The sequence below is a fragment of the Pinus tabuliformis genome, chromosome 2_2 (genome assembly GCF_031772625.1).
Source record: "Pinus tabuliformis cultivar Carrire ecotype Pingquan chromosome 2_2, CPIR1, whole genome shotgun sequence".
In the NCBI taxonomy this organism is placed as follows: Eukaryota; Viridiplantae; Streptophyta; class Pinopsida; order Pinales; family Pinaceae; genus Pinus; species Pinus tabuliformis.
Window position 1 is genome coordinate 242,147,919 of NC_142300.1, and position 72,089 is coordinate 242,220,007.

At 40.4% G+C, this 72,089-nt stretch overlaps 1 protein-coding gene across 1 annotated transcript; it reads left to right on the forward strand.

The window, feature by feature from the left end:
- Window positions 1–18,058: 18,058 nt before the first annotated feature.
- On the forward strand, window positions 18,059–46,917 carry LOC149192186 (uncharacterized). The gene is made up of 4 exons (XM_089406863.1): window positions 18,059–18,120; window positions 43,875–45,151; window positions 45,287–46,433; window positions 46,761–46,917. Exons 1-4 carry the CDS (start codon window positions 18,059–18,061, stop codon window positions 46,915–46,917), a joined length of 2,643 nt encoding a protein of 880 aa, XP_089262989.1.
- Window positions 46,918–72,089: the final 25,172 nt, after the last annotated feature.

Consider the following 72,089-nt stretch of genomic DNA (forward strand, 5'->3'; position numbering starts at 1 on the left):
ACAGGGTTCAGTGGTTCAGTGATTCAAAGTTTGGTTGTTTTATGCTTCAATGATCTGTTGTGAAAATTGAATGAATTGGGGTCTACAGATTGTAATGTTGTGCTTCAGGAATATCCAGTCTGAAAATGTATGAAAGGTGGTACCTGAAGGAAAGAAGATTGTAGGTCAGCACCTACGTACTAGTATCTTGGCTAGTACAAGAGCAAAGGGGGTTGGAGCTCCCTTCCAAGGAAGTTTGGAGAACGAGAGAAGGTTGTAGCCTTCTGCAGGTTGTAGCCTGCGTACTGGTATAAGGCTGCACCAGTACAAAAGATTGTAAACTGAAGTTTCATATTAAAGAAAGATAGAGACAACTTGCAGCAGGTGGTTTTCACCCACATTGGGTTTCCACCTTACATCTTGGTGTTCATGTGTGTGGCTTTTGATCTGTTCTGTTATACTGCACCTGTTTACTGTTAATGTGGTGAATAATGTCCTGATGAACTTAACTGAAGAATAAGCTAACTAAATTATGAGTTTTCTTCTTATACGCTGTTTTATTTAGTCACAGTAGCGTGTACACGCTGGTTCACCTAACTGAAGTAGCGTATATGTTTCTGAGCATTGAAAAAGTTTGATTGATCTGATAATACTGATTCACCCCCCCTCTCAGTATTATTTCCAACAATTGGTATCAGAGCAGGTCCTTCAGAGAAGCTTGATCGCTTGAAGGTAGATCATTCATCATGAGCAACTACGAGAAAGAAGCATCAATCAGGCCACCGATTTTTGATGGGACAAATTTCAATTATTGGAAGGTAAGAGTTACTGCATATCTTCAATCTCTTGGTACAGAAGTTTGGAACATTGTAGAAACAGGCTATGCTTTTCCTTCAGCTACTCCTACAGATCCAGCTGAGAAAAAGCAGTATGAAACAAATGCAAAAGCAGTCAGTACTCTATTAGGAAGTATATCCCAAACAGAATTCATGAAGGTCATGCACTTCAAATCAGCAAAAGAGATATGGGACAAAATGATCACTAGCTATGAAGGAGATGAACAGGTAAAGCAAGCTAAACTTCAAACTCTCAGGATTCAATATGAGACTCTCAAGATGTATAATGATGAAAGTGTGGCTAATTATTTTCTTCGGGTAGATGAGATTGTTAATTGCATGAAAAATTTGGGTGAAGAAATAAAAGAGACTATAGTAGTTCAAAAGATTCTAAGATCATTATCCCCCAAGTTTGAATCTAAAGTATCTGCAATAGAAGAAAAAGAAAATCTCCGTGTTCTCACTATGTCTCAGCTACATGGAATTCTAACTGCTTATGAAATGAGAAAGGGAGGTCCATCTGACAGAAGGGAAGCTGCTTTTAAGGCATCAGGAAAAGAAGATTACTATGAAGCAAGCCATGTTCCAGAAGAAGAGGAAGAAGAATCAAATTTTGTCAGAAATCTTCAAAGGGGTTCTGGAAGGTTCAGAGGTAAGCTACCTTTCAAATGCTTTGCTTGTGGAAGAGTAGGTCATTATGCTGCAAAATGTCCTTATAAGGATAAAGGAAAAGAACCTGCTAGATGGAACAAGAAACAAAGTGCAAATAAGAAAAGCTACTACACCCATGAAGATAGTGATGGCTTATCAAACAGTGATGAAGATGAACAAGGTAATAAATATAAGCTGTTAATGGCATTTGAAGATGATGATTATGAGGATGCTGTAGATGTGGATAATCTCTATAATGAAATTACTAGACTCAAGAGATGCATAGAAGAAAAGAGTGTGATCATTGATACTTTGCAATTTCAAATTGATGAAAAAGAAAAACATCTTGAAAAACTAGAAGGTGAAATTGTTGGTCTCAGAAAAGAAATTGAGAAAACAAAAGCTATTAATTTTAAGTTTGTCAAAGGATCTGAAACTTTGGATGAGATTATCAATGTGCAGCGGTCTCCTCTAAACAAGACAGGTTTGGGCTATAATGGAGAAACCTCTCAAGCATCCACCTCAAAAAGTTATCTTGATGCAGCAAGAAGAAATGAGCAGAAGAACAATGAAGATAATCAGGTAAAGCAGGGACGAATTACAAACAGAAACTATCAGGGACAATCCTTCTTAAGGGTGAACAAAAGCTACAACCAACCACAGGTAAAATCTTCTCAGTTTGGCTCAAGAATAGATGAAAATAGAAATTACAATCAGTTGGCTGGTAGATTCAATAACCGCAGAAGCTTCTTCAATGGACAATGCTTTTCTTGCCATAACTTTGGTCACAAAGCAGCTCAGTGTGTTGCATATAAAACAATCATGACTAGGGAAGCTCAAAAACAAAGAAGTATGACAGGGATTACAAAGAGGACCTATAACAACTTTTCGGTTCTTGAAAATGAAGTTGAATGTTCTATTTGCAATAATTTTGGTCATAAAGACTCTGAATGCAGGAGCAGGTTTCAGGAGAAAAAGGAACAAGCCACGAGCACCAAAAAATGGAGAATAAAGGAACCTCAGACAGAAAGATGTGGGATAGCTTTTTATGCAGAAGGACAGGAGAATCTATGGTACATTGACAGTGGATGTTCGAAACATATGACAGGTGATAAAGAAAAACTTGAATCTTATTCTACTTTAGAAAAGGGAAAGAAAGTTTCTTTTGGAAATGATACTCCTGCAACTATAAAAGGAAAAGGTATTGCTCCTTTGAAAGAAAAGGTCAAGGCTGGAAATGTTTTGTATGTTGATGGATTGAAGCATAATCTACTAAGTGTCAGCCAGATGTGTGATCAAAAAACCGAGGTTATTTTCAGATCGAATGGATGTCTTGTTCGTGATCTTGATACAGGTAAAACAGTTCTCAAAGGCAAAAGAACTCCAAATAATCTGTACATATTTGAAGAAGGACAACAACAATGCTATCTTAGCAAGGATGAAGAGCACTGGTTATGGCATCGAAGGTTGGGACATCTAAGCTTCTCACAAATAAGGAAAGCATGCAAATATCAGGCAGTTCGCGATCTTCCAGATATCAAAATTCCAGACAACACCATATGCAAATCTTGTCAGTTTGGAAAGCAAACCAGAACTAACTTTCCAGAGAAGGAAGGATCAGCTAGCTTGCCTCTTGAGCTAGTCCATACAGATGTATGTGGTCCATTTAGGAAAAGGACACCTCGAGGAGAAGAATATCTGATATTATTCATTGATGACTTCTCAAGGTTTGTTTGGTTAGGGCTTATGAAGCACAAAGATGAAGCATTCGAAAAATTCAAATCCTTCAAAGCATTGGCTGAAAATGAATCAGGACACAAAATTAAGTGCCTCAGATCTGACAGAGGTGGGGAGTTCACATCAAATGAATTTTTCGATTTCTGCGATGAACATGGGATAAGAAGAGAATTCTCTACAGCTAGAACTCCTCAGCAAAATGGGGTTGTGGAAAGAATGAACAGAACTATCCAACAAATGGCTCGTGCTATGCTCGATGAATCAGGTACTCCTGCAACCTTCTGGGGTGAAGCTGCACATGCTGCTGTTATTATTCTTAACAAAACAAATGTCCGAGTAAACAGCACTCAAACACCTCATGAGCTTTGGAGTGGTAAAACTCCTTCCGTGAAGCATTTCAAAATCTTTGGGAGCAAATGTTATATTAAGAATACTGATGAGCAACTTGGCAAACTTGAACCTAGAGCAGATGAGGGCATTCTTCTTGGTTATTCTCCACATAGCAAAGCATACAAGTGCTACAATAAAAGACTTGGCAGAATTGTTGACAGTATTGATATAGTGGTTGATGAGAAGGGATATATTCCTAGGCAAGTTCATCATGAAGACATTGAAGAAGATGAAGGTTACTCTCAAAGGCGAAATGATGAAGAAGAAGAACCTCAAGAAGAAGAAGAATCTCAAGAAGAACCAGAGGAGCAGACAAGAATAGAAGAGAAGACTCCATCCAGATATGTTCAAAAGAATCATCCAGAAACTCAGATTGTGGGGCAGAAAGAAGCAGGAGTACAAACAAGAAGGACACTTGCAGAAGCTTCAAGCTACTTGGCACTACTCTCCTCCACTGAACCACAAAATGTGAAAGAGGCATGCAAAGATGAATGTTGGGTCAAAGCAATGGATGAAGAACTTGAGCAAATCGAAAAGAACAACACTTGGGAATTAGTTCCTAGACCAAAAGATAAGAATGTAATAGGAACAAAATGGGTCTTCAAGAATAAATTAAATGAAAATGGAGAAGTAATTAGAAACAAGGCCAGACTTGTTTGTAAAGGGTATGCACAGCAAGAAGGAATAGATTTTGAAGAGACCTTTGCTCCTGTGGCAAGACTAGAGGCCATCCGAATGTTCCTTGCTCTCTCAAGCTTTCAAAACTTCAAGGTATTTCAAATGGACGTGAAATCAGCCTTCCTGAATGGAGACTTAGAAGAAGAAGTATATATTGAGCAGCCAGATGGCTTCATTCTTGGGAATGATCCAAACCTTGTATGCAGATTGAAAAAGGCACTCTATGGACTCAAACAAGCTCCAAGGGCTTGGTACTATCGGTTGGACAAATATCTTCACCAACAAGGCTTTTCAAAAGGATCAGCAGATAGCAATCTCTATATAAAAGTTGAAAATAACAAATTGCTAATTCTTGTTGTTTATGTAGATGATATTATTTTTGGCAGCAATGAAGAGACTATGAGTCAAAACTTTGCCTTGGTTATGCAGAAAGAATTCGAAATGTCACTTCTTGGAGAATTGACATATTTTCTTGGATTGCAAATCCAACAAAATGAAGGAGGTATCTTCTTGTCTCAAACCAAATACCTCAAGCAGATCTTGAAGAAGTATGGCATGGAAGAGTCAAAGCCAGTTTGTACACCCATGGTTACAGGATGCAGCCTCAGTGCTAATGATGAATCAGCAGCAGTTCACCAACCCACTTATAGATCCATGATTGGGAGTTTGCTTTATTTGACAGGTACTCGACCAGATATTACACATGCAGTAGGAATGGTTGGAAGGTTTCAAGCCAACCCAAAGGAAACTCATCTTCAGGCAGTCAAAAGAATCTTCAAATATCTTCAAGGGACCCAAAACTATGGCTTATGGTATCCTAGAAATACAGATCTCACTCTTCATGCTTACACAGATGCAGATTGGGCTGGAAGTGTGGATGATAGGAAAAGCACAAGTGGTGGTGCTTTCTTCATGGGTTCCAGATTAGTATCTTGGTTCAGCAAGAAACAGAGTTCGATTGCCTTATCTACAGCTGAAGCAGAATATGTGGCTGCGGCATCTTGTTGCACACAACTTCTTTGGATGATGCAGACCTTGCAGGACTTTCAAATCACTTGCACTCCACCAGTTTCTATCTTATGTGATAATACTAGTGCAATCAGCATTTCAAAGAATCCAGTCATGCACTCAAAGACCAAGCACATACCAATCAAGTACCATTTTCTCCGGGAACAAGTGCTTGAGCAGAAGGTCAAGTTGGAGTATGTTCCTTCTAAGGAACAAGTTGCTGATATTCTCACAAAACCACTGCCCAGGGAAACTTTTGAATATCTCAGACAAAAGCTGGGAGTAGTTGATGCTTCATCCTGCTGTTGAAGCTTGTCTGTTCTACAGAAAAGTTGGTATACGCAAGTTACGAAAGGTATATACGCGTATACACGCGGATTTATGATGGGAAAGTCGCGTGTAAGGTGTACGCTTGTTGCAGAGATTATATCCGCGTCCATACGCTGTTTCATGCAGGAGAAATCGCGTATATGAAGTTCTGAACAGCAAGGGCAAACTCTGGAGTTTTGAACAGCAATGGGTATGTCAGAATTCTTCAGGCACGGTTTCAGGGGGTGCAGCAGGCACAGGTTCAGGGGGAGCAGCTTAAAAGTCTCATAAAGCATTGTTGGCATTCAGATGTTTTGGTTGTTGATTTCAGGAAAAGGAGCTCAGAAAGAAATCCTGGTTGCTGATCTAAAAAGATGTTTATAATATGCTACTGATGACTTTCATAAGTCTTGGTCTAGATCTGTTGTCTCTATGTCATGTATCTCTCTTATGATGCTGTCAAGGTCATGTAACGGCCTATGTTGGTTTCCCCACTATGCCTGGGATGAATGCTGTAATGTAATTGGTTGTTTCTGATATGTCCTCTCTTGGTAGGTAGTATGGATGTAAGTATTGAGTCTTCCTTATGGTGTATAAGTCTTGGTTCTTGTTGAAGAACATCTTTTGCAGATTTGGCCTACTGTCAGGGGGAGCATGAGTCAGCACAGCCAAGCAGAGGTATCAGCATGTCCTCAGGGGGAGCACAGCCCTTTGCCCTTGATGTCAAAGGGGGAGAGTGACTTGGTGTGGTGGTTGCCATCAAGTCCAAAGGGGGAGATTGTTGGCATTATGATTCAAGTGTTGTCCTTGATGGCAACTCACTCAGAGGTTGGTACAGGTGCTCAGAGGTTGGTACAGGTGATGGCATCTTAATCAGAAGACAGATCTTAGTACAGCATGCCAAGGAAGTTCATATACGCAGGTTCGTTAAGCCCAAGTCGCGTGTACACGCTAGTTGGCTTCATCAAAAGCGCGTGTATGTGGAAAAGTACCTTTGGTCCATGGTGGTTAGTCCTTGGAAGTTGTGCCTATGGTTTCGGACCATTGTGTCTCGACGGGCGTGTCGATTCCTAGTTTTGAAGTTGATGGTATTGTGTTACTATGGTTTTGGCTCTTGGTATTGAGCAAGGCCTAAGGCTATATAAGGAGAAGAAGATCATTAGGCAAAATCATCTTTCGACAAGGCTTGAATATCTAAGAGAGAAAGAGATCTGATATGCAGGTTCTGGGTTGCTTGATCTAAGCCAAGGAGAGATCACATCGGTTGATGGAAGACTAGATCTAAGGATAGATCGGGATCTAATGGTTTGAAATGCACTATCATGATATGGTTGATTATGCGTATTTCTAGATCTGCATATTGTCGCAATGTTATGTTCTGGGTCTAACTGATGTCTGGTACAGCTGCAAATTGAGAAAGTTTATTTTTAGATCTGTACGCAGGTTGGCTTCGGTAAAAGTGCGTGTATACGCGGTTTTTGCTCATTGAAGTAGCGTATATCTTTTGAAGCTTGATTTTGGGTTTACAGTGGGGTCTGACTGTTATTGCAGAGTTCTGTAGTCTGCTCTGTGTTCTGGTAACTGGTGATTGACAGGGTTCAGTGGTTCAGTGATTCAAAGTTTGGTTGTTTTATGCTTCAATGATCTGTTGTGAAAATTGAATGAATTGGGGTCTACAGATTGTAATGTTGTGCTTCAGGAATATCCAGTCTGAAAATGTATGAAAGGTGGTACCTGAAGGAAAGAAGATTGTAGGTCAGCACCTACGTACTAGTATCTTGGCTAGTACAAGAGCAAAGGGGGTTGGAGCTCCCTTCCAAGGAAGTTTGGAGAACGAGAGAAGGTTGTAGCCTTCTGCAGGTTGTAGCCTGCGTACTGGTATAAGGCTGCACCAGTACAAAAGATTGTAAACTGAAGTTTCATATTAAAGAAAGATAGAGACAACTTGCAGCAGGTGGTTTTCACCCACATTGGGTTTCCACCTTACATCTTGGTGTTCATGTGTGTGGCTTTTGATCTGTTCTGTTATACTGCACCTGTTTACTGTTAATGTGGTGAATAATGTCCTGATGAACTTAACTGAAGAATAAGCTAACTAAATTATGAGTTTTCTTCTTATACGCTGTTTTATTTAGTCACAGTAGCGTGTACACGCTGGTTCACCTAACTGAAGTAGCGTATATGTTTCTGAGCATTGAAAAAGTTTGATTGATCTGATAATACTGATTCACCCCCCCTCTCAGTATTATTTCCAACACTCATCTCTAGTCTATTGATCAGTTAGACTAAATACAACCAGTTTAACAAAGCTAAATTGAACACAACTCCATCAACTGCACCTCCAGTCCACTAAACTCAACTCACTTGAGTTCTAACTGAAGTCCTGCATGCAAATATTAGTCATCCCATAGGTAACCACATATTTCCCTCTGGGATCTGCATGTACCACATCCGTAGCTCATCCTGAAGTGCTCCAAGAGAATAAGATCAAGTTTATAGTCCAAATATTATTATGAGACAATAATATTTGACTTTTCTATTTTTGACAACCAGTCTAAAAATAGAATTTGATCACTCACACTGTGATCATTCACACTTTGATCAAAAATAGAAGTCCATCTATTTTTCCCAACTTGACCAATCATCCATAAACAACAACCTGCAATCCATAGACATGATCCATATGTCTAAAAATAGACATAGTCTAAAAATAGACTTGCACCAAAAATAGCCTGCGGGCCCACTTAGTGAAGGCGACTCTTTTCACTAAGCTCCATCATCTTGTTGCACTCTCAACAAGCATTTCTTGTTGCACACTTTTCAACACGTCGGTCCTACATCTACATACCATAGCGTTCGTCATCAGGACATGTACATGAAAAAATCAAAAACATCATAAAATAAAAAATCAAAAAATGAGATCAAGTGTCTTACCATCGTCATCCCACTTCTCTCCAGTGGGCAGCTACATGTCAGGGTCTCCACGGAAGTCTAGGCTGGCATACGGCCAGTCCTCCACGAAGATCATCTGTCGCTCCAACCACTCTCGGAAGTATACCCCCCATGCCACTGGTCGACCGCCACCTCCTCGTGGCATGACATGGGCCCATCGTGTGGCCCTCGTCTCGCATGGCCTGGGTGGGTCCAAAACCATATCCTATAGTTGCAGTGCCACCACCCACTCCAACATGAGTGGGAGTAAGATCGATCCATAGCAAAATTGTTTCGTCTCTCCATGACGATAGTTGGTCAGTTGTCTCTTCATGTTTGTCGCTACCGCCTCTGCCCAGTTAAACATGGTGGGATTCAGGCATTCGAGGGCCAGTCGGAGATGGGTCTTCAAGGCCTCGTGTTGGGCCTAGGAGCCGCCACCCATGTCACCATGAAGAGCATAGCTCGAAGGATTATGTCTTCCACCGTAGGAATTGCCACCTTTCTGCTCCACGACTTGCGTGCCCGTGGGCACACCTGAGCCATCAACATATCTAAAGTATCACCTTCAGGTCACTGCCCCTCCAAAATAGGCCTCTCACCTCGACGAGACAACCCGGTCAAAAAATAGATGTCTGTGTAATCAAACTCAATGTCCCGGCCTCGGATAACGAACTTCCCATCCGTGGGATTCCAAGCCTTGATCAGGAGTTCCAGAAGGTCAGGCTGTGCCCGCAAGCGTGGAGTTAAGAAAAAATTAAGAAATCCACACCCCCGCAATGCTTTTCGGCACCCGGCATCAACAAAAGCCGCTATATCATCGTTATCGTGAGCGCGTTCCTGCCAAACGAACGCCATTATACCCTGCATAATCAAAAATTTCGTTAGCACCCTGCTTGCAAAGTTTCATACGTAAATTTTATTAAAAAACTTGTTGCGCGGCGTCAGCGCGATTGTTTTTAAAACAGTCGTGCTGATAATGGGCGCCTTTGTTATTTTTCTGGGGTCAGCGCGGAAGTACATCACTTTTCCGCACTGATCTGGGCGCTGCCTGTGGAAGTTTTTTTCGGTCATCGTGGACCCGATAGCGAAATCCGCGATGACCGAGAGTGGAATGCACTTCAAAAAATCCGCTCAAACAACCACATTCCACCGTCAAAATGCAGGAAAAAGACTTTAAAATAGAGCATAGGGAAAAGTGTATCTACCTGGAACTGGTTTCAGGATGAATGATGCACGTACGGGGCTGAGTTTCGTTCGCCAACCTCAATGCTCCAAGTCGCTCCATAAAGCCTCAATGGTAACAATGGTAAAAAAATTTGTTTACCCCCCCTATTTATGGTAATTTTGTAAAATTATATATTATTTTCCACAAATATGGGTTTTTATCATGGTTTTTACTATATGCTTGGTTCCAATATGGTTTTTTACTATGTTTTTATGCGCATTGTTTATATTATCTCGAACGGGTTTACGTGTGCAGTGTTCCTTGTGCAGAATCTCAGGTGGTAGAATTACGACAGTTTTATACGCACTTGGTCCCAAGAAGTCGTCTTTAAGCTCTTTTCCAACGTGAAACAAGAAAAGATAGCTGAGTCTCCCTCTCAACTCGTTAAAAGAAGCAGGAGGCAGTTACCTTTAAGCTCTTTTTTCGATCGTTTAAACTTAAAAAGATCGCCGGGTTTTTGTCGTTTCAGACTCGTTATTGGCTACGAAGCGACGTGCTTCTGATCGCTTTTTTACTTTTTTGGGTCGAAGTTACTACTTACGAAAAGTACTCCTCGATCATACTGGTCGAGCGGTTCTTTCGGGCATTGTTTTATACTTTTTCGGGGTCGAGAGACACAACTTTACGAAAAAGGACCCCCCTGGAGTTTCCTTTTCCGCTGTCTTTTCAGACTCTCTAAATAAGAAAAGACACCGAGTTCTTCCTTTGTCAGACTCGTTAAAACTTAATGACATCGGATTCTGTCGATCTTTTCAAGCATATGTTATCCCCGTCAAGCTTGTCATCAAAAAATAATCAGGGTACTCGCCAACAATGATGGGGAAAATGGAACCACAATGTCGGCAGTATGTCACTCTTAAACATGGCACCTGTCTGCATTTGTGTCTGGGTGGGGACATCTCATCTTGTTTTTACACTTGCTTCCGTGGGTTTGGGTTATCCTGTTTGACCTCTCATCTGCTCATTACCTTGTCACCATGACCCCCGATCATTTAATGTCAAATACTGCCAAGTCCACTGTCATGCTGCTGATATGTTTAAGAGAAGTTGACCTCTGCAGAATACTCAACCTCCCTCTAATACCTCACGCAAAATATCTTATCGTTCTCTGTCTCGTGTCGATGATGTGGGAAACATTATGGCCCACCTTCGATCAAGGTCCCTTCCTGTCGACTTCAGCTCATTATCCAGGAAGCTGACCTAGAGACTCCCTTCAGGTGCCTTGGATCCTGCATGCCTCAATGGTAGGTTCTTCATGTTCGACGCAAGGTTTTCATCATTCGCCTCCGATCGAATGATTCTACGGGTGTTCGACACCGTCTCACTGATTCGCACGCCGTAGATTGTACCTATAGTACCTTGAGGACCATTGTTATTATTGGTGGTACCTCTCGCGTCTGTTAATAGTTTTCATTATTAACTGGTAATCAGACAATGTTCTTGCATGTTCGACTTCAACTCCTATATTTGCATGTTTGGACTTGTACTTTGTTCGGGTCAAGATGGAGCGCAAGACCCTGGATTTTTTCTGTTGAGATCCAGGTTGCGATTTTGTGGATTATTATGATCATTACATGACTCATTGATGGATGGTTGTGACCATACCTAAGTCTTCATGGATGGTTGCGACCCTATCTTTGTTATTATCATGGTCTCATTATCTGGGTGGCTGCGTCCATACCACAGACCCATTTCGTATGTCTTTTGGATGGCTGCGCCCATGCCTAGACTACATGTAATTCAGAGATATCAGTTGTACTTGCGCAGGTTCTTCTCGGTGGTGTTCCATTTCAGTCAGTTTTGTAAAGCATTTCACCCCTTCCACTCTCTCGGGCTTCATACTTTAGGGGGCATCTGTTACACAGTAATTTGTCACTGCCTTCATACCAGTCTTCCTACTGTGTCATGAGTCCAAATCATTCATGCTCATGCTCTCTGATGTTGCCAAATGACCCACTTTGCCAAAATTTCTGCATCAGCGCGACTGTTGTAAAAATAAACGCACTGATGAGCGCTCCAAAACAGACCGAACACGCTGCCATCGTGGAAGTACACGTGATTCCCACGATGGTCAGATTTCATGAGACAGCGCGACTGTTGCTTATATTTGCTTGCGATGACATGACCTTCTCTGTTATGTGGTAGCGATGTCAGCGCTCCAGCACAGTTATGTACTTGTGATGATCCAGTCTGGGCGAGTTTGTTCTAACAGTCGGCCTTCCAGATGACTCTAGACCTGGTTGTTGGCCTTGTATATGTCGCCCTCCCTTCTCTAGCATGTCTGTTTCATCATTTGAGTCACCTTCCTTGGAGATAAGCTCATCCTCCCACCATTCATGGAGACTCCTTCTCCTATTTAAGCCTCCACCATTGCTATGAGCTGCTAGTTTGGAATTCATAGTGTTTGGAGTGTTGATAGGTAGCTGGTGTGAGAAGTGTGGGATTGTTAGAGAGCTTAAGGAAGGTTGTGAAGTGTTTTGATCTTGTGTAAGCTTGTGAGTGAGAGAGTTTTGTCTTGGGAGATCTATCTTCAAGGGTGAATGCTTGAGGAACTTGTTGGCTAGACCCTCTTGAGAAGGATTTGACGTCAGAACTATGGTTGTATTCTTCTCTGTTTATCAATAATAGACGACTATCATTATGGTTCCACTCTTATTGTCTTTATGATGGTGATTGAGTTATATCCTTTCTGACTGATATATAGTTGCATCTATTGGATTTTATGCTTGTGTTTGTATCGTTCTTTGCATGTGCAGGTGTCCATTCATGAGGATCGTGAGAATTGTGACCAACTGGAGCAAAGGAACGGGAGCGAAGACTCTTCTACAAGTACTAGCGTTGGAATCCAGGTAGGCCCTCATCATCGGTCTTTAATTTGCAATTAGGAACCTGTGTGTTAGCGTTGTTTGATTGTTGCTAGACCCTATTTGGACTAGTAGGGATCGCCTCTATCTGCAGAGGGGATTTACCTCCACAATAGCCCCTATTACCTATGTTGTTGCTAATTTTTTGACAGCCTTGGTCTGCTCTGCAACAGCCTTCGCTGCCTCGCGAAAAGTACCTACCTCCATAGCCAACTGCTCGTTGCACTTCTACTGAGCCAGTAGCTTGGCAACATCCTTTTGTTTTTGTACCGTTGTCTTATTGCAGGCTGCCAAATCCAGGGTGTGCCACTCGAGAGGCCATGAGTTGAGCATGGTGAAAATGGCATCATCAATCACGATGAAAGGGAGTTTGGTCCAGTTCTACACTGGATCCTTACATGCCTTAATATACACATTGTGCGTATCTGCCTTGAAGTCCACAAAGTTCCACAGACTATTGTACACTGTGGGGGATAGGCATGACCTTTTGTTGATCCACATCCAGATGCTCGCCTCCATGAGCACCCAGAAGATCTTAATCTCACAGATCCTCGTGACGTCCTTCGTAGCCTAGAGAAATGCATATTTTTCCGCCTCTAGCAAGTCCTGTTCAAGAGGAGGGAACTGAGTGTCCTTAGGTAGTTCCCTGGTCACCAATAAGATAGACAAGAGCAACCACATGTAGTGGAAGGTCTTGACCTGCTCCTAAACTTCCTTGCATTTGGTTATAAATTCTTCACAGAGAAATTTGACCTAGTTGAATTTGACCCCCTCCACGCATTATTTGGCTAGCACGATGACTGGCATTGGTACCTCATTGTCATGGAATTTTCTCATCACCTTCTCGTCCAACAGCTAGGTGGCTACGCACACCCCTTTATCTTGAATGCTACTAATTACGTAGCCTCTTTGCTTCTTTTCCAACCTATATTTCTTCTTCATGGCCTCTACGAGTGCCAAATCTCTGCTTTTGCCAGCTATTTCCGCAGGGTCCCTTCTTGCACAGGGAAGCCAAGAAATCCTGTGAATAAGCTCCACCGTGATGGGAATGGGCTCCTCTAGCCATAGGTACCCATCATGTACCAGGAAAAGCAGCTACCTGATGACAAATATTGTAATCGATGCGCGGTGAAAATGCAGAATCCATAATAAGTGGAATAGCCTGGCCTTCTCCACACCACACAACCATTTCTGCAGTTCTAGCGTTGTAACAAACCCCTCCTTGCTTTATTTCATGAGGTTCTTAGTCTGTAAATGTGGGAACTTTTCACCGTTCGTGAGGTCCCAATCTTAAAATTTCATTGTGGGCACACGACCCAAGATCGAGCCTTCAAAAAGAATTCCATCTCGGAGGAGCGGGGTTTGGAGTGTGCTCTTAGCAGCATCCAAACCCTTGGATACTTTTTCTTTCCCTTTCAACGGAGGGACATACTTGGGCAGTTTTACTATAGCATGCACTAGCTGGATGTCTTCTTCCATTCCTTCATCCACCTCTATCTCCTCTACGAAAGCTTGGAGGTCCTCCTCATCATCATCTGTCTCAAGGTTAATAGTCTTGCCCTTGTCTTCCATAGAAAGTTTACAAAACCGTGGATTTTGCGAGGACATATGGACTGGTCCCGCTACCTGTGTATCCGTCTTGGGCCTCTGTGTCCGTGACGATTTTAGAATTTCCAATGCATACCCCACCTGCACTATAAGGCTCTGCGTAGCTTCCCCGGTGGTACTCTCTACAAATCCCACACCTCTCCTAGTAGTTATCATTTTGTTCAAGATGTTTGTAGTTGTTCATGACTTTGGAGGCTCAACCATGACTTGGTTCTCAACACTCTGTGTTCTTTTTAACAACTCAAATCTCAAAAAAACAATTGTTGTCTCGTGGCTACCCTTGGTAGTTTTATTGCGTCTTTTGAATTTGAATTTGACCGTTCCCCCCATTTCTAAGTCATTAATTCATTCTTGGTGGCAGATCGTCTCAAATCTAGTTCTGACTTCGTGTCTTAATTGCCCGTCGCCCACTCCTCTTTGTCTTAAATTGGACATCTTGTCATGAATAGTGACAACAACAGTCACTTCCCAGCCTACCCATGTGGCAATGCATCCCCCTCTACACGGGCGCAACCCTTGTGACATGTTGATCTTGTGCGTAACCTCCTTATCGCGCATCTCCCTCACAAAATCTTTATAGTCCTGTGCTCTCTTTCAATTGCTTGGTGCACTAAGATTGTGCTCCCTATGGCTAGCCATGTGGTTGCCCCGCCTATGCAAGACTTCAATTCACCTTCCAGCCTAGTCCATGGGCCCTCTTCAATTACCTTTGCGACAGTCAGCATCGCGCATTCTTCCCTATGTGGTACGCTCCCCTGGTTACTTTTTTTGGTAAGGTGTAGTCGCAACCATAGTAGCAGGGTCACAAATTCTCGGTGACAATATTCTAATGTAGTAGCATGGTTGTTTGTATCTTGTCTTTTCACTCTTAGTTTATCACGAGACATGCTTGCGCGATTTCATTTCCCAGTTTTTTTATCTCTATTTCCATTAACATGCTTTTCTTCCTCAGTCGTACCCAATCTTCTTCGATTTCACGAAGCTTAAGGTTCCCTCATCGAATCACTCCCTAAATCCACATATGTTCACCCTCACATAACTTCATAATTCCTTCATTCTGGTCCTCGTGTATTGTCCCAACTATAGGAGGTGTCGTGTGAAGATTCCTTTCATCCAAAATTTTGGTCTTGACTCTACTCTTCAGCTTCGGAATCTTCTCCATGCTTAGTTTTTTGCACATGGCCCTATAGTCCCATCGAACTACTGGCATGTGTAGGTCCCAATCAGTTCGCCTCGCCTGGTGAACCCTGTTCAAGACTCTGAATACCTTATTGAATGCTTCTACGTGGAACGTTTGTGGTGCACATCACCTTTCCTGCTGCTTTGTCCTGTTTCGATTTTCGACCCTGAGTTTGGGGTGTGCACATGTCTATACCCATCAAGACAGGTGGGCATGCAAGTTTCTCTGTCCTTGCTGACCAACACTTGCTCAAATCTGGGAGCTTCGGAACTGGAGGTGCATCATTCTTCTACATCCGCGCCAGTCCTCAAAATTTCCTTGATGTGTATCCCACCATCGTGGGGGTCTTGCATGCAGTGCCCACTTGAACGCATCGAACTACTACTGTTCTGGTACTACGCTTTCAAATTTGCTCAGGAATTCATCCACCGCTATCAATCCATCATATGTTGGCAACTCTCTTACCTCTATTTTTATGCAATGTTGTGATCTGACCATCATGTTGCAATTTAGCATCATCACTTTGTGCAACTGATTCTGCCATCGCTCTACTTCTTCATCTGAATCTGAAGTGCAGGAGCTTTCATGCTCCCACGAGATCCTTCCATCTGCATTCGGATTCACCCAAACCTAGTCTCACATAGTTATCTTGTAAATATAATCAATATCATCATCGCACACTAGTTCAGTGTAGTGCGCTCCTTCGGTTGGGTCCAATGGGACTACTACACGTAGTGAATTTTTCATGAAGATAATTTTGCACTTCTTCAGGTTGATGACTCCATTCATATCGGTGGCCCAGTCTATTCCTAACAGAGTGGGATAGGGATTGCTATCATCAACAATCTTTATTACTTCAAAACCCTCCTGCGCACTCACTCCTCCAATATCAATTGTTACCCCTTGCAACCTCCCCATGGGAAAAATATTCTGTCAGTTTGCTATTCGTAATTGAATAGGGGACCATTGTAACATGGGTCTACCCATGCATTCCCATGTTTGCTACAATAACACATTTTCATCCAAACCAAAATCTAGGATTACTTGATCCATTTCATACTCACCAATCTGTGAAGTCAACCTCATTTCCCTTCCAGTGTGAAATGCATGCTTCCCCAATTTCCTAACTACGCGTTGTTCCCTTGACCCAACGCACCTAGTGATCAATTCTTGTAGTCCTTTAATGGCCTTGTTGTCATGCAGCAGTTTCATGCATGTCTCAAAAAATGTAGTGAGCATTGAAGGATCCATTCCTGGATCTGGTTGATCCTTAGTTCCTAAAGTGGAGGCCTCCGCGAAGCTCTTCTTGTCTTTCATTAATGTCTCCTTTGTGTGTTCTAAGTCAAACTTGGGTTCCTTTGCAGGAGCCTTGCGAACCCACATACTTTCCTCTGGCTACTTCCTCGTATCCTCTCCCATGGCCGTACCACTTCTGAGCATCATGTTTACATTTGGGTCCTCTTCGCGCGGCTCAAACCTCATCATTTGTATATTCTGAGTCGGAGGAGGATGGAATACCCCTGTTTTGCTCATCCTTGTGATCAATGTAGGACAGTCTATTATTTCATGATCAAACTGAGCACAATACGAACAGGATATCCTCATCAAGTTGGTACAATCGCGGGCATAGTTCCCTCGTCCTCCATAATTGTAACAAATTAATTGTCTGCGGCCCCTTCCTAGTCTCATTCCACCTCGTCCTCAACCTCACCCCTGAAATCTAGTGCACGCCATCCCCACATCTGGGTTGAAGGCTCGCGTTTTTGTCTGCATCCTATAGGTAGGGATCCCATCCATCATTAGCTCGTAACTACGGAAAGTGCACTCATCATGGCCTACCAACCTACAAAAATTACAAAACAATTGTTGAGGTGTCTGTGTTTCCCTCCTATCTGATAGATCGCGCACCATAAATCGGGTGTCACACTCATCCCTACCTATGCCTTTAGCCTCAACGGCATTGGCCCTCCTCCTGCCAAGTAGTTTGCGAACACTGGACAGTGATCCTAGTCATGGCCTTCGCCTTTGAATTTTATGCACAATACTTCCTCGCACGTTTCTGGCTGCAGTGCCCTATCATGCTTCAAACTTTTTATTTCCAAACACAGGGTCTATAGTTGCACATGGATTTGTTGAACTCCCAACCCAGGATCTTGTATCGGGGTCTCATGTAATCTCATCACCATTTCCAATGCTTTGGCCTGGGTAGAAAGTTTCTGTTGTGACAGTGACATCCTCAAGTTCAGTGTCAAAGATGCTACAAACCATGGACAATTTTGTCCATCTATCAACATCATATTGGTTTCATAGATCATACTCTTCATTTGTTGATCCATATCCTAGGGAGTCTCGCCCAGGAGCATCGCGATTTCTTTAAATCCGATGATTGATTGTGTTTCTGACTCTGGCTTGCTAAATTTCCTGTTCAGCGCATTCTGGATCTCTACTATCCCTACGTTTGGGTGGTTGTTAGAGTGCTTGATATACCATGTTAATGTGTGATCCTGCAGCGCGCTCACCAATGTAGCCTTCATAATATTTTCGTCCATGACACTTTGTGCTTCCCATACTGCTCTTACTACGAACCAAAATTGGTTCAGATCTTCATTCCCTACATCTATGAACACTCGTAGTTTGATCATGCTTGCCATACTAAACTATGGAGGAGGTGGGGGTGGAGTGGGTGGAGATGGAGGTGAGGGAGGTGAAGCAGGTGGCAGTGTGAGTGGAGGTGGTAGCCGTGAAATTCATTGTCTTATCAAACTAACTGTGCTTCTCAGAGAGACTTTAGTGAACTCTTCCTCGCTCTCTCACGAGGGTGAAATTAAGGGACTGTTTTCTAATTATTTTCTATTTTTATAGATCTTTCCACTCTGCATAGTCCCAAACATTAATGTATTTGCATGGCCCTTTTTTCACACAATAGCATCATAATCCAAGTATTCAAATATTTGATATCCTTACCTCATGGTCCTTTGAGAAAGCGTCGTTCTACCTCGTTGTAGCTCACGGTTGTGTCTATTACAAACTTAGTGATAAATCCCCCTATTATCTGGTCGAGCCAATGGTCTGTAGCTTGTGCAATCTTATCTTCTGATGCTTCTAGTCCGCGCACTAATACCGGAGTCCACACTATTGGTTTGTCAAGCCTACACCTTCCCTAGCTATCGACTGACTTCGCGATCCACTCATACAACTTAGAAGGAAAGGATGCAAATAAAATCTCATGGATTTCTGTATACAGATAGCGCTCCAACCACTTTTCCTTAGATACTTGTGGAGTTCTGTTTTCCTGTATCATGAACTCATGAATCTTCTTATCCAACCACTCTTCAATTTCCTTCTTTTTTGGGTTCCAGCGGCACGACATTAGACATCCCTTATGCAGATCCTGGTCTCGGCAATGGAACCATTCGTTGGCTTAGTGGGGCCTAACCCAGGTTTAGAAGTGATTTAGCCAAGAAAATCCTAGTACTACTGGCCCTTTCGGCAACAGTCCGTGGAGCGCGGACTAAGGTCTCACCTGAAGTAGTATGGGAGGGTGATAGAACCAGGTTTCCGCACCCTGGGGATGTCTGATATGAGGTGATTGGTATGCAGTCCAACCTTTTCACTTACTGTGCTACACGCACAAGCGGGCACCCAACACCCTTTGATACTGTCTTCGCACAATTCTAGCCGCAGCGCGACCCGTGTTATTTAACCAAGTCTTCCTTAATTAGGCTTTGTTGGTTGATTACTTATATTATTTTCATATATGAGCATTCATACATGTATTTATCAATTGTACACAGTAAATAAACAGATTAAAAGTAATTCATAACATCAAAATACAGATTCAAGAACAGATGCATAGAGTAAACTTCTCTTTATTAACTTTCAATCCCAAGTACAGACTCGAATCCACCCTGCGCACTCAGCTGTATGGGTCCGTGCACTTAGCTGCGGACTCTTCTAGGCCTCTACGCACTCAACTACAGAGCCTCTTCCTACTAATATGACCCAGTACACTTCAAATCCAACTCTAATCCTAAACCATGCCTTCACTATCCTATCATTCCTTTCTTTTCTTTACACTTAGAGCCTCACTCTATTGATACAATCCCATGGTCCACGGACTATGGGTAGGCAAACATAACTTTACATTAAATTACGATATTTTAGGGCAGACAACCCTATGACTCATCCTAGACTTCACGCTCCGCACCCACCATTCGCGGAGTCTTACAATCTTATTGACCAAAACTTGGGCTTTGAGCCCCAAAACTTGTTTTGGGGGGATTCCATGCCCAAAAGTGTGGGAGTCCCATCCGGTATGATGGCCCGGTTGCCATTGTCTTAAGGATTTTCCTCAACTCTTGCTTGTCATCATAGGAGAGTGGTTTGCTTTGTCTTTGAGAAGTGAGGTTCGCGTGCTTGTTGATTACTACTGTTACTTGTGTCAATGGTTCTTTCACAGTAGAGGGGAAGGGTGAAAGTTAGTCCCAAGTCGGTTGGGAGGAAGCTCCAACTCTTCTAGGAACACACAACACAACAAGATGTGCACAGCTTTCGAAGGAGCAACCCACATGGATGCAGAAGTCACAACACATATGGGAAGATAACATGTACAACACTTAGCAGATGAGTCTACACAAGTGCAATGGTTGTTACAACAAGTTTTATGTGAAAGGCTTGTCTATTGTCTGGGGACATATTCACCATGGACGAGACAGCATTAATAGAATATACAACACATTTTCATTAACATATTATGCATTACAACAAGTGAAATAAGTCCAAGTTTTCAACACAAGTTAAAGAAACATGCATTACAAGTGTTCAAGATTAGTCTTACAATAGTTACAATACATGTGCAAAAGCGTGCTTGCCTGTTAGCAGGCTTCTGAATTAAGCGAAAGTTCCAAGACACATCATTACACCATATATCACTAACCCCGTGTGTGGGGTGTTGGAGCCATTACTTACTCCTCAAAGAAAATATTACAAACTTTCTTGGCTACGTGGGAGGAGCCAAGGTGAAAAATGTCCTTTGCATGTACAAATGAGGGGGTATTTATAGCCAAGGGTGAAACTAACCCTTGTGGTTGTTTGACTACCCTCATGACTATTTGACTTCCATGACTTTTCGACTTTACATGGCTCTTTGTACAACAAGTGGGTCTCTTGGACTTCCACGTTACATTACATTGATTGACAACATGGCCCACAGTAGAGATGTGGATGACATGACTCGACATGACAGTGCTGGTACATTCATGCTGCTACTAGAGTACATGTCAAGCTGCAGTGTTGTTGGGTGGTGGATGTCTTCATGGTGTGACACAGCTTCACCTCTACATGGAAAGGTACGTGGAGTTTTCGATGGTTTTTGATTCTCTTGATGTTACTTTGGCATGTTGCTACTTACTTGTATGTTGGAAGGCTTGACAGGTTCGTCTATTCGCAAAAGGTGCATGTTTGTTTGTTTGTCTATTGGTGAGCACATCTTGCATGTTTTCTCATCCTTTTGTCTGTGAACACATCATTTCATGATCATTTGTTTGCGAGCACATCTCTTCACATGCATCATTCTTTCTTCCATTGGTGAACTTGTCCCTCTGCATGTGCTCCCTTTATTCGTCCCATTCATCATCACACCATGTTTTTAGGTGTACCTGTACCTGCACTCACTCGTGAAGAGAGGACATCAAATCCAAAAACCTCCTAGTCTACCATGACACATGATCATTTTGCATGCAAGTGACTAGGACATGCAACAAGGTTATGAGGCAGGATGATGGCTCCTGGAATTGCTAATGAAAATTGTGCAAGGGTCACTGGGTGATGAAGATGGGCAATCCAAGTCGACAGTGACTGTCCGCAAGGTCTGGCTCGGCTAGAAGTAAAAGCTATGAAAATTTTGGGAGGGACATTCTGGGTGATGGGAAGGCAAGGTAGACAAAGTCTATACATTTTCTAGAATGAGCTGGCAGTAGGGTCCTGACAGCAAAATTTGTGCAATTTCTTGGAGGAACAGGCCAGGAGCGGGGAGGATTAGCAAACAGGATTTATACAGTTTTTTGGAGGAACTCGTTAGGATCCTGGCAGCTAAAACTACGCAATTCCTAGAGGGAACTGGAAACTAGCTACTAGGTGTTAGGCCCCTATACTACTAGTGTAACCCCTATTGTTATTAGTACAACCCACTTATTATATTTATGTACCCATGTAGTGACCATATTGTTACTATTTTGCCCCATAGAAGCCCACTATTGTTATTATTGTGCCCTTACATTATTATTGTAATGTCGGCTCTGATTATGTTATGACCCCTTAGACTCTTATATATAGAGAGGAGGTCTTTTCATTTGTATCATCCAAGAATTGTTCATTTATGTAATGTAAAGGAGGTTGCCCCCTCGAAGAGGCTGAATTCTAAGGCATTGATCTATCTTTTCTATATTTTTCTTGAGCTGGTTTCATAACATTTGGTATCAGAGCTTTGGATTCTAGGGTTTTGCTTCTCTAAAAAGGTCATCGTGGAATTTTCGCTATAGCCTTTTTTTTGCGATGTTTCAGAAGTTGCAAAAAACACCCATTTGAGAAGAAATTGCGTTGAATCTCGAGTCCAAATTTCATATTTGTTCGCGCTATATTTGCAGAGATATGATCTGAGGAAGTTGTTCTTTTTACAGACTCCTGAATTACATTCCAAATAGGTGACCTAGGGAAAAGCGTCATAACTTTCTCTCTGGGGATTAGATTGAAATTTCATAAGAAGGTACAAAAATAGGACGGATTGTAGTTTCTTGTATGAATATTTCAGATCCAAAGGTCGAAACAGTGATTCGTGGCACGTCGTACAAGTTCACTCCACTGAACTAGTCTATAATCAAGTCATTGTGGGAGATTTTTCATAACTCTTTCTTGGAGAATCCAATTTGGATCAGACTGGTGGCATTGGAAAGAGAACAAAGAGGGCTACCACAAGTTTCAATTTCAGAACTTAAATATCCCAAAGTACAGAGTTATAGTCGTTTCAAGATTGAGCTCCTAAAATCAAGAAAAAGCAAGATGAGGAAGTTTGATGGCAAGGATCCGGTAAATTGGATACTTCAGATGGAGCAATATTTTGATCTACATGGTGTACCACTGTCACAAAAGGTATGTATTGCATCTTCATATTTAGAACCAGATCAATTTTTATGGTATGAAGGGCTTTGTTCTCATAAACAACTTGTTACGCGGTCAATTTTCATGGAGGAAATGATAGCACATTATGAGGATACAAAGAGCAACACCTTCTTTAGAGAAACACCACAACAATTGGAAAGAGTAAGAGGGCTTTGTGACATAGTGGAAAGAAAAATTATGGAAACCAGGAAGCATACCCCTTACAACTATAAAGATGGAAGTTTTGTTTCTCCTAGCCTTCCACAACCTACAAGGGTTACACCACAACAATTGGAAGAAAAAAGAGAAAAAGGGCTTTGTTACAATTGTGATAGAAAATGCACTAAAGGTCATAAGTGTGTTGAGAAGAAATTATTTTACATAGAATATGAAGAGGAGGAAGAAAAGGATCAAGAAACATCAAAAGAAGAAGATATACGCCAAGACCCCACCCTAGAGAAAGAAGAAATGAATCAGACCATATCTTGTAAAGCATTGGCAAGAATTACCACTCCTCAAACTCTCAAGATAGAAGGACATATCAAGAAGAAAAAGGTGCAAGTGAAAGATCACATCGAGAAAGAAGAAATGAATCCAACCATATCTTTTAATTCAATGGTTGAAATTACCACTCCTCAAACTATCAAGATAGAAGGGCATATCAAGAAGAAAAATGTTCAAGAAGTGAAAGATCACATCGAGCATCAAGAAATGAATTCGACCATATCTTGTAAAGGATTGGAAGAAATTACCACTCCTCAAAATCTAGAGATAGAAGGACATATCAAGAAGAAAAAGGTTCAAGCAATGAAAGATCACATCGAGCATCAACAAGTTCTCCAAATTTTAAAGGATAACGCCACTTCAGTGCAAAATCAAACGAAACAACAGGTAGATCAACATTGTAGTGAAAAATGTTTTGATGTAGGTGATTGGGTATTTTTACTACTACATCTCAGGCAAGCTATTTATGAGAAGGAAATGTTGGCAATACTACATGCACTTAAAAAATGGCGACCTTACTGAATGGGAAGACTCTTCAAGGATGAGGATGTGGAAGCATTGTTTTGTGCTATTTCTATTATCCAACCAGATTGGATAAACGAAGCAAGGGATGAATGGAAGAAGCACAAAGAAGTATGGCCACTTATTCAAAAGTTGCAAAAGATCCCAATTCAAACAATATTTCCAGAAATTGAAGAGGAATGAAAAATCATATTGGAACCTGGAGCAGTCACAGAAAAAAGAACCCGACAACTACGAAATCGATCAATTTCAGAGTATCTCATCAAGTGGAAGAACTTACCTATTGAAGATTCCACATGGGAGGACAAAAATTTTATACAGAATCATCAAGAACTACCCAAGCGTTGAGGACAACGCTTTTTGAAGGAGAAGGGCATGTTACGCCCCTATACTACTAGTGTAACCCCTTATTGTTATTATTACAACCCACTTATTATATTGATGTACCCATGTAGTGACCATATTGTTACTATTGTGCCCCATAGAAGCCCACTATTGTTATTATTGTGCCCTTTCATTATTATTGTTATGTCGGCTCTGATTATGTTATGACCCCTTAGACTCTTATATATATAAAGGAGGTCTTTTCATTTGTATCATCCAAGAATTGTTCATTTATGTAATGTAAAGGAGGTTGCCCCCTCAAAGAGGCTGAATTCTAAGGCATTGATCTATCTTTTCTATCTTTTTCTTGAGTTGGTTTCATAACACTGGGTCACTGGAAGCTGGTCGCTGGGTCACTTGTAGCAGAAACTATGAAATTCCCAAGGGGAATAGGTAGTCAACTGCTGGGAGATTGGCAGCAAAAACTGCACAATTCCTGGAGGGAACTATCAATTTACTATTGGGAGCTCTTAGTGAGAGAAATTATATTGATTCTGGGAAGTAGGCCTACTGATCATATTTGCATAATTTATGAGCTGAGTGGACTGCTGGGCAATAGAGGGCCTGCTAATGAAAACTACGTAATTTTTTGGATGAGCAATTGGTTGACTATCGAGAGAACTGACTGGGAAAACTGCGCAATTTTCTGAGGGAGACATGCATGAGCACTGGGTGTCTATCCGACCTATCTGCCCAATTTCTTCAGCCGATAGTGTGGGAAAGGTGTGCAGCCACTACGCAATTTTTGAGGGGAGTCAGTCCTGGGGTGGTTGTCAGGTCCACCTCTCTAGGTGGCCAACATGGAGGTTGATTGAATTGCTTGTGGGTAGTGCAGCTTGAAAAGGCTTGCTTGGTGCTTTTGCAATGTTCTAAGTGGCAATCGATCGAGTCAATGGTGAGGTGATGTTCCAACTTTCAAAGGGAGTCTTGTCGTCAGAACTTCAGCAAAATGACTAAGTGTGTGAATGAGTGAAAGATTAAAATTTTATCTTATAAACACATACCCTCATGACTTGATGACGATACAACTAAAACCAACCAGACTCACATGTTCAACATGACTGACCGATGGTGCAAGCGAAAAGTGCGACACTTGTTACTGATCATTGATCGACCATAACAATGCTTGTGCAACAGCGAATGTGACTCCATGTGTGAGTGTGACAAATGCTTTCATAGCGAACATAACATGTACACACGAAACGAAGACTTTGAGCATGACCATAACATGGTCGCAAGCAAGACATTGACATCAACATGAAAAATCTTGGGTTGAATGAACAAGAAATTAGGGTGTGAAGCCTCACACAAGCTCATGGAGTGAACCCAAGTGTATGCAATGGTCACATGAAAATCTCAAGGGAGGCTCCAAATTTGGGTGCAGACCAAAATTTTGGAGGGTGGTTGTAGTTGCTACAACAGGTTATTGATACCCCCTTGATTATAACATTCTATTAAGTCATAGCTACACATATTCCATGTTAGTCGCCACATCTGCGGTGTTTTGTAAGATGTTCTTCCCCCATGAAAGGAAGATCATTACCATAGATCAGTTGACTTACTATGAGCCGACATCAGTGACCTCCCCCGAGTCCATTATCTCGTCAATGTTGGATAAACAGTCCTTAGTTCCTCTCACTGGTGTCTCACCTGGAGTCTATAAAGATTCCTCATTGATGGGTGCTTTCCCTGGTCTTCCCCCTCCCATCTCAGAGCCTAACTCTATGAGTGTTTGCATGTTACAAGCATCACGAACTGATCTCAAGAAGTCTAGTACATATGATCTGCAACCAGATCCTCAACACCCTACGGTTACCATCCCAGTCGATCCCTCTGGATTCACCCCCAGGACCTCCTCCATTTGTGGGTGACTCCCATATGTTTCCACAAGGAACTGTTCCTCCAGATCTCAACCATCCAAGAGCTATTCCACCGGGACATTACCTTGTAGGCCAAATACCTTTCCTATTTCCCCCTTTGGGAATATTTTATGTCCCTATCATGGCTTCACTATTCCTTCTTAACATGACCTTAGGAATCCCTGTATGGTACATCGATCCCCCTGCAAGCATTGCGCCTGGTTAGCTAATACCTTATCATGCTTTGACCCTGGTTCAACCGGTACGTACCGTCCCTATCAATGCCTCAGTTCCATCACAAACTCAACACGAACCTATTCTTGTTGTGAAAGAAAACAGACATGGGGGAAAAGATAAGAGGAAAGAACCTAAGGACAAGGCTCCTCAAGCTCCTCTATCCCCTAAGGCCCCAATGCCATCACCTCTGTGTGCTTTGTGTAAGGTTGTTGGGCATGCCACCAATAATTGTCTTGAGCTTCCTCATCTCGAACCTTTGGTCCATGAAACATTCCCAAAGTCAAATATCCCTAAACTCCATGTTAACTTACCAGGTCCACCCAAGAAACTTAGAAAGTTGCTCACAAATCACCCTTGTGCATTGTGTGATCATCATCGTCATTATTCCCATTGTTTCCCTCGTCTCGATGAATTTCACAATTTCCTTGAAGCACTTTGTGAATACAAGGCCACTCGCAGTGGAACCCCTACTCCTCTACCCATGGGTTTTGGTACCCCTAGTCAGCCAGAATAGGGGGAATCTGGTTCCACCATCATGATCCATCCCCCCGATGTTGTGATGACGGACACCATAGGCCATATCCTTTACTTGTCGTCATCCTTGAGTTCCTCACAGGTAAACCTTTCTGAGGTTTCTAAGCGCGTTTCTATCGAACCTCTTTCAACAAAATCCTAGGTCTCAACATCCATAGATACTCTGTCTACCAGCTCATCATCTACCATTCCAGATCATCTGCATGTAAACCTTCTCTCTCAGGTTGATGCACCAGGTAACGTCACCGCATCATGTAGTTAGTATTCCTCTCATCTTCCCATATTCCAGTCTAATGACGACATCATGGAAGCTATGTATACCCCTGATTACCGTCGCACTTATGCAAGGGGCCATATTTTTGGAGGATTTTGAAAGTTATTTCCTTCCTAATTTTCCCAATGTGATCTACCTCAATAAATTTTTCTCATAGCACATCCCTTTGATTTGTGTGTTTTTATTTTTGCCATGAAGTTAGGTAGATTGCATCATCTCATCCGTTTTCCTTTGCACCTTTCAGATGGATCCATCATCCACACCGTATATCGATCATGCCAACGGTGTGAGTCACTTCTCCAGGAATATAACCTTGGTACCCTGGGCCATTTTCACCCCCTTGCATATGTTAAACCTTTCAAACGGTGTGTGCATTAGATCTGCCACCAATAATCAGGTTGAATATGATGTAGTGATAGGTTTGTTATTTGATTCCCTTTCTCATCACATCCTTCATCTTCATGTTTGTTTAGATTCCTCGCTACTCGTCATGCAATTGAATGGTGTGTATCATGTGCATAACCAAATCCTATTTAGAAAACATCTACGAGTTAATTTGTTGGTACGTGAATTTGAAACCATTACGTTTAGTCATGTTCCTAGAGCCCAAAATACCTATGTAGATACCATTGCAAATAACATTCTAGATTGGCATTTATCACATGTATACCACAGAAGAAAACCATAAATAAACACATGGTGAACCATCATCGTCATATCAAAATGCATAATCATATTATGTATCATATAAGTGTTTGGATCAAATAGCTCTAAATACATTCGACATGCCCATAGCATGTTTCAAAATCAAAATCAAATGGACCCACATGTCCCCACATCTAGTCACTGTCTGGAAGATCCCGTGCCAAAGGCTCTACTTCACTTGCACGTATATCCCGTATTTCTTGACCAGCCATCGCCACGCACCACATGATACCTCACCACTCTGAGTGAAGGTTGGTACACTCATCTATGTATCAATCATCTAACTCATGCCATCTACGCTCTGAAACCCCAGTTAAGAGTACATCATGCCTACGATGTAGATCAGTAAGTAGTGCATTATCCTTTGGACCTTGATGTGACGATGATGTCCCCCGATCTGCAACCCCAGGTGTTGTGGCTCGTCCTACATATCCTGCTAGTTTTACTAGTGTTATGTCTTCATACCACATATTTTACACTGAATACCATATGCATGCAATAAAAATATGAAATGCACATAAAAATAGCAAGTTAATACTTACTGTCTGGTCCCCATACTCCCCTAGGCAGAAGTGGCAAGTCAGGATCTCCTTAATAGTTCATCCCACTATAAGGGTAACCGTTGATATAGAGGGGCATCTAATCCCAATGTGCAAAAAAATCGAGGTAGAACATACGTTTGACTCCCGCTCCTCCTCCTCTCTGTAGTAGTTGACCCCAACGGTGCATCCTGGACTCCTGTGGGCCCCCATCTTGGATCTGTACATGAGGACAGATGGTGGGTGTATTCTCAAATAAAAATGCACACAGTACTGTAAGCGTAGTCATGGTTCACCTACCTCCTACATAGACTTAACTATCATTTCAATGACGACATCATCATCTTGGCCCACCCATAGTAGGTCCCAGCCAAAAGACTCTCAACCAACATCATCTGCCCACCAGTGATGTGTTGGAATGCCTGGCTGCCCAAGACCCATAGCACAGCTACACAATAGCCCATGTCTCTAGTCACTCTAGATCACTAATCGGGATAGTCGCGCCCCTAACACATACATCCCATGGACAATGGCACTCCACAAACTCAGTAATGTTCCTCCCGTGAGGTAAAACCGGATGAATATCCCCCACCACTCTGAGGGGAAGCATTCTAGTCAAGAAATAAATATCCTGTAATGTGAGCTCAATCTTGTGGTCCTACGTGACAAAGAACTCTTGGTCTGGATCCCCATAGCTCACAATTCTTGATAGCAAGGGCTCACCTGCCCTCATCAGTGGGTTCCCTACCAACTTTAGAACCCCATAATGAGCCAATTCCCCTCAAACCCCCCAATCCCTCTGGATCTCGAATCGGAGTATCCAAGTCTCATTCATGCTAGTTTATTTTTAGCTCTACCATGCCTACAAAACACCACATGTCTTCTCAGTTTAGAGAAGAAAACAATAGTCTACACTGATCAGCCTACAACCCCGGCTAGCAGACCATCCTCGTTTCAACCCCAAATCGCAGTTTTCTGCCCAGAAAGTGCAATCTTGTAGGTTTCCATTTGTTTCGTATGAGCCAGATTTCACTTCTAGGCCCTAGAAGTGCAATGCGACCATGAAGAAGAGTAGGGGTCTCCCAGAGAGCTGCCAAGTGCCAAAAATCAGGAAATAAACCACTGAAATTGAAGAGATGAGTAAGGCAACCTACGTGAAAGTCGCAGATCCTAATTTTGATGGTCAGTTTGTCTGCTACGATCTCCACAATATTTAGGGCCTTTTCCTCCTCTCAAAATTCACCACAACTCACTTAGAAAATGAATTCAAATTGGAGGGAAAGCGTCCTTTCATAGAAAGATCCCCAATTTTTCTATCTCTCATTACGAACAAACTGTAGCTCAGTTTGATGAACCATCAGCACTGTTGGAAAGCTCTCATCGAGATCTATAATGGGTCTCCCTTGGTTTTGGATGATTTGACACTTCATTAGGAAGTTATTTTTCCACGAAGGGTCACTTCGTCGCCTTTCAAAATCGAATTTCTTCATAAAGCAACACTTGTACTTTGAGTTCCACCTCCTCTTAATACTTTGCGTCTCACGTGTTTATTTTCATCATGAGCTACCATCATTTACTCATGCTTTCATGTCCCCCATCAAGACTATTTTGTGTGGCAGCATCATCGAGTCACCCTTGTTCACAGCATCTGCGATGAGTCACCCTTGCATCCATGGAGTCTGTTTCATGTCCCATTCTATCATGTCATAGTATTCCATCCAAATTTGCATATCATTCATCCTGTGTTGCCCATTTTGGCCTCCATTTATATTGTCCCCATCCCCTCTAGAGTTGAGTCAGTCGCTGCTAGGTCAACCATTCACTTTATCCTCTAAAAATGGAAGTCGTATGTTTGTCCCTCAGTACCATTTTTTACATTATCCCTGGTGTCAGTCCATCAGTCACATTACTATTTTCCCTCGTGCCTTAGTTGAGGATCCTCATTGCCTCACCTATTGCGAGCCCTATTCTGTCGACATCATCTCATTTATTCCAGAAGAACGACCTAGAGGGTGGTTTATCTTGGTTCCAAGTTCCATTCTTGTTCGATGCCTTGGATCGAGCAAAGGGACTCATTATTTCCCTTTGACTTGATTGTTTCATGTTCATGATTCATACACTTGATGGTCCAGTGATTCTTGGGTGTGTGTGAGATGTTTTAGACCTCATGAGGGGTTGTCCCTTCAAGTAGCCCCCCACATACCCAAATACATTCCTATTATCATATAGCCTCAGATGCAGTTCCAAAAATTTGATGGGTTCGGTTCCTACCGATCGCAGTGTTCTTAGCATGCACGTCTCCTTTAGATGATCCATTCAGTTTTGCAAAGCCCTTCCCTGTTCAGCATGGATTCTCCAGTTCTCCTACCCTCCCTCCCACCCATTTTTTGAGGGAAGGGCCATTATATATCATGTACTCAAATATTATTGTATTCAATCCTGGCTCATATTTTTCTAGGTACATTATGTATATGGGACACATTGTATTATTTTATGGCTCTGTTATGTTAGCATGTCATGTACCATTCAGCATGTACTTCATTGCTCAGTTTTATGTTTCTGTGTGCACTATTATTTCTGTACTAAGTTGTCTCGGTGGATATGGGTATGCCTCCCCCTCCTCATTGAGGTCCGGTACCCCAACATAAAAGGAGGCTTGCATTAGTCTTGGCTTCTCTATCCCTACCCTCTTTCACTCCAGCTTTATTGGTCTCTCTCTCTCTCTCTCCTTCTCTCTGACTCCACTGTGTTGTCTAGTGATTATGTATGTCTTTGCAACATACTTTGGTCATATGTTTTGCTCCTAACACTTGTACGTTGGGGGGAAATCTGTTTTCACCGAAAAAATTGATCATCTAGCCTAATTTACTAGATGGATCGAAGTACACCATGTAAAGCCAATCTTAGCATAGTAAAATTTCTTTCGCTGTGAAAATTTAATTAATAAACCACCTTTGTTAAGTAATTTATAATCAAATCCATGAATAATAATTAAATAAATCACTATTTATTTGATTTTCTTCTAGGAATAATTAATTAAACCATTGTTCAATTATTATTCCTTGTCATATATGACCCAATTATGAAAAATAAACAAATAAATCAAGAATTATCTTATTTTTCTCTAAGAATAATTAATTAATCACTGATTAATTATTATTCTTTGTCAAATTTGACTAAATCCCTTAGGAATAATTAAATAAATCATTATTTGTTTGTTAATCCTTAACCAATTTCTTGAGATGATAAATAAATCATTTATTTATTTATTATTTCTAAATAAAAGTTTAAATACTTTTTCCCTCCTAACCAAATATAATAAAATATTCCAAGTGGTTATTCCAAGAATGGGGTTAATAATATTTTATTATTGCTCATTATTCGAGGATAACTCAATATTTTGTTATAAATAGAAGGGATTTCCATTCATTATTCACTTTTGATCATTTTCATTGTTTCACTCACTGCTGTAACTCTAATTATTTTCATTGTCGCACACCATATTTTTGTTGGGTTCACACATTATAGAGAGAGAGACTCTACACAAGCTGAAGACATTTGAGGATAGCCAAGAATCCATCCCATAGAGGGGGACTGGTAACAACTATTTGTTCCCTTCAAGGGTGCTATAATAAAAATCTATTCTTTGTATATCTAGTTTCCATTAGATGATTGGAGTTATTACTTTTTTTTTTGTTTAACTATGATTGCGGCATAGATCAAAATTTTGGCAGGTTTTGTTTCTATCACTTGATGTAGATCTACAATGTTTAGAAACCATTTATATTATTGAGATTGTTTGTCATCCACAATCTTATGTGGGTTCTTACTTCTTTGAGAAGAAAACATTACAACACCATTGACCCAGATTTGTGAAGGAATGAAACAAAATGGAGATTCAACCTAAAACATAAAGATACAAAGAAACAAAAATTCATTTAATAAATAGAAAATGCTAAAAATTATTTACAAACATAAGAGAAACAAACTAGCTTAGGCAATGGTAGATTATCTATTAAAATAGATGTGATGGCTACATGCCTTATTAACTTGTTATAATGTGGCTCGAAGGCCTTTTTATTATTGAGAAACAATTGAAACCCTAAACATCCAAAAACCTAACCCTAGGAGATGAAGTGCCAAAAGTTTATTTGGCATGCATGATACCCCGTTAAAAAGATCTATCTGAGGAAAATAAATTTTCCCAACAAGGCCTTGCCAAATGGGCTACAATTTTGGTGTGTTTTCCAAAAAAGCATCATTTAGGGCCTCAAAATGGCTCTAGAAGTTCAGGACCGAAAAAACTGCCAAAAATAGGAAGTTGTGCTAGAATTAAAGAAAATGAAAGGAAATAGTATTGGGGGTCTAAGTTGAATAGGTGGGTGGCCACCAATATCCACCTAGATCATTGTATTTCATGGAAAAATGGTGTTATCAAGAGAAAAGACATTACCCCTCTTAATAGGATTAATGGCCTATGACATGTTAAGTATTTGGATTTGGATTACATGTTTTGTGTGGAACCAATTCTTTTTGTTTGCCATATTTTGAATAAATTCTCATCAAAGTCTTGAGAGACATGAATTGTATAGAGAAATGGACTAATCACAATGATTTATCATTTAAAGCTATATGGCTATGGTGGTTGGATCCAAAATCCATAGGAAATGAGAAAGGGGTTAGAACCCAAAATTCATAGACAAGGAATATAATACTTTCATAGTATATGATCCCATATCCTAGGCTTTCATTATTTGTAGGGATCTTTAATTTCAAATAATTTGATTTTTTCAATGTCACCCTTCTCTTCATACCATTATTTTTGTTTGTAATTTTCCTACCAATATAATCATTGTTTAAGAAAGTTATAGGATTTTGCAATACAATGCATGAAATATCATTTTGGGGATCCTATATGTAGAGTAATAGATTAATTGATCACCTACATCCAATGAGAATTAATAAAAATAACCAATTACAATGATATTAATAAATTAAATGGGATTGAAATCAGTGAAATTAATCATATAGCACCAATCATCACCTCATGGGATTGTAGTTATGATATCACCTGGTTCATTTCCCATTTCGTAATAATTGTAATTACTTTAAAATAACTAAGAAAGGGACACACATTCCATTGCTTAAGGAAGATGATTTCTTGAGGGAATGGTTATTCCTTAAATAACAATCCTAGTTTGTGGAAAATAATTAAATGTGTTGACTATGCATTCAATTCAACTGAAAAGGGAAGGATTGGTCCAATTTTCCTTCATCCCAAACAAAAAGCAAAGAAAAGGACAAAATTCATGAGCAGCATGGGTTGTGTTGTCAATGGATGACTGTTGTGTGACTTGGGGAAATAAAGAATGAATTTAGTCCATTGGAGAGTTGTGGGGGGGGGTGGTAGTAATGATTCATGGAAGGATACATGATCCCCCTTGATCTCACAAGCATGGAAAAGCGGGAGGTATTAGTAGCAAATGAAACAATCAAAGCTACGGTGTGCAAGAGAACACAATTTTGAGAGAGAGAGAGAGATCAATCTATCTATAAAATTGAAATGACTTCGGGAAAGGAGCGCCAACTGAGGAACCTTCTAGTGAAAGTTGTTGTGTGAATTGTTAAGGAGAGTTTGGCTTGCTTGAGAAGTTGAAGAACCACTGGAACCTTGTGGATTGACAACCCTATTAGATTTGGAAAGAATAAATCAGGTGTTTGTGAGAGTTTAAGAACCACTAGGAGCTCCCTTGGGGTTCAAGCTTTGGTGGTTGACTCACTGAGGAACCACCTTGAGAAGTGATCTCTTTACCCATTAAAATATTAACCTATTATGAACCTTCCTAATAGTGGATTCTCTTCTCCTAAAAGTGAGTTGGAGTTCCCAGTATTGTGAAATGTTGGCATGACTTTGTGTATGCATGAAATGTGTGAGCCATAATGAGCTTAGTTGGTGGATGAAGGAAACAATGACCTTGTGACATCATGTTTCAGCAGGGTTGGTTGACTGAAAGCACCCAAAAGCATCCCACCTCAAGCTTTGGAATCTGGCTCAGGGGTAATAGTTGCAAGTAAGGCTTTGCTAAAATTGTTTATGGTTGGGTGGAGGGTTTTTGTCCAAATCTCAGTTTCCAACTCTAGTATTAATTCTAGATAAGTGTATGTAACTACATCCCTTTGTATTGATCTCATGATTGGTTGCAAAAGATTGTTGTATTTACTATGTGAATGGCTCGTGGTTAGCTAAAATTGGAATGGTTAAATTCGATGAATGTGTGAATTATTGTTGTGATGTTACATCATTTCTCATATGAAGGAAACTATGTTGTGTCGGAATGAGCACCTAGGTCGGTGCACGCACTGGGTAACTCTTTTGTGTATGGTATGTGTTGGCCCTCAATTTTTGTCAATTTTTCCTATCCTAAACCCATCCATTTACCACCATATTCCATAATATTTCACTTACATATGCTTCATTTCTCTCTTACTTTTCATATCCAGGTAACTAAATTAAGTTTTTCAACTTTTAGAGATTTTTGTAAAAACTGGGTTTTAAGAGTAAATTTGGGCTGCACTATAAATTCTCGTAATATTTTTGTTAGTCATATGTGCAAGACAGTTGGGCAAGAGTTGAGTGCATATTTGGAAAGCTTGGGAATCAAGGATGGATGAACACCTATTGGTTCGTTCAAAATAAGAAAACACAGGCCTAGTCAATGCTGGTCAAACTTGACCTGTCATTCAGAAATCCCTATTAAAAAGTGGTTGAATATTATTTTTTGGGATTTTGCCTAATTTTTTGAACCGAACTTAATGAGTTTGACCTGGATGGATGGATTAGGAGATATGAATACTGTTAGAGCTATTGTAGCTAAGTTTTTTGATAATTTTCTTATTTAAACCGAGTTAATGAACCATTCATGTATGTAATTTGTATTCAGACTATTGGAGACCTTTTGATAATTTAAGAATATTTTCTATTGTTCTAAATTTTTTGTTCATGTTGTGGATATTTTCATAATTTAGTTGTAGTTGAGAGTTCCTTAAGTGTACAAGGCAAGGTTGGAGGGCCCCCATACCAAGCTAAGTACACTTTGATTACATTAGCATAATTTTTATTTCAATATTTCTGGTTTCAGATTTATGCTTCAGTTATTTAGACATGTGATTCTGTTTGTGTGATTTTTGGATGATGATAGTTTAAAATAAAATTTGTATATGAAAGGTCAAACAATAATTTAAGTTAAATTCTCTTTCCATCAAGTTATGAATCATAGCTAAAATCATCATTCTTTTATTTCTTGAATTTCAGTTTTATTTGATGCAATGGTAATGATATTGGAGTAGATTTGTGAGGAAGGACAACTAGGATATCCTAAGTTAAGAGCCTCTTCTCTTTCTATATACACATTAGAGACCACTGCTCTTTAGTTTCTCTTCTTGGGGATAGTACTCTGAGGAAGGAAAACCAGGATCTCCTAAGTTAGGAGCCTTTTCTCTTGCTTGCTGCATCTTGAACAAGAAACATGTTAGTCTTTTAAAAACTTAGGTTATATTTGTAATATGCACTTCCTTCAACTTTATAGTCTTGCCTTCCTAATTTGATTTCACCTAGAATCCATATATTTTGGACATGCTTCAAAGTCTACAAACCCAGATTGACAAGTAAAACACATGTGGTATTTTACTCAGTAAATTTACCTTACCTTTTTGGCGCTGTTGTCAGGGAAGCTTATTCAAAGTTAATCAAAATAGGAACTTTAAACAAGAATATAAAAAGTAAATAGGATTTTTCATTATGGTCATTTATGCCTAGACAAAGAGATGAAAAAGGTAGATACATAAAACAAGACCCCCCAATTACTAAACCATTGGTAGAAGCAGGACTACCTCCATTTGAATTAACTACACTATTGGAAAACCAACTTTGGAAGATTTAGAGGAAAAGCAATGCTTGACAAAGGTTAACTCTTGTTGAAAGAAAAACTTTGTTAGCTTATGAAGTGAAGAGAAAAAAGAAACATATAGGAACATATTCCATAGGAAAGCAAAGAGAGACAAGAAAACCAATTGATCGGCCTATTCTTGAACAAATAGATCAGCTTATATTTGAACAAATAAATCAAGTTGAATCTCAAGTTGTTATTGAAACATTTGAAATTTCTAAAAAATATATGGCATAAGAAGGGCAAGGATCTAACATCCTCACTCTAGAATAAAGGTTACAATATGAAAAGAAACAAAAAGAATGGCAAAGAAGAAGAAGAAGAGGCAAGAAGAGAAGCAGAAAGGAAAAGAGAAGAAGATATCAAAAGAGAATATGATCATAAGAGAAGACAAGATGTAGAAATATAAAATGATGAAGAAGCTACTTTTGGATTTCCAATTGTAGACACTAGAGCAATTCTAGGAGAAGAGGTAAAAATGAAGAATATTCCACCTTCAGTTTTACCAAATTTTTATGGAATGTCTTTTGAAGATCCTGATTCATTCATGTTTGAATTTGATATCTTATGTAGAACTTATGGTTATAATGATGATACACATAAGCTTCGTCTTTTTCCTGCTACTCTTAAAGAAGCTGCCTTCAAATGGTTTATGGGATTACGAGAACACTCTATTACTTCTTAGGAAGAAATGAAGAATTTTTTTCTTAAGAAATATCAAGCCTATTCCAAGCCTAGAGATTCAAAAGAAGATATTTTTAGAATGTCTCAACAAGAATATGAGAGTTTGGAAGAATACTTGGAATGATTTCTTTAAAATCTGCACAAATCCAAACAACATTCTCTAAATCCCGATACCATTAGAACATTTTTTCTTAAAGGAATGAGAAATGAGTATCTTGATATTCTCAATGTAATGGGTAAAGGAGATATTCATACTTACCATCTGATGAAATTGCTGAATTATGTCAAAATTACTCTAAAGGTAGATCCAAAACAAGAAAAATAAATATAACTTCTAGAGCTTCTAAATCAACAACAGGAGGAGTGACAAGAGCAGAAATAGGGAGTTTGTTAGAAAAATTTAAAACAGATCTTTGAGCACCTATTGATGGTGCTGGAGACGCCAACATATAAGGAGAACTCCCTAGTAAGAAGCCCCAATTAGACCTTAGACTGTTTGGTGTAGGAGTCTAGTAGTGGGTCGTATGGTAATGCCTTGACTGCAATTTTGCACAAAGGTAAGTAAGATGTCCCTATTGGTAGCAAGGGTGTGACAGCTACAGTAAGTCAAGGAAGGTGCATGAGAGTTTCTAACACACTAAGGGTGAAGTGAGTGCGCCCCTTGGAAGCCTATAATAGTACACAACTTGGAAGGGAACATAGGAGTGAAGATGCATCACAAGCTGGAAAGCAAGTTAGTGAGCAATCCAATGTGATTGTTAACCAACAGTGCATTTCAGAAAGTTTCATACATACTTATACAGAATAGTCCATACATGCATGAGTAATGAAACAAATACATATATCATTTAGAGTAAACCAAATAGCATAGAATACAATAAATCATATCCATGAAACATGTTGGCTCTGTTATATTAAGAAGTGTAAGTTCCAGTCATATAATACATCCATGTCCAACCACTAGTTCCCATAGTGGAATGTTACAGCCACAACCGCCTACTCCTTCAAAGAGTGCAATAGCTCTGCACAGTGGAGAAGCCAAGGATTGTTACAATATTGTCCAAGCTTTCTCTAAGATAGTCCTATCGGAAGCTTGGCTGACCAATAGCCTTTACAATGAATTATGACGTTCTATTTATAGCAAAGGGTGGGGTGACCCTTGACATTCCCCTTTGTGATCATGACTCTTCATCTACTCTATGACTCTTACATCCAACTATCGACACTTGAACTTCCACTTGACAAGACGTTACATTACAATGCACCAGTGCCCATGTGAGACAAAATGGCTTGAGAAAGCCATGCAAGACATCACTGACACTCGATCCATTGTGATGAGACCAACTCTTTGACATGCTTGTGATGGTAAAGGTGGTGAAATGATGCCAAGCTTCATTTTCTATGATGGTGTGCATGCACTACGTGCTAACATCTTCTTGAAGTGAACTCTTGCCTCTATTACATCCTATTGCATTGGTGTGGCTCCTCCATCCAACTCGTTTGCTAACATGCGCATGGTCTTCTTGGGTGCGGCCGAACCGGAAACACATTGATGCATAGTGTCTGTGTTGATCTTCCAGTGTGTGCTGGTGGTCATGCGCATCAACCATCATCTGCATGTTTAGCTCCAGTCAGACTTGTTTCTTGTCTTTGCCTCGGTGAGTGTGCCAAATGGGTTAGATCACATGCATGCGCACAATGACATGCATGTTGTTGAATTCCCTTGCATGTTATCAACAACACCACTCACCATTTCTACTCTATTCTAGCTGCTCGGATGCATATTATCACTTGTACGGGTGCAATTTCATCCATCTGTGCATGTTGCGCCCCTAGTTGTACCTGTTCCTATTGAAAATCATTCTCTTGTATGTGTATCTCTTGTTCTTCCTTGAGTTGTTGATTCATTAGCTGCAAGTCCTTCTCTATTACTTTCTCTTCTCTCGTGCGATCATCTTGTTGTGTCATCACTTCATAGCCTCAATCTCCAAAGTTTCTTTCATCGCAAGTGGATCTTCTCGAGCTTGCGACTTTATTCTGCCTATGTGTTGTCAACAACCTTCCTCTTGCATTTGTTCCATCCGATATGTTTCCTTCAGTTGTTGTTGATGATGTTGCTTGTTGTGATGTTGTTGTCATCATATCTTGATGTCCTTGTCTATGAATAACTTGATGTCTTTGTGGGTAGGAAAGTTCGTAGACACTTGATCGATTGCATCCCAAAGTGCGCTCTAAATGATGTCTTTGACTCTGCTCTCCTGGATACCATTGTACCTATTCCGCTGAGAGGCAGAGGAACACCTGCGATACCTGGAGACATCAAAACACTCATGGAAAGCAATCTATTAGTTGAAAACCAAAACAAACTTGAGAACTAACTTGCAACATCCCTGTGTGACTGATCATGAAGGTCGCACAATTTCTGCTAGGAGGTCGGGAGACTAGCTACCAAAACTATGCAAGGCACAATCCAGGCTGTTAGGAGGCTGACTAACTACTGGAACTGTACAATGCACAGTTCATCCTGGCCTACTGAGGACTAAAACTGCGCAATGCACAATTTCAGTCAGCAGTGACATGCAACCAGAAAACTCAATTTTGCAGTTTATGGGGCCAACTAGACACTACCTCCAAGAATTGTGCAATGCAAGCCTAGAGGTCAATGCTTGGCTAGATTTGTCCAACTTCTAGAGGGAAGGTAGAGGCTTTGCTTCCGAAAATGTGCAGTGCAAGCTGGGAAAATGCACGATCCAGTCCAAGGCAGCCTAGTCTAGCTGACAGGCAACTGAAAACATAAGAAGTGTGAATGCATGATGAGATGAGTGAAAACAAGAGTGAATTAACATTCATACAAACAAAAAGCGTAGGATTCAGAAAATGGGAAAGCATGCATGTGTGTGAAGTGAGTCGCCAAAATCGCAATTGTGCATGAAAAAAAAATCATGCATGCGACAACAGTGAGATGCTAACGAAAACTAAAAAGGTGCTAGTACAAGCTAATATGCATGTAAACAATAGCAAGCACTCACTGAAATCAAGCAGACAACACTCACACAACATGAAACAAAAAAAGTGACAGAAACGCAGTGCAAGACATGAACAATGAGCTTACCCCAAGACAACTAAGTTGAATGTGTCTACGACTCCTAGATGCAATGTGGGATGTCAGGCTGCAACGTCGATGCAAGGAAAGAGCTTTGCAACATCTGGTTCATGAGTTTTGATAAAATCGAAGATGTGATGTGTATGCCACAAATCTAGGAAGAGAGACACTTGGTGGCAGGTTTCTGAAATGATCCTTGCATGCAACCTCTAGCTGCTAAAAGTAGATCCCTAAATCAAGGGATTCCTTTGCATGTTTCCTTGGGGGAAGCAGCCCATGCATGCAAATTAGTTTTTCTTAGTCCCAGAGGGAACCAGTCAACTCAACTACAAATGCAACAGTCTGCTAAGCTGGGAGGAAAAAAAGTGCATTTCTAGGAGGGAGCTGAGCTAGCAACCCAGAGGAATCGTGAAATTTATGGGCAGAGAAACTAATTTTTGCCGAGGATTGCATAATTTCTGGGCTGAGCACTCCTGCTGGGAGGAATTGCACAATTTTTCCAATGAACAGTAACAAGCAGATTTGCGCAATTATGGAGCCCAGTAGGCTTCCAGACGAAATTGCACAATATATGGAGGGAAGGTTGGTTTCCCTCCGGAATTCCGCAATTTAATGAGGGATCTTCTCAGCCTACCACTAGACTAAGTCTGGTGAAATGACCTGTGAGGGGGATGGAACAATCTTTGATGGATAGGCTGTCATTCTGCAAGAAAATCACTGAAACTTGTGTCCTTTACAAGACAAGACATGTTGTTGAGAGAGGTTGGTAGGGAGGCTCCAAAACAAAGCTAAGGCAAAATTTTGGAGGGTGGTTGTAGTCGCTACAACACTTGGCGACACTATAGTAGAACTCCGGCTTTCTGAATGGACCTTGTTCGTGAAAAGGCTAGTTAACACCTCTGGAATTATTGTTCAGTTCTCTGTTTGTCTTGGTTTCCACACTGTTTGATTGTAAGATGTGGCATCTACCAAGCCCTTGGTTGATCGAAATGCATTCCAAGTCAAGCCAACACATTTGTTTTGATTGGGGTTGAGGAGTATATGATGCACAAGTAGTATAGTCGTCAGGGTCTTAGTTTCATCTCTGGTGTTGCTCCGCTGCCAGCAGGCCTGGACAATACCTCGGCAGAGTCACGCAGGAACAAAAGCATGGTTCCACTGCCATTGAGCCTGGTCAGTACCCTGGTAGAGTCAAATGCATCACCTCTCTGCATTGCAAGCCTTTCTCTTCTTTCGCCTTATTCATTTTTTTCATTTTTTCATAACTTTTTTCACTTTTTCATTTTTTCATTTTTCATATTCATAAATTTTCATAGAGCTTATTCATTTCAAAGGTGGAAGAGGGATCCCATCTGATTGAGAGTAGAAAAGGTTGTTCCTTCAGAGAATATTTTATGTATACCTCTGACGTGCTTGTTAAGGTTTTCCCCTTCACCTTACTCTACTTGACTGAGCTGACAAGGATTAACCCAAAAAAAATCGACTAGAGTAGGTGATACTAGTTAGCATGAAAGAATTTTGTTTTCACCAAGGTTCACTTCGAACAATGCATATTTTCCATTAATGTATCATGGACTGAAGACAACAAGTTCTTACATAAGGGAGAAAACAAAAGATAACCAAATGTTGATAATTGTACAAGTCCTCTTGTACTTTAGCCAGCTTGTTTCAAGAGTTGCACACAGTCCATGTAAAATTGACCTAAAAACACTAACAAGTAAACAAACCAAAAAGCAAAGAAAGAAGCCGAAGCAAATGTGGAAGAAAAGCAAGTAAGCAAACAAATAAGCATGAAAACAAACACACAAGGAAAGAAGCAAACATGCATGCAAGAAAACAGCTCAAAAACAAACACTACTCCAACTCCTAATTTAACAATGCATGGGTCATCTCATGTGAAGTGATACTTCTAATTCAGCCACTGGCGCATTGGTTGACCCATGTTGGTGAAGGCATGATTTGTGAACATCGCAGTTGCACAAACCTGCAAGCATGAAAGATATAACGATGAAGACGGACACACTCTGATCTTATAATCGACCACAGAACAAAGATGAGTGAAAGCACATGAAATGCACTCTGTGGAGCTACCATGGTGTTGTGCTATTCTATGTGCAATTGTCGAGTGTATGCATTCCCTTGCCTATGACATGCAAGAAAACATGAGAAAGGTAGACCACTTACATTGTGCATGTGTGCTTATTGTGTAAGACTCCTCCAATGCATGAGCGATGGGATCGTGTCATTCGAGTGGATGAATTGAAATCTGTGTTTGGTTGATTTTCAAAGCAAAGCAGAGAGTGAGGAGGAGCCTTGAGTGTTTCAACAATTTCATGACTAGAATTGAAACCAACCTCAGGACAACGAGGGCCTGACATAACCATCAACCTGGGCTAAAGTGCCTCAATAGTTTGCGAGGTTTCTACTTCATTAACAGATAGATCATCTTAGACCAGTGTCCTAGACATATTAACAATGATTGAACCAACATCATGATCAGATGAAGAAGTAAAGAGATCATGATAACCAAGATCAAAAAATTCAAGATGTTTGTCAGCATCCTCATGATACGATGAATCGGGTAGAGGGGTAGATGAGAAGCAAAGATCTTCACTATCTTTGTTTTCAGAAATGGTTGATGACTGATAGGATGGATTTTTTGAGGAAGACGTGTCCTCTTCCCACTGTGATGACAGACTGACATCCGACGTGTCCTGTGAATGATCGGAAGTAGAAACATATGGAAATGGGTTTTCACTAGGGAAATCAGCAGTGGCAGAATCATAAGGGATGTCAGGATAAAGTGGATGAGGCATGGCTAGAAGGGAGTCGTCCTTCACCGCGGGTTCTTCTTTAGATTCTGGAACACACTCATCATGAATGATGGCACATGTTAGCTGCATAACACCAACTTTGTCGACAACTTGATCCTTGTTCACAACATGTGAGGAGTCTGGAATGGGAAAACACAAGACAATACAATCCATAGTCATAGGATCAATAGAACGAGGGGACGGAGGTTGAGGGAACAAATCCACGTGACAACCAACAGGCTTGCAAGCCAAATCTGTGTAGATATCAAGAGCAGGTGGGGTGGCAGGATGTGACAGTTCAAAAAATGTGTGTGCATGATCTCCTACATCACTCCACAATGGTGGAGTTGTTTGAGGAGGTGAAGGCAGACAGACACTTGTGGCAGAAACTGTGCATTCCTGTGATTCCACAGCTCCATCACCAAAGTGTGTTGTTCAGAGTTCACATATGTGAAGAAGATACTCAAATCTTCCATAAATAAATTCCCAATCAATTTCATCTTCGGGAAATTGGTATGGAAGATTACAAAAGCATGTGTAGAATTGATCAATAGATTCATTGGGTGCTTTTTGTAATTTCATAATTTCTTGATCGAGTTCTTTATAGTTAAAGTGATTGAAATCACAGTCTATTTCTGTGACTAGATGAGCAATAGAATGAATATATTTTTCGAGCAGCATGGCACACTAGTGCATGGGGTGCCCTCAAAGCGTGTAGAAAAACAATGTGCGGGTCATGTGCTCTTCAAAGATTCCATGTCTTTTGCATGAGCCTACAATGTTGACCGCATGCCTAATCAAAGCTACATGGCCTCCACCGTCAAATTTTTTATGTGAAAAGTTATCTGAGATCTTTTACAAGATAATGAAGTCATTTCCATAAGACATACACTCTGGAAGAGAAACTTTTTAGTTAGTCATGATAGATATGTAGAGATTCAAATCATATGTGGGGACTCATCTTGTCATTTGGCCCTCCTAGTGCCAAAATTTTGACGATGATAGACCCACCAACATGTAACAGGATCTTATTGACAGACGAAAAAGGGACAGGCTACCTTACTGATGCCTCGAAAACAATATTGAATCAGCTGCTTGGACGAAAAACAAAGATACTACAAGAAAAGGAGGAGCTCTGGAGGCTCAAAAGCAGAGCCATTTGGCTCAAAGCTGGCGACAGTAATACCAAATACTTCCATAATCTTGCCAATGGCAGAAAGGCAGCAAACACTATCTGGAAATTGCCAGTTGAACCAGATGGATGGGCATCCACGCATCAACAACTTGCCAAATTGGGAGTATCACATTTTAAGCAACAATTCACTGCTCCGAATGACATCAATCTACCGGACATCATCAATCTTGCAGGTCATTTTCCTAGATTTGTGGGTCAAGAGGATATTGAAGATCTCATTCAACCAGTCACCATTCAGGAGTTGGAAAGCACCCTCAAATGGTTCAAGAAGGATAAGAGTCCGGGGCCGGATGGATGGCCAGTGGAGTTTTATCTTGCTTTCTATGATTTGCTGGGCGAGGACTTATTGGAGGTCATTGAGGAGAGCCGGATCACTGGGCACATCCACCCCCCTATGAACTACACCCTCATTGCCCTGATACCCAAAACCGATGACCCTTCATCCTTTAATGACTTCCGTCCCATTTCATTATGTAATTGCCTATACAAAATCATCGCTAAAATTATTGCAAATCGCATAAAGCCTATTCTGTCCGCACATATCTCAGCTGAACAATTTGCCTTCCTCCAAAATCGCCACATCCAAGAGGCCATAGGCACTGCCCAGGAAGCCTTACATTCCATCAAGCAGAAGAACCTCAAAGGCATATCCCTGAAGATCGACCTTGCTAAGGCCTTTGACAAGGTAAACTGGCTCTATTTGAAGATGATACTCACACATCTGGGTTTCCCCCACATTCTCATTAACTGGATTATGGGTTGCATATCATCTGTCTCATATGCTATCCTCATAAATGGCTCGGCCTCCACTCGCTTCAACATCAGCAGAGGAATCAGACAAGGGTGCCCTCTCTCCCCTCTCCTCTTTCTTATTGTCATGGAGGGGCTCAGCAGACTCATAGCATCTGCAAAAAGAAATGGAGACTTCAGTGGACTTAAAATCACTGAGCAGTACTATCTTACTCATCTACTGTTTGTCGATGACATTCTAATTTTCTTGAATGGAAGTGTCCGGGACTCCATTGCTCTAAATGATATTCTTCAACTCTTTTGTAAGGCTACGGGCATGGTGATCAACAGAGAGAAATCTACCAGGTCAACGGCGGGGTGCACAAACCAGGAATCTCTACTGGCGTCACAGCATTTCCCCTTCTTGGAAATCAATCTGCTGGATGGATTCAAATACCTTGGCTTTAGACTAAGGCCGGATGGGTACAAAATCGAGCACTGGTCTTGGATCATCAACAAAATTGAAAAAAGAATAAATTGCTGGCAACATCGTCTTCTATCTAAAGCAGGTAGACTTCTGCTGATCAAATCTGTCCTTGAGGCTACCCCAGTGTACTAGATGTCCCTCACATGGATCCCAAAGGGCATCCTCCAAAAAATCCAACAAATATGCAACAGATTCCTATGGAATGGGAACAAAAAAGGGAAGATATTTGCCTGGACGAGATGGTCAACAGTCACTACTCCAAAGAGATGGGGAGGGTGGGGACTTAAAGCTCTCTCGGAATTTGCACAAGCGTTAACTGCCAAGCAAGGCTGGTCTCTACTCAAACAGCACAGTCTCTGGGCGGAAGTCATTCATCAGAAGTATATTTGGCCCTCAAATATCATTGATTGGATCCGTAGACCTCATTGGAACCGACAAGGCATATCTGCGATCTGGAAGGCCATCCTTAATGCCATGCCTCTTATTCGAGACAATCTTTTGTGGCGTATTGGAAATGGATCACAAGTCCGCATAGGCTTAGACCCTTGGCCCGGTTCTGGAAATGCGCACATTCTGCCGGAGGGGCTGGTTCGATATCTTAATAACAGAGGCATTAAATATCTAGCGCAGATTGGAGATCAGCAACACTCTTCCATCTTCACCCAGGCATGGATAACAGATCGACAGTGGCAACTGACAGATGAATGGCACTTAAACTGGAAAGACTACATTCAAGCTTTAACAGAATCACATGTCAGGCTAAAAGAGGATGAGGATGAGCTTATTTGGGCGGTTGCCAAATCTGGTAACTATGCGCCGAAGATAGGCTACTATAAACTGATTGAGGCAAAGAACCCCGACCTGCATAAAAGCTGGTGGACAGCTCTCTGGCACCTTCAAGCTCAACCAAGAACTCGTCTTCTCATGTGGAACATCCTTGCAGATAAATTACCCACTGGATCCAATCTCAGGAAAAGAACTTTTGCTGGACCGACTTGGTGTGTCCTCTGCAGGAAAGAGGAAGAAACAACTCCACATCTATTTCTTACCTGCGAAGTCACAAAGGATATATGGAACCAGGTCACTCAGGCTCTCAATATCAATACAGCTTGGCAGGGGGATGATATACCAACGGCTTGGGAGCTGTGGTGGAACGCAGTGGCTTCAGGCAAGTCCAGGAACTTACCGCTATTGGTGTCCTGGCACATCTGGAATCGACGGAATGCAATCATTTTTGAGGATTGTATTACAAACTGGAACCTTCTTCCACCTTCCATTTGTGCGGCATATTCAGAGATCCCCTTTGAAAATAAACAGATCACCCCCAGGAATATTACACCAGAAATCATAAACAAGAATATACCGTGGGCATACTTTGATGGGGCAGCTCCGAGACAAGGATGTGGGGGGGGCATTCTATTTCATCTATCAGACTCACACTATTTTCACCTGAGAATGGGACTTGGCCCTGGCACAAACAACCATGCTGAACTAATTACACTGAGACATCTCCTCTATTTTGCATTGTCCAAAAACTGCCGGCATCTACAAATTTTTGGGGACTCTAAGATTGTGATTGATTGGGTTAACAACAAATCCATCTGTCATGCATATTCATTGAAACATATCTTGGAAGAAATTGTTTTTTTCAAAACACATTTTGACCAGATCACTGTTTCTCACATTTTCAGGGAAAGAAATTCAACTGCTGACCGACTCTCGAAAGAAGCGGCGGATCGTCCTCTAGGAGATTGGCTGATCGAGGAACACAAGCCGGAAGGGATGCACAGATTTTTCCATCGCCCATATATGGATGGCCTCCCACAGGGTGACAATGCACCCATCTAAATTTTGGCTCTGCATTGATATATATTGTATATAACAGACTCAGCACAGTTATTTTATTTCCTTTTGCATATGTATAGCGGTTATACTTTACAGACCTGCTTTTTTGTAATTTTGAGACATTGCACCTTTTTCTGAGGGATACAGATCCTCCGTATCTCTGTGGGAACTTTGATGTAAATTTTGTTATTTTTGAACAGTGGTGAAAACCACACTACAGCATATGCCAATGGCATCAACAACATGTAATTTCTTTTAATGGAAATTATGAATTCTCTTTCTTCGAAAAAAAAACATGTAACAGGATCTCCCTGGTAAGAAGTCCCAATTAGACCTCAGACCGTTTGGTGTAGGAGTCCTAGCAGTGGGTTGTATGGTAATTCCTTGACCGTGATTTCACACAGAGGCAAGTAAGATATCCCTATTGGTAGCAAGGGTGTGACAGCTATAGTAAGTCAAGGAAGGTGCATGAGAGGTTCTAACACATTGAGGGTGAAGTGAGTGCACCTCTTGGAAGCCTGTAATAGTATGCAGATTGGAAGGGAACACACAAGTGAAGATGCATCATAAGATGGAAAGAAATTTAACGAACAATCCAAAGTGATGGTTAAACCAACATCACATTAAAGAAAGATTCATACATACTTATACAGAATAGTCCATACATGCATGCGTAAGAAAACAAATACATATATCATTTAGAGTAAACTAGATAGCATAGAATATAATACAACATATGCATGAAACGTGTTGGCTCTATTATATTAAGAAGTGTAAGTTCTAGTCATAAAATATATCCATGTCCAACCACTAGATACAATAGCGAAATGTTACAGCCATAATTGCTTGATCCTCCAAAGAGATGTACTATCTCTACGCAGTGGAGATGCCAAGGCTTGTTACAATATTGTCTAAGCTTTCTCTAAGATATTTCTATCAGAAGCTTGGCTGACCAAAATCCTTTACAATGAGTTATAAGGTTCTATTTATAGCAAAGGGTGGGGTGACCCTTGACATTCCCCTTTGTGGTAGTTCATCTACCCTCATGACTCTTCATTTACTCTATGACTGTTACATCCAACTAACGACACTTGAAATTCCACTTGACAAGACGTTACATTACAATGCACATGTGCCCATGTGAGACAAATGGCTTGAGCAAGCCACGCAAGACATCACTAACACTCGGTCAGTTGTGATGAGACTAACTCTTTGACATGCTTATGATTTTGAAGGTGGTGAGCTAATGCCAAGCTTGGTCATCCATGATTTTGCACATGTGCTCCATGGTGACATCTTGTTGAAACAAACTCTTTTCTCTGTTTCATCCCAGTGCATTGGTGTGGCTCCTCCATCCAACTCTTTTGTTAACATGTGCATGGTCTTCTTGGGGGTGGCCGAACCGGCAACACACTGATGCATAGTGTCCATGTTGATCTTCGAGTTTTTGTTGGTGTTCATGTGCATCAAATGTCAACTGCATGTTCAGCTCCAGTCAGACTTTCTTCTTGTATTTGCCTCAGTAAGTGTACCAAATGGGTTAGATCACATGCATTCGCATAATGACATGCTTGCTACTGAATTCCCTTGCATGTGATCAACAACACCTCACCATATATGCTCTGTGTCGGCTTTCGGGATGGATCTTATCACTTGTACAGGCGCAGTTTCATCAGTCTATGCATGTTGCACCCCTTTCGTACCTGTCCCTATTACAACTCATTCTCTCGTCTGTGCAGCTCTTGTTCTTCCTTGATTTACTGCTTCATCACCTGTAAACCCTTCTTTATTCTTTTCTCTGCTCTCGTGTGATCGTCTTGTCGCATCGTAACCTCATAGCCTCAATCTCCAAAGTTACTTTCATCACAAGTCGATATGCTCGACCTTGTGACTTTGTTCTACCTTTATGTTGTTAACAAACTTCCTTTTACATTCTTTGCATCTAGTATGTTTCCTTCAACTATTATTGATGATGTTGCTTGTTGTGATGTTGTCACTGTCATATCTTGATGTCCTTGTCTATGAACAACTTGATGTCTTCGCGGGTAGGAAAGTTCATGGACACTTGATTGACTGCATCCCCAAGTGTGCTCTAAACAGTGTCTTCAACTCTTCTCTCCTGGAAACCATTATACCTGTGTTTCTAAGAGGCATATGAACACCTGCGATACCTGGAGACATGGAAACACTCATGGTAAGAAATCTGTCAGTAAAAACCCAAACGTACTTGAGAACTAACTTGCAACATACCTATGTGACTGATCATGAAGGTCGCGCAATTTCCACCTGTTATAGAAATATTTGGGCACTACAACCCCAATCACATATGTCCATAAACTAAGGGCTTCTAAACCCCTAAAAGTGTTGTTTCACACCCTAAAGGAACAAGGTCAGTTGATTACATCATCTCCCAGAAGTTCTCTGTGAAAAACTACTCATAACTAGTCAAAACGAGACCATACAGACTGCTCCATGCAAAGGGTGTGATGCATCTCACCTATTACACACGGGGGTGCAATGCATACTAGAAAACCCTTCTATATGGTGTGATGAGCGAGATCAGACAAATGGCAGAAGCAGTTTTCTAGGTGGAAACCCAGAGAATCTTCTAGAAACTGCTCATATGACACTTGCCTCTCTGAATTCGCCAAAGGATGAGTAAGAGATCTGAAATCTCCAAGTGGAACCAAGAACTATCAGTGAAATGACACTAATAAAAATCCTAGAAGCTGACTCACTCTCTTGTAAACATTTATATATGGATCCCTCATCCAAGAGATCCAAAGGCTGGAATTTTGTAATTTGCAAGGAAGTGTTGTTGGTTTCTCTTTGAAGACATTGTTAGGTGATCTTGCTTTGTATGAGGTGAAGAGGGATTTCATGCTGGGAGGATCATGCTAGATCAGATAGCCTGGTTGTAATCCTCTCTTCTACTACTTCTATCAATAAAGTTGTTTGAGTTTTCCTCCATATGCTTGTATATCTCTGAATCTTGTATTTGTGTATGCATTTATATGGTTAATGTACATCTGATCCTACATTATTTATGGTTATAGATCTCTATGATTTGATGGTATTTTGCTACCTTTACTCTACAGGTGTTCTTTGAAGCGGGACAAGTGAGAAAGGAGTGGCGAAAGCTCTATCAAAGGAGAGAGGAAACAAGCAAGGAGACTAGCGAAAGACTAAGGTTGGTACTCTTTGCTTCTCTCTCATCTATCTCTCATAAAGGAAAACACAAGTGACTTTAGTTTGTTTGTTTCTAAGATAGCTACTCATCTTAGTGGGACTAACAGCTCTGAATGGACACTATTTTTCCCGATAACAAAATGGCGACTCCATTGGGGAGCTAATATTTTGTTTGTTTTGTTACTGTTGTTTTCTTTATAAACCATAGACGGAGCCTGAAGTTAAGCCAGCTAGCCTTCAAACTTCTTTTGTTATGCAACTACAAAGTAGATCAACACTGCTTCAGTCAATCTCCGGGTTGGTTTATGAACTGAACATCTAGCTTGCAAACATCCTAAGTGCCCTGGTGGTAGCTCAAATAACCTCATTAGATCAGCCCCTATAATTTGTGTTTACTGAAAATCATTAGCTCAGCCTAAATCCCTGAACTTAGCTGCAAACTGTGAGTGAAAACCAAACTGAGTCTCGTCCCTGCTCCATCACACTGTCTCCTTTTGGAAACCTGGATGCATCGCACCTCCCATGTTTTGCAAGTGAGATGCATCCCTATTTCCCTATGTTACAGGTGCGATGATTGAATGAGACCATTTCTGCCTCTAGATTTTGGTTTTTCTTCATTGTCTTCAGCTTTATTCAGTAGTTTTGATGTCTATGATCAGTATATCTCTATTGAAACCATCTTCCTTTGCATTATTCAGCCTCCACCAGAAGGAATTGTGATTGTTTTTTTATGTAATTTTCATCATTTACAGTTCTCCTTTGCAAATAGAAGCTTAATCGAACTTTCATCTTTTGATTTGAAAGTGTCGCAAGTGCCATTTTCAGTCAAGGAAAAGAGTGTTACAAAGAATTCCTCTTTTAGATAGTCGATTACACTTTTCCCATTGTATTTGGTTTGAATCATTAGTATTTAAAGTGTCGAAAGCAGTTTTAAATTCAAAATCGCAAAGTGTCGTCTTGACCTTACTTTCATTTTTTGAAAAGAAATTTGTTAGCACTGTCGCTTTGAAAGAAAATAGTTCAGATCTATACTTAGTTTTTTTTTGTCATTCTCACATTAGGGAAACTGAAAGACAATACATGCATATGCATTTTCATTAATACTTCATGTTGAAGTTGATTTAGGAAAAGTGCATCTAGTGTGTGCTCTCTACTCTATGTTGAAAGAATTTCATCTCTCTTACCTTAGTAGCTAGGATTTTCATTGCAAAAAGAAAGTAAACGACTGTTTATCATCTTAGATTGCATATTTAGGAATTGCATATCTACATCACACGGTGAACCTTAAAGGCAAACTTCTTAAGAAAGATCAATTGTACAATAAACTTCAATGAACATAAAAACGCTTTGCAACCTAAGGTACAACATCTAGAAGTCTAGGTTAGAGATGTATCCCAGCGTCGTAAAGCCTGGTAACTATCGTTTTCATCGTAGGTTGGGTGATTCCACCTCTTTGATACAACAAGTGCCAGTATGGAATTGTGCTCCCATGTACCATCGAGTATATATTGGGAGACCACAATAGGTTGAAATCCTTTATCCTTAGGAAGCCGGGTCTGCCGCCCTATCGATCGCAATGCACTGAACACAACATTCAGGAAGATTGACTGTCGTACCGTAAAAAGTATTCTATAGTTTTGCGATTGGTTTGGTAATCCCTCTTTCTAGATTTCCATAGTAGTCATTTCCACTCCTTTTCAAACTCCTTAAAAGAAAAGGTCCATCTAAGAACTTGTCACTTCAGGCTCATTAAAAATCAAAGGCAACTAGAGTCATCTTTAGCTTTTTCTCGACTCCTAAAAAATGAAAAAACAAGTTTTGTCAAAGCGTCATAAAATTCATTCAATTTGGAATAACATTTTCCCCTTTTTATTTTGAGTTGATCAAGTAATCCACAGTCGTGGAAGGAAGTCAATCAAAACCCCGTCGTTCACGGAGACTAGAGAGTCAACCGTCTTTGACCCTAGAAAAGAAACCATCCCGAGAAAAGCATTCTTGTTTAACTAAGTCCAATTCACCTGATTTATTTGAAACTTGCGTTTCAACATCGTCAGAGACTACAGTTACTCCAATTATCTCTGGTACATCTACCTTTACATAAGAAGTTCCGCAGTTACAAGAGGACATTAGAACTGATCCTAGTGTAATGGTAGACACCTCTATTCCTAAAGCAGCTCCACCTAGGACTGATCAAGAAACTAAAGTTCACTTACCTGAACATCTGGAAATTGAATTCCAGAATTCAGAAGGTGTCACCCCTCCAGTATCTATTACTGCAGAAGCTACACTTTCTTCGGCTCCAGAAATATTTTATAGACTTGACAGTCTACCTCTTCCATCTAGATTGATTGTTATAGAAGAGATAGTGGAGGATCTTCCACCCAGTACTCCAGTGCATTTTGGAACTGGTATCCACTTACATCCTTCTAGTACAGAAGTCAGTTCTTTTTCATCGCAAGCCCCTGTCGAATCGCTAGGAAATCTCTTGGATAAACTAACATCTCAGAACAACCATCAACATCTAGGACTGTGTCAACCGACACAGCTGCGGCGGAGCTTCCTGCTGCCATTCATATAATGATTTCTGGTATACCATCTGTCCCGACAAGTTATCAACAACAAGCTAGTTCCAATCAAGGATTGTTTCGACGACATGGTCAGTTCCTATTTCTTCATCCGGATTCTCATCTGGTATTTCTTATGTTGAAACTCAACAAGTTAATCCAATGTGTCTTCAAAGGTGAATCTATCTTTTAAGTACTAGATTAACACCATATGGGGGGTAGTATGCCTTTTCATTTTTCCCTCCTGGAGAACAACCATATGGGAGTTTACAACAAAGTTCAGGTCAAACTGGAATTACATCAAGCGGTTGGGTACCAATACTGCCTCAAAAACCAAGGGTTGTATATTCAATGCAACCAGTCCATCCTATGTTGAATATTCCCGTTACACTTGCTATTATGACTATATCGCAAGTACAAGCGCTACCTGTTGTATGGCAACCTCAAGTTTCTCAGATTGCAATGCAACAGCCTCTCGTCTCAGTGATTCAATCACAACCTCAGGTTAGTGCCTCCTTATTTGGAGCGACTCAAGCTCAAACAGGTACTATGACTCCTCATCTTGGTCAATCATCCAGTATTGGGCAATAGAAAATGGTCCAACAACCATGGCTGGTTCAATACCAACAACCGCAATTCCAGGAATCATACCAAGGACCTAAGCAACAAGTCTTTGTAAGTAATGGGCAATCGCATATCCAAAGCAGTTATCAACAACCATACTATAATGGTTATGCCCATCAACCTTATCAAAGTTACCAACATCAAATACATTATGCTGGTATGCAAAGACCTACTACTCAGGCGATTCCATCTTATCTTGGGTATGCTTTGCCTAACCTAAATCAACAGTTTCCCTTTGTAGCAACTCTAGAATTACTAGATCTAAACCATTTGATGAATGATCTAATTGCTTACACCCCTTGGTGGCTTGCGATTCCTCATAAACTTCCCTCTGATATTCCTAAATTCAATGGAAATCTAGGTGAAGATCCATTGAATCATGTGATGACATTCCATTTGTGGTGTTCATCCAACACCCTGAATGATGATTCGATTAGGATTCACCTTTTCAGAAAACGTTAACTGGCTCGGCAACTAAATGGTATATAGAATTGCCTAGAGCTTTGTTTGATAACTTCAGCACCCTTGCCACTACCTTTTTAACCCATTTTTAGTTACCCATAAGGTACAAAACAAGGACAAAACTACTTACCAACTTTAAACAGACAACAACCATTCACATATCTGATCATATTCATGAGTGGTGGCGTCATCGAAGAATTGTAAAGACGTATATTCTTGAACAGCTTTTAGCTGAATGGTTTATAAAATCATTATTACCTTCTATTACAGAAGATGTGGCTAAGGGGGGAGTTGTCACTGAAGATCAAGTCATTGCTCATGCCCAATATCTAGACTTCACCTATACTCAGTCTGGCATGCTCTATGACAAAATTCCTTATGCTCCTAGACCAGAGTTTTCTGTTCCTCCTCCTCCTAAATCAAGAAAAGACTCTCATGCCAGTGATGGCGTGATAGGTACAACCAGCACAAAAACTGCAAAGGCTACATCTAAGAAAGCCCATACGATTTCTGGTCAAAATTCAAATGAAAAACTTCTTGCCTCGGAGGTTAATGCCATGTCAACCGACAAAGGAAAAGAACCGAAGCAGCCAGGGGGCAAGAAGAAAGGGAAAAGCAAAGAGAAGAAACAAGATGATTCACCTCCTGAAAAATCTTTTGCAAACCCTTCTAGGCAAAAGAAACCTAATTAGCCATGTCTCATATGTGATGAGGACCATTGGATGAGAGATTGTCCATATAAAGCTGAGGTTAAGAAGCTTTTTAAAAGTTCAAAAAACCTCGGCGGTATTGATTGATCCGTTTCCAAACCCAAAAACCAATCTGGTTTCTAGTGACAATGCTTCCCCATCCCAAGTGCTTATGTTGTCCATTTCAAAACAGCAAAATGATGCTTTGATATCGACAAGGAATAAATATTATGGGAATTCACAGCAGTCGAATAATAAGGCTACAGATCAACCTAGTAGTTCGACAACAACTTCAACCGAAGGTGTGCCACCCATTGTTCTTGAGCTAACAATAAAGCCGCCAAAGGGAGTAGTACACAAATCGAAATTTAATCCTCATGCCCAAGCAACATAGAATTATAATATAGTATAGGATCTGGCCCAATCGTCATCCGCTATGTCAACACTTGAAGTACTGCAAAATTGCCCATCCCAAAAGCAGGCTCTATTATTAGAAATGGGTGGGATTGACCCAACGGATTCCAATCTTGTGGCCTTTAATCATAAAGGATTTGAACCTCAGTTACCAGCTCAACTCGCTTTCCTCATACAAGTGAAACCCCTAAAAAAAATTGTTCATCAAATAATTATTGATGAGGGGTCATCTTAATGCATTATGTCAATGAGTTGCTGGAAAACTTTAGGATCTCCACCCTTGTCAAGATCATAAATGACATTAAAATCATTTGATGGATGAACATACACCCCGTACGGGATTTTAAGTAACTTACAAGTTGAACTGGGGGAAAAAATAGTAGAAATTGACGTCGAACTTATTAATGGAAACCTCGACTACAATATCTTACTAGGAAGGCCCTAGATTTATGCCATGGCTACTGTTGTATCAAATTATATTAGAAAGATTTCATTTCCTTTCTAAGGAGGAATTACAATCATTGATCAACAAACCTTTCTCCCCAATAGTTCACAAGTTACAAGAAGTATTCCAATGATCCATGGAAGCTCTCATTCGCTTCAAAATGTCAGAGTAGGCCTACTGAAAGACCCTACCTTGATGGGTACTTTTTCCCTACTGCCTCCGAGTAATCTGGCAGAAGTGGCAACAGTAGGAACCTGCAATATGATATCTTCCATTCAGAAGATTTCCGAACATTTTGTTAGCATGGATCATCAACAGGTTTTTCCCCCAAGCCCAATAAAGATTTTGTAGAAATCAATTTTCTCAGCCTGGGCGACAAACCCAAATCAACGCTCATCGAGTGTTTGGGTAGATAGGTCAAAGGAATATGGCACCTCTTCAAATTCTTGGTCACATGTACATTCTACAGACGAAGGAATTATTCAGTCGATGATGATAGGAGAGCTACCACGAGAAGATTACCACCATCGTTCCCATCTTTCGGATTACAACGAATATTATTCCAACGACCTTGATCATCTTTTAGTTTTTTTATTTTCTATCAAATACTGTAAATACAGTGGATTCCGAGTGAAATCTGTCCAATATTGAAGAAACTATCACCATAAATATCTCAATCAAACCTAATGTTGTAGAGAATATTCATGTCGGAAAATCTTGTTCTTCTTTAGAACTGGAAATATATTGTGCTCTCTTTCACGAATTCAGAGATGTCTTTGCATGGTCATATGAAGAAATGTTAGGCATTGACTCGAGCATAGTTGAACATGAAATCAAGATGTATCTGGATGTCAAACCGGTATGACAACAACTTCAGCAGGTGCACCCGAAGAAAGCCATTTCCATCAAGGTAGAAGTTGAAAAACTTTTACATGCTGGTTTCTTTTACCCAGTTCCTCTAACTGATTGGGTATCGAATATTGTTCTTGTGATGAAAAAGCAAGGAACAACTAGACTATGTGTTGATTACAGGGATGTAAATCAAGCTTGTCCAGAGGACAACTACCCTGCACCCTTCATCGACTAGATAATTGATGAATGCGCCGGATGAAAAATCTTTTCATTTATGGATGGATTTTCTGGGCATAATAAAATAAATATCCACCTATAGGATCAGTTGAAGACTACATTTATATGTCTGTGGGGCACATTCACGTACTACAAATTACCTTTTGGTTTAAAGAATGCATGGGCAACCTTTCAGAGGGCTATGAATTATGCTTTCCATGACATCAAGAACATCGTTCAACCATATCTCGACGATCTTCCGGCTCATTCACAAAAGTGGACTGATCATCCGCGACATTTGAGAGCTATATTTCTACGTTGCCGACACTACAAGATACGACTCAATCCACACAAGTGTGTGTTTTCTGTTGGTTATGGTCATTTACTTACCTTCGTGGTTGCTAAGGATGCAAATCAACTTGACCCATGTAAGGTTTAGGCAATCATCGATATGCCTCCACCTTCAAATTTTCTTCAGATTCAGAAACTCCAAGGGAAAGCAAACTTTCTGAGGAGGTTCATTCCAAATTACGCCGAACTTGCTAAAAGTTATACGTGTCTTTTGAAAAAAGAAGTACCCTTCAACTGGGATCAAGTTGTGCAAGCTTCCTTTGATGCTTTGAAGGAATCCCTAATAAAAGCATCATTAATGTACACTCCTAACTATCAAAAGGACTTTAACCTGTATCTAGCTACAACAGATACAACCATGGCAATCGTTTTAGTTCAAGAAGAAAATGGAATCGAACATCTCGTTCATTATTTAAGCCAAAACTTAAATGATACAGAAAACAAGTACTCTTATGTTGAAAAGTTGGCTCTTGCAACTGTTCAAGCAGTACAGATATTTCGACACTATATCCTCTTTCGCAAAACTAACATTTTATCATATTGCAACCCTATGAGTTTACATTCTATTGCGTTAGTTACTTGGGGGAAAATATTCAAAATGGATAGCTATTTTGCAAGAGTTTGATATGGAATTCGTAAAATCAAAATCAAAGAAATCTCTAGTTTTCGCGGAGTTACTATTCGACTTCCCATCATCGTCCCACAATTCAACATCCGAGGAAACAATCGTGGATGAATCTTTGTTTCTAATATCATTAAGCGATCCGTGGTATGGAGATATAATCATCTATCTCCAAACCCAAACATATAGGCCTAATACCTCTCGCTCTGAACAACGACGTACTCGATACCAAGCAAAAGACTACATGATCGTCGGTGATACGCTTTACCGTCGTGGTATCGATACAGTTCTATGAAGGTGCCTCACCCATGAGGAGGCCAAAAAAGTCCTGAATGAATGTCATTCAGGCATGTGTGGGGGGCATCAATCTGGTTATGCTACGGCACAAAAGATTTTACAAGCAGGTTTTTTTTGGGCAACAATGTTCAAGGATTGCATAACTATAGTCATAATTTGCCACGCTTGTCAAATCTTTGACCACAAAACCAGAATACCACCTGCACCTCTGCATCTAGTAGTTGTTGTTGGGCCATTCACCAAATGGGGCATAGATTTCATGACATGTAACCCCACCTCGACCGGGGGGCATGGGTATATCATAGTCACAGTTGACTATTTTACGAAACGGGCCGAGGTGATGCCTACATTAAACAACAATGGCGAAACGGCTACTCTTTTCTTTTTCAATCATGTAGTCTCTAGGTTTGGTGTTCCACAGGCTATAGTCACAGATCATGGATCGCATTTTTGGAATCACATGATGGTCGAATTGGCTGCCAAACTAGGATTGTCCCATGATAGTTCTACTCCGTATTATCCTCAAGTTAATGGACAAGTTGAGGCCATCAAAAAAGTCCTAAAGCGTATGCTGCAAAGGATGATTGGAGTCCACAAACGGAGTTGGCACCTAATCCTGTACTCAGCTTTGTGGGCGTACAGAACCTCGGTAAGAAATGCGATCGATTTTACACCCTTTCAGCTGGTGTATGGCCTGGAAGCCATCTTCCCAATTCAATGTGAGATTTCATATCTCAAGCTCACAATCAACCTTCTCCCCGAAACTTCAGAGGAAGAGGCATGTTTCTTGGAACTAATCCAATTGGATGAAACCTGTCATGACGCTGCCCTGGCTAACGAAGCCCATAAGAAACGAGTTAAGGCACAGTTTGACAAAAATGCCAAACCCCGTGTCTTCTCAGAAAGTGACCTGGTCTTGCTTTATGATCAGGAATCCGATAAATTGGGAGCAGGTAAGTTCCAATCTTTGTGAATGGGTCCCTACATTGTTAAACGAGTGTTAGCAAAGGGAGCCTATGAGCTAGTAGACTATGATGAAATTCCACTGGCACAACCCTGAAACCGGCTGTACCTTAAATGTTACTATGCTTGACTAAGTGTAGTAACCTCTTTATATGCTTTTGTTACATTTTTGTTTTCATCAAGAGTGATCATTTTGGTTAGGTAATCCATTCTTGCATTTTTTTCTGATGTCGAACCTATTGGAATCATTCGTTGGATATGCCAACAGAGCTATTCGTAGTACGCAGAACCTATCTTCTATGGCCTGGGCCATTTTTTATCCAAGCGGCAAGTTAGTGAGTTTCAAAGGAGTATGTATTGGTCGATCAATGAACAACATCACTGAGTATAGCGCATTGATAGAAATTCTCTCTGATTCCATCGCACATGGCATACACCGACCTTTTTGTTAGGCTAGACTCACAACTTGTCATCCTACAGGTTACTGGCATATATTCTGTTCGGAATCCAACTATCTATCGTATGTTCCTAAGGGTCAAGATTTTGTAAAGGCAGTTTGATTCTATTCGATATCAACACATTTCCAGAAACTTAAACACATTAACTGATTCATTAGTAAATTATGTGTTAGATAGACATTTGCAACATTTATAAAAGAAAGCATTTCAATCAACATTTGCATCAGGATCATATAACTTAACCAAAATAAAGCTTCGAAAATAAAAAATATATATAACTGTTTATAGTATGTCAAAATGTTCTGTGTCCAAGACAAAATTGGTAACAGGACCCAAAAACTCAAAAATGCAGAAAAGCACCCTAAACTAATGGTGCTGGTGATAAAAAGTCACCGCCTGTGTGATCATACGTAAGAGCCTAGTCCATCGACTCAGCATGCCAATAGTATGGCGCTGTAATCTCAGAGGTAACTCGTCGATCCCCACATCCTAGATATCAAGGGTGAGACCCTCAATCTGATCCTATAATACTGCAAGGGTCTCGGCTACGTCCAGATTGCGAAGGACAGCGCTCCCTACAGCCTCTCCTACTGGAACGACAGCTGCTACCCTCGGGCACACTACTGGTCGCACTGGTCCAATATTTGCATGAATATATGAGTTTAATTAGTCTTGATAACGTTTAAAAGACATGAGAACATTATAAAATCAATAAACAGAGATATGGTCAGATATTTTACCTATAACACCCCACTGCTTGCCATTCGGCGACACCAAATCTGCGTCACCCCAGAAATCCATCCCAACATATGGATACTCAGCAAAGACCATCTCCTGACGGTCGAACCACTCAAAGAAGGCATTAGGGAATGAAATCTGCGACTGACCAGGATGTCTAGCCATAATATCAACCCATCTCTACATCTGTGGTTCTATCGGTACTGGCGGTCCAAGTGAAATGTATTGTGGCTGCATCAGTGGGATCTTCTCCAAGGCGAAAGTGGTCAAAATAGAACCATAACCAAAGTTCTTAGATCTTTCGTTCTTCACTTTGGTGAGTTGTTCTTTTATAACTGGAAGTACTGCATCACACCAGTTGAATGCCTTTGGTTCAAGGCATTCTAGAGCATACTGCATATAGGACTTGTTGGCCAAATTAAGAGCCGCACTGCCAGCGAATCTAGCAAAGGTGAATATGATAGTCCTCAAGGACTGGTCAGTGACATCTTGAATACTGATCTTGCCGTCCCTGCTCGATTGTGATCCATCTCTACAAAATTGGTGAATATAATCCCTCATGGATTCACCTCCATGAGCGGATCCTGATAGTGAGAGAGGGGCACCATGCCTCGATAAACCGGTCAAGAAGTAGATATCCTCAACTGTCAAAGGGATGGATTTACCTTGAATCTGGAACACTTGGTTGATAGGATCCCATGCATCGATAAAATATTGCAACAAATTGATTTGTTGCCTCATGCTGGATATGCAGAAGAATTTGAGCAAACCACAGTTCCGCAAAGCAATCACCGTACCCGGATCATGTAAAGCAATCATGTCCTCTTCTTCATGCTCATGTTCATTCCATGTAACAACCATATTGATCCAATGAATCTCTGAAAAACAAACAAGAGAAGAATTAGGATCCTGATTCAGGCAAAAACAGGCTTTCCATGAAACAGATGGGGTGCGATGCACCTCGACTAGCCAATGGCCAGCTCAGTATGCATCACACCTTTCGATGTACATTAGGTGTGATGGGGAGAGAAGGAATTGTTCAAACCCCAGAGGCCCATAAGAATAGGAAAACATGCTCAAAATCAGAAAAGGAAAGAATGCAATTGAAGAGCTCAGGGTTAGCTCTTACCTGGTCCAGACGACACCAAAAATAGTCCACATAATCTCCTGGAATCATCTGGTGAAAATCAAGGGGGAAAACACCTCCATAGCTTCAAAAATCCCAAATTTGAATGAAATAGTAAAAATGAGAGGTAAAAACTATTTTTATGTTACTATTCACGTAGTTCAAGTAAAATATTGTTGTTTAAACTCATTTTTCAAGCATGTATTTACATTTCTAATCAATTTGATGGAGTAATTGAACAAGCGGCACGACCGTCAAAAGAACATAGTGTTAATGGTGAAATCAACGACTTTGACTATTATCACAAGCAGTTTTACGCAAAGTTCAAGCTCGTTAAAAAATAAACCTCGCCACGAGCAGTTTTACACAAAGTCAAGCTCGTTAAAAAATAAACCTCGCCATGAGAAGTTTTACGCGAAGTTTAAGCTCGTTAAAAAATAAACCTAGCAATGAGCAAGTGTTCCCATAGAGTTTAAGCTCATTAAGAAATGAACCCCACCTTCGGTAAATAACCATTGCAATCGCGTAATTATCAACTTTTGAACCTTGGTCGTGTTCTCACCATCATCTCCACTCTTTTCTAGCCAATCATACGCCTCCATTTGATTTTTTACCTTCTTCAGGAATAGCTGCAATGAGTCATTCTATTAGCCACCTTCTTTACACTGTCGTGATTGAAAATTTCCAAACCTTACCTGGAACCAGTTGCTATCCAAAAACATCACTCGTTCCTCAAAAAACGAGTCTCCTTTAAGCTCTTTTCATATGACTCATAAAATATGAAAATATTGCCGAGCAATTGGCCTCTCCAGCTCGTTAAAGCAATCGGAAGTGCCATCCCTCCTCTAGATTTTAATCTTTTTGGACCTGAGGGATTATCACACAAAAAGATCAAGCGCTTGTCTTGTTCGACTCATTAAAACTATCGAAAATTCATCCCTTTCGTATTATTTTACACTTTTTCGGACTTAAGGGATTACATCATGAAAAAGGACCACTGGAGTTGCCTTTATGTCTCTTTTTAGACTCTCTAAAATTGAAAAGGACCGAGTTATCTTTGTCGTTAAACTGGTTAAAGCAATAGCGACAAACTTGTCCATGCAGACAAGAGCGAGTTTCACTATCGCTAGGTTCGTTAAAACATAGCGACAGGTTTTCCCGAAGGGAAAATTATAGAACAAGCATATGTTATCCTCCTCAAGCTTGACAAAGATAAAGAGGTACTGGTCAACAATGATTGGAGAAAAAGGGAAGAAAACTTGAATAGCTTCATTGGTAGCAGGTCGCTCTTGAACATGACACTTTCACTCTGTCACCATGATTGAGTCAGGTTGGGTTATTCCATTCACCGGTCATATCACCATTGGTCCACCATACCATCCATTTTTGGGGTTAACTCTACCGATCCATTTCAGTGTCACCGATATGTTCAAGAGAAGTTGCTTAGAGAATTCACCAACCTAGCTAACGTCTCATCCGTTGCAATACCTTCACTCTCCATTTTTCATGAATGCCACTCTAAACCTTGTATCATCAAATGATTTTCACCTCCACAAAATCATTTTCTCCTTTCCATGTCGTAGATGTGGGATTCATTAAGGCCCTCCTACGACGGGTCACTTCTTGTCGACATCAGCTCATTATCGAAGAAGTTAACTTAGGGACAACCCTCTAAGTACTTTGAAGCTTGCATGCCTCAATGGAAAGTTTCTCACTTTTGGCAACAGGCTTACATCAATGGCCTTCTACCAAAATATTTTACGTGGTGTTCGACATCAACTCATGTATTCACACCACGTGAATTGTACTGCAGTACCTTGAGGGTCATCATCATTATCGGTGATTCCTCTCGTGCCTATTAACAGCTTACATCATTAGCTGGTAATCAAGCGATGTCCTTCCATGTTCGACATCAGAACATCTTTTCACATGGATCAACTTGTACTTCAGGCGAAGATTGAACGAGTTTGAAGACCCTGGATCTAGTTTCATCCATCTGGGTTGTGATATATTCAGGAAAATAAAGAAATCAAATGTACATCACAGCTGCACAGATAATCATCCAAACTAAAGGATGATGGCTCTACCAGAATCATCAGTCTGCCACAAAGACGATTGTCTGCCTTATGTACATGAATATGAATTTATAAAGCTGAGCATGGGAATGCCCGCCTCAGCTAGATCATGAAAATATTTTGAAGATAATGTATTGTATTGTATCTTATTACAGGTCACTTTCCAGTTTGAAAAACCTTGGATCCTCATTATAAAGCATTTCACCCGACATCAAAAGATTTACGACCTCATGCTTTAGGGGGAAACTGTTATAGACATATTTGGGCACTGCAACCCCAATCACATATGTCCATAAACCAAGGGCTTCTAAACCCCTAAAAGTGTTTTTTCACACCCTAAAGGAACAAGTTCAGCTGATTACATCATCTCATAGAAGTTCTCCATGAAAAACTACTCAGAACTGGTCAAAACGGGACCATACAGACTGCTCCATGCAAAGGGTGTGATGCATCTCACCTATTACACACAGGGGCTGCAATTCATACTGGAAAACCCTTCTATAGGGTGCGATGAATGAGAGTAGACAAATGGCAGAAGCATTTTGCTAGGTGGAAACCTAGAGAATCTTCTAGAAACTACTCATATGACACTTGCCTCTATGAATTCACCCAGGGATGAGTAAGAGATATTAATCTCCAAGTGGAACCAAGAACTATCAATGAAATGACACTAATCAAAATCCCAGAAGCTGACTCACTCTCTTATAAACATCTAATATGGATCCCTCATCCAAGAGATCCAAAGGCTGGAATTTTGTAATTTGCAAGGAAGTGTTGTTGGTTTCTCTTTGAAGACATTGTTGGGTGATCTTGCTTTGTATGAGGTGAAGAGGGATTTCATGCTGGGAGGATGATGTTGGATCAGATAGCCTAGTTTTAATCCTCTCTTCTACTACTTCTATCAATAAAGCTATTTGATTTTTCCTCCATATGATTGTATATCTCTGAATCTTGTATTTGTGTATGCATTTATATGGTTAATGTACATTTGATCCTACATTATTTATGGTTATAGATCTCTATGCTTTGATGGTATTTTGTTGCCTTTACTCTACAAGTGTTCTTTGAAGCGAGACAAGTGAGAAAGGAGTGGAAAAATCTATATCAAAGGAGAGAGGAAACAAGCAAGGAGAGTAGCGAAAGACTAAGGTTGGTACTCTTTGCTTCTCTCTCATCTATCTCTCATAAAGGAAAACACAAGTGACTTTAGTTTGTTTGTTTCTAAGATAGCTACCCATCTTAGTGGGACTAGCAGCTCTGAATGGACACTAGTTTTACCAATACCGGTGGGAGGTCGGGAGACTAATTGTCAAAACTATACAAGGCACAGTCCAGGCTTTCAGGAGGTTGACTGACTGCTAGAACTGCACAATGCACAGTCTAGCCTGGCCTACTGAGGACTGAAAATATGCAATGCATAATTTCAATCAGTAGTGACATGCAACTAGAAAATTGCATTGCATAGTTTCTAGGGTGAATGGGACAATGCCTCCAAGAATTGCGCAACGAAATCCTGGAGGTTAGTGCCTAGCTAGATTTGCGCAATTTCTAGAAGGAAGGCAGAGCCTTTTCTTCAGTAAATGTGCAGTGCAAGCCAGGCATGGAACGATCTATCTGATGGGTGTTATAGACATATTTGGGCACATCAAAACCAAACTCATATTTTGATGTATTAGGGCTCATCAAACCCTAAAAGAGTTGTTTCATACCCTAAAGGAACATAGTCATCTAAATACATCATTCCCCAAAAGTTCCATATGAGAAACCGTCCAGAAATTGCCTAAATTGAACCATACTAACAACTCCACTGGAAAAGTGTGATTCATACTGAGTGGTACACTACCATGGTGCAATGCATGCTATTTAGGCCTTCTATAGGGTGCGATGGGTGAGGATGAACAAATTTCCAAGACAGTTTGCTAGGTGGTTGCTCATGGAATCTTCTAGAAACTTCTCCTGTGCCACTTGTCTCTCTGAATTATCCCAAGGATGAATAAGGGATCTAAAACCATCTGTTATCCATTCTCTTATGGAATCAATTGTAACAAGTGGAATGACACTAATCAAACCCCATGAATGACTAACACCCTTTCACACATCTATAAATGGATCCCTCATCCAAGAGATCTAGGGGTTGGAATATTGTGAATTGCATGGAAGTGCTGATAGTTTGTAATTGAGGAAAGAGCATTGTATTGTTGGTGTGGTCTTGCTATTTCATGAGGTGAAGAAGGATTAACGTTGGGACGATGATGCTAGATCAGATAACTGGGTTGTAATTCTTCCTTATATTAATAAAGTTCTTCAAGTTTTCTTCCATATGATTGTGCAATTGTGAATGTTATCATTTTTTCATTATATATCTGATTCTGTAATGTTTATGTTGTAATAGATCACGATGCTTTGATGGTTCTTTGTTGTTGTACTTGTGTAGGTACTCTCCAAGTGTGTTAAGTACGGGGAGGATTTGCAGGATCTGTCAAAGGGGGGAGAGATCAAACAAGGGATTAAGCGGAAGTTCTAGGTTGGTTCCATTATCTTTGTCTTATCTGTTACACATAGAAGAAATCATTGGATTGCTTTAAACTATTGTTTCTAGGGTAGCTGCCAAACCTAGAGGACTAGCATTCATTAGGAATACTATTTTTTCCATAAACAAATTGGAAACTCCACTGGGGAGACGAACAGATGTTTGTTTGTTGTTATTTTTTGTTTTATAAACTATAGACAGAGTCTGAAGTCAACCAGGTAGCCTTCGAACTGCTCTTGCTCTGTAATTGCATAGTAGATGAATGTTGCTTCAGTCAATCTCTGGTTTAGTTTATGAATTAAACATTTGACTTACAAGCACATCTAGATGCCCTTTTGGTAGCTCAGTAACCTCTCAAGACATTCCAACATACTTTTCTCTTTATTGTTCATCAAAACCCAGCCTAACTCATTGAAAACAGCTGCACATCTGAGCCAAAACCCATTTCAGTTGCGCTCCTTGGACCATCGCACTATCTTCCACTATAACTCAGTATGCATCACTTGTCCTGAGTTTAGTAAGTGCAATGTATCTCTGTTTCTGTGAAGCCTAGGTGCGATGATTGACTGAACTCTTTTTCCATTATAGAAATTGAGGGTTTTTGACCTTGTTTTCAATTTTGTTTGGTTGTTTTGCTGCATATGAACAGTGCCTCTTTACTGAAGCTTACTTGCATCACTTAGATCAGCCTCAATTACATTAGGATTAGTTAATATTTTTGTGTAATTTTTCATCATTTACAATCCTTTGTCGAAAATTTGTTTAAATCAATTTGTCTCTTTGATACAAAAAGTGTCGTAATTGTCGTTTTGTGTCAAAAAGAGAAGTGTCGTGAATTTTTCCTTCCATCGATAATCAACTAAACTTTTCTTCATGTATTTGGTTTGATTTTTTTATATTTGAAGTTTCGAAAGAATTTTTATTCAAAATTGAAAAGTGTTGTTGTGTCCTCCTTTCTCTTTTGAAGAAGAAATTGTCGAAAATGTCATTTTGAGTGAAATATTTCAGATCGTTGTTGCATTTAGTTTTCCTTTTTGGCATTTTTCACGTTAAGGAGAATGAAAACAAATACATGCATTTGCATTTAGCATTTTTTATTTATGTGTGAAAATATGATTTAGGGAAATGCACTAGTGTGTGCTCTTTGCTCTTTGCTTAAAAGCACTGTTATTTTCTTTCCCTAGTAGCTAGGATTTTCATGCTCAAAATAAATAAAGATTGTTTATCATTGTAGATTGCATATTAGGAATTTTAGATCATCATCACGTGGTGAACCATTGAAAGGAAAACTCTAAACAAGATCAAATTTAAAATTAATTTCAATGAATCTAACAACGCTTTGGAACTTAACGCAACATATCTAGAGGTCTAGGCTAGATATGTGTTCTGGCGTCATTAAAACTAGTGGCTATTGTTTTTTTTGAAGGTTGGGTGATTCCTCCTCCTTGATATGATAAGTGCTAGCACAGACTTGATCTCCCCATACCATCACGTATATATTGGGAGACCACAATAGGCTTAAATCCTTTATCCATAGGAAACTGAGTCTGTCGCCTTATTGATCGCAATGCACTGAACACATCATTCAGAAAGATTGACTGCCATACATAAGTCCTTGGTAATTTCTCTTTAATTTATCACCAAGGTGTATATTGCAATTTTGCGATTGGTTTGGTAATCCCTCTGTCTAGATCTTCCAAAGTAGTCACTTTCGTTCCTTTTCGACTCTTTAAAAGAAAAGGTCCATCTCAGCACTTGTCCTTTCAGGCTCATTAAAAATTGAGGAGACTAGAGTCATCTTTAGCTTTTTCTTGACTCTTAAAAACCAAAAAACAAATTTGTGTCCAAGCGTAATTAAAATTAATTGAATTCAAAATAACATCAATTTCCCCTTAATTTTGATTTGATCAAGTAATCCACAATCGTGGAAGAAAGTCAATCAAAACCTCATCGTTCGCAGATACTAGTGAGTCAACCATCTTTGCCTCTGGAAGCGAAGCCAATCTGGGCAAAGCGGTCTCGTTTAACTGAGTCCAATTCATATGGTTTATTTGAAACTTTTGTTTCAACATCATCAGAGACTCCAGTTACTCCGATTATTTTTGGTACATCTGCCTTCAGAGAGGAAATTCCATAGTTACAAGAGGACATTAGAACTGATCCTAGTGTAACAGTAGACACTTTTGTACCTGAAACAACTCCATCTAGAGTTGATCCAGAGCCCATTTCAGTTCAAACCGATGCTACATTTGAACCAGTAGTTTTTCAAGAACCTCCCTTTGATACTGAATTTCATTTACCTGAACATCTAGACGTTGGGTTTCAGCTTTCAGAAGGTGTCACTCCTCCAGTATCTATCACTGCAGAAACTATACCTTCTTCAACTCTAGAAATATTTTATGGACCTGACGGTCTACCACTTCCACCTGGTCTCATTGCTATAGAGGAGATAGTAGAGGATCCCCCATTTAGTACCCCATTACATTTTGGAATTGGGATTCATTTGTGTCCTTCTACTCCTGAGTTTGGTTCGTTTAATCCTCCTTCATCGCAAGTTCCTGTCGAATCACTTGGAGAGCTATTGGATAGGCTAAACATGTCTGACCAACCATCAACATCTAGGAATGTGTCATTTGATGCAGCTGCAGTGGAACCCTCTGTTGATATTCCTACAATGTTTTCTACTATACCATCTGTTCTAGCTAGTTATCAATCACTAGTTGGAGTCCACTCAGGGGCTGATTCAGCACCATGGTCTACTCCTATTTATTCATCTGGAGTCCCATCTAGTCTATCTTATGTATAAACTCAATAATTTGATCCTATCTGGCAGTATCAATTTGGGAAAACTAGTTTTCAAAGACCAAAATATCGTTTAAACATTGGATTGCCGCCATATGGAGAGTAGTATGCCTATTCATTATTTCCTCCCGGGGGGACAACCATATGAGAGTTTCCAACAAAATTAAGGTCAAACTGGAATTATATCCAGTGGTTGGATACCAATACTACCAAAACAACCAAGGGTTGTATATCCAATGCAACTAATCCAACCTATGTCAAATATTCCCACTACACCTACTATTATGGTTGTGTCGCAAGCACAAGCACAGCCTGTTGTGTCTCAACCTCAACCTGCTCCTTATACCTCGCAACCTCAAGTTTCAAGGCAGAAGACTCGAATTTTTTAGGGTGTGATACAATAGCCACTTGTCTCTATAGCTCAACCGCAACCTCAGGTTAGTGCTTCTTTATATGGATTGATTCAGGCACCAACGAGTATTGTCAATCTACAACTTGGTCAATCTTCCAGTATTTGGCAACAACAAATGGTCCAACAACCATGGCTGGCACAATACCAACAACCACAATTCCAGCAAACCCAACCTCAGTTCGGACTTGGTTTACAAGCTCAGAGTGCATTTGGTCAATATAGAGCCTATCGAGGACCTTGACAACAAGGCTTTGTAGGTTATGGACAGTCGCATTTTCAAAACGGTTATCAACAACAACACTATACTGGTTATGTCCAAAAACCTTATTAGAGTTACCAACAACAGATACATTATGTTCGTATGCAAAGACCTACTTCTCAAGTGATTCCATCTTATCCTGGGTATGCTCCACCCAACCTAAATCAGCAGTTGCCTTTTGTAGCAACTCTAGAATTACTAGATTTGAACCGGCTTATGAACGATCCAATTTCATACGCCCCTCGGTGGCCGGCGATTCCTCAAATACTCCCCTCTGATATTCTTAAGTTCAATGGAAATCCAGGTGATGATCCATCGAATCACATAATGACTTTTCATTTGTGGTGCTCATCTAACACTCTAAATGATGATTCGGTTAGACTTTGCCTTTTTCAAAGAACGCTTACTGGTCCAGTAGCGAAATGGTATATTGAATTGCCTAGAGCCTCGTTTTATAACTTCACCATCCTTGCCACTACTTTTCTAACCCACTTTCAGTTACCCATCAGGTACGAAACTAGAACAGAACTCCTTACCGATTTTAAACAGACCACGTCCACTCACATATCTAATCATATTCATGAGTGGCGGCATCGTTGTCGAATGGTAAAGGCGTATGTTCCTGATTAGTTGTTAGCTTAGTGGTTTATTAATACCTTATTGCCATCTATCACTAAGGACGTGGCGAAAGGAGGATTTTTCACTGAAGAGCAAATCATTGCTCGTGCCCAATATTTAGATCTGATCTATACACAATCTGGCACACTCTACGAGAAAATTCCTGATGCTCCTAGACCAACTTTTTCCATTCCACCTCCTCCTAAATCAAATATGGACTCTCATACCAGTGACGATGTGATCGGTGCCTCAAGCACACAAATCACAAGAGGTCCATCTGGTCAAACTCTTGCTATTTCTAGTCAGAATGCAAATGACAAACTTGCCTCATAAATTAATGTCGTGTCATCTGACAAAGGAAAAAATCCAAAGCAACCAGGGGGAAAGAAGAAAGGGAAAAATAATAAGAAAAAACAGGAGAATTCCACTCCTAAAAAATCATCTGAAAACCCTACTGCGGCAAGGAAACCTCCTTTTTATCCATGTTTAATTTGTAACGAGGAACATTTTACGAGATATTTTCCACATATAACTGAGGTACCATAAATTTTGAAGGCTTCGCATACCTCAACGGTGTTGGCTGATCCATTTCCAAACCCATAAACTAATATGGTTGCTACCGATAATGCTTCCGCATCCCAAGTGCTAATGTTATCCATCGCCAAAAAGAAAAATGATGCTTTGGTATCGACAAGGAGTAAATATTATGGGAATCCATCATCGTCAAACAACCAGGCTACTGATCAACCTGGTACTTCCACAACGACTTTGCCAGAAGTTGTTCCACCCATTATTCCTGAATTAACTGTAAAGCCGCCAAAGGGATTAGTACATAAATTGACACTTAATCCTCGTGCCCGATTTGCTCAGAATTGTGATATAGTGGAGGATCTGGCTCAATCACCATCTGCTATGTCGACACTTGAAGTATTGCAAAATTATCCCTCCCAAAAGCAAGCTTTCTTATCAGCAATAGGTGGGATCGATCCAACGGATTACAATCCGGTGGCCTTTGATCATAAAGGATATACACCACAGTTACCAGCCCAACTGACTTTCCTTATACAAGTAAAAGCCATCAATAAAATTGTTCATTGAACAATCATTGATGAGGGGACATCTACCTGTATTATGTCGATGACTTTCTCGAAAACTATTGGTTCACCACCCTTGTCACGATCACCAACAACATTAAAAGCATTCGATGGAAGAACGTACACTCCGTATGGGATTTTAAGTAGCTTGCAAGTTGAACTGGGGGGCAAGACAATAGATATTGAAGTCGAGGTCATTGATGGACTCCTTAACTACAATTTTACTAGGAAGGCCCTAGGTCTATGCTATGGTTGTCGTTGTGTCTACATATTTTAGAAATATTGCATTTCCCTTCCAAGGTGGAATCACAATCATTGACCAACTAGCCTTTTTCACTAACAGTTCACAAACTAATGGAAGCATTCCATTGATCCATGGAAGTTCACAATCATTTCAAAATGTTGGAGTAGGTCTCCTAAAAGACCCTTCCTTAATGGGTACTTTTGTCCTCCCGTCTCCATCTGGTTTCACAGAAGTGGCCACAGTGGAAACCTGTCACATGATCTATTCTACATCATCTAAGTTTAAGAAGAGTTCCGACCATTTTGATAGTGAGGATCATCGCGAGGTCTTGCCACGAAGCCCCATCGAATATTTGTAGCAACTAATTTCCTGGGCTTATGTAGCAAACTCGAGTTCGCACTCGATGAGTGTTTGGGTATATAGGTCTTTAGAATATGGTAGCTCTTCTGATCCTTAGTCTCGTATACATTCTATAGACGAAGGAATCATCCAATCAATGATGATAGGAGAGATGTCGTGGGAATATTATCATCAGCGTTCCCACCTTCGAGATGACAAAGAAGATTATTCGAATGACCTTGATCACCCTTCAATTGTTGATTTTTTATTAAATTCTGTAAATACAGTAGATTCCGAGCGAAATCTGTCCAACATTGAAGAATCTATCGCCATTAATATTTCAACCAAACCTAATGTTGTAGAGAATATTCACGTTGGCAAATATTATTCTCCATCAGAACAGAAAATTACTGTGCTCTTTTTCGTGAACTCAGAGATGTCTTTTCATGGTCATATGAAGAAATTCCAGGCATTTCTTCGAGAATTGTTGAACATGAAATCAAAATGTATCCAGATGTCAAACCAGTATGACAACAGCTTCAACCTATGTATCCGAAGAAAGTCACTGCCATTATAGAAAAGGTTGAAAAACTTTTGCGTGTTGGCGTCATTTACCCTGTTCCTCTCACTGATTTGGCATCGAATATTGTTCCTATGATGAAAAAACAAGGAAAAATTAGAGTGTGTGTCGATTATAGGGATGTAAATCAAACATATCCAAAGGACAACTATCCTACACCCTTTATTGACCAAATTATTGATGAATGTGCCGGATGCGAAATCTTTTCATTT

Bases quoted from the DNA above. Each gene is read 5' to 3' on its own strand.
- LOC149192186 (XM_089406863.1), top strand. From the start codon at position 18,059: ATGGAGGAGGTGGGGGTGGAGTGGGTGGAGATGGAGGTGAGGGAGGTG. The intron at 18,121-43,874 runs GTGAGTGGAGGT...TGCCAATGGCAG, and splicing joins GAGGTGAAGCAGGTGGCAGT to AAAGGCAGCAAACACTATCT. The intron at 45,152-45,286 runs GTAGACTTCTGC...GGAACAAAAAAG, and splicing joins TCGTCTTCTATCTAAAGCAG to GGAAGATATTTGCCTGGACG.